Genomic DNA, 72,089 nt, shown 5'->3' with positions numbered 1-72,089 from the left:
TACTTAAGAGCTTATGATTCTTCGCTACGACGTGGACAACACGCATTTATTAGTGAACCAAGTCCATTTTTGAGACCACGTGGTCACGGATCCATAACCCACAAGTTCTATTTGTGCAAGCACAATTACCACCTTTAAATGTTCGCCTTAGAGAAATAATTCCGCTTCATAGGTCTCCGAGGTCGCTGAAAATTGAATTTGCATACATTTTTCCACACAATGCGAAATTTCTGCCCACAGCATATTTGAATGACCGTTTACAAGATTATTTGGCCCCTTTTAAAATAAACGTAATAGTGACTGATGCTTCTTCGTGTGAAGAGAAGGCGGGCGTGGGTATTTACTCACCATCCCTCGATTGGTCTTTTTCACTTCGCCTACCAGTTTACACATCAGTTTTTCATGCCGAACTTCTGGCAATAGTCCTTGCCTTGCGGAAGTTACCCATTCATACTACACGAGTTATTATCGGCACAGATTCTCTGTCTGTATGCAGCGCACTTACTGCGTCTACAAAGTCAACAACAGGGAACACGTTTTATTCATTAGCTCCCACTCACTTATGTTTAGTGCATATACTAGTATGGGTCCCTGGCCGCCGAGACATTCATTATAATGAAATAGCCGATTACTTAGCACGAGCTTCTTTAGCAGGTCCTGTGCTATTTGTGCTGCCGACAACTGCGCACATTACTGCAGCCAGGTATAGGCAATTTTCTTTGAGCGAGGACAAAAAAGCTGTCATAAGCAAAAGCTTCAGATTTTTTGCACCTAAAATATTCTTGGAACCGGCAATGGTTTCCTAACCGGAAATTCGAAGTTTCATTTACTAGGCTGCGTTGCGATGTTCCAACACTAAATTTTTACTTGCACAGATGTGGTCTGGCGTTATCCCCTCTATGCTACCTCTGCAATGAACCGGAATCTATAGATAATTTTTTATTATCATGTCGGCGGTTTTCTACTCATCGAAAATTATGTCTAGAAATTCAACTTCGAAATTTAGGATTACCTTTAAGCAGTACTGTTATACTGTTCCATGGAGCAACAGTTTCGGGATATAGCCACAGGAACGTTTGCCTAGCCATTTATAATTTTCCATGAGGCACAAAAAGAATGCCTTGTTAATAGTTTTTCGTTTAAAGAATTGATTTATTTCTACTTCAGTTTAGAAAATTCAAAAAGTAAAAACACACATTCACAGTTTAAATCTTACTATTATTATTCATAATTTACCTTACTCAAGTTTAAGTATACCTTTTTTTTCCTTTTTACAGTCCTATCAACGCAAGGCTTACTATAGTATTCACCAATACTTAATTTCTTGTGGTCACAGTTTATTTTGCATCATGGATTATCTATTTTCCTTTTTTGGTGTGTTATTTATTTATTAACCAATTTATTTTATTTTATTTGTTGAAGTATATTACCGGCCGATTCGTGGCCTATCCCCCAGATTGGGTTTGTGCCATCAAGTGAGGCTTCATCATCATCTTCATCATCATCATCATCATCACCGCCATTTTGCACGCCCAATGCCACTCCGGCAGCAACTAATTTCTTCGGTCCACTGCGCTTAATCGAAAGAACCTCCGGCTATAGGTTTTAGGGCGCGCCCAGCCGCAACACTCTAAAAACTAGGAAGGGTATCGCACGAGTGAAGCGGCCGGTTCACTCTTCAAGGCGTCGTTTTACTGTCGCAAAATGTCGAGGAGAGTGAAATGCATTGTTCACTCTCTCACCAAGGAGAGAGTGAAATGTGCTTTTCACTCTCCCCTTCAGAGAGAGAGTAGAATGCCCGTTCTACTCTTGCGGCAATAGAGAACAAAACGTAGCGTAATCTTCTGCTTCAACTGTAGGTGGCTGGCCCCGAACATGGCAATGTTTCATTCATGCACGCTGAGCAAAGACCACATCGTTTTGCTTGTAAGAGAACAGGCCACCGCAGTTCAAAGGAACGCGTAGCGAGCGCTCTACGTTTTGACTCGGAGTTGCGCCACCCCGCGCGCGCGCGCTCAAGATCGCGGAGCAACACAGCACCGGAGAAAGGTGATCCGTCCACCGAGCAGCGCAGCAGCAGTAAAGGCCAGCCAAGGGAGATCGTATATCAGCCATCTCGCGTCGCCACGAAAACACGACAGTCGTTCGTCATGCCTTGGATAGAACAGCAAATCCTCCACGGTAAGTGAAATCTAACTTAGGTGCACATTGTCCGTATATGTCATGTTATCGCCAGGAAGTCGCCGCTGCGCTTAGCCGACGCGATTGACAGAGGACTAGGCATACGCGCTGTGTCTCTCGATGTCAATCGGAAAAGCCAGTCGTCGCGATAACTGCATGTGAATTTATCACTTTGCCGTTGTCCGTAAGAGCTTTAAAGATCGAAAACGCTGCCAGAACCATGGTATGTTCAATAAGACGCCAGGCGAGAGGACGCTTAAAATGGTTCGCTCACCAGCCTGTGATTCCGAGCCTATGCGGAGCGTGATTAGCGTGCGTTTTGTGTGTTTGAATTTATTCAGTTTGGCAGTCTACTGTGTACGGAACGCTGTTGAACTAAGGAATAACATAACAGAAGGCGTCATTTTGCTGGCAGCATGCTTTTTTTATAAATAAAATGCGTGCTTGACGGTGTCTCGCGCAGGGGGAATCTCCGACCACTGAAGTTACGTGCAGCACCAGTGCTAGTTAAAAACTTTGCCGCAGGCATTCAGCTGCATGCTGCAAGAGGTCAGTTGGGCGCGTTATCTTGAACTTACTGAAAATGCATGAGGAATCCATGTTTTATGCTGAAAAAGATATAAACCCCATAAAAGTGATTTTGCGCGCGGCAGCTACAAGCGACGCGGTGGAGATGGCTGTCGCGTTCGCTCGTCGCCTACAAGTCGTACTCCGTGCGAGGGACGATATTGAGCGACGCCTCCCCGGTGTTGCCGGCATGAGGGCTGCAATCACGCGTGACGCGTGCTTTAGTAATTTACGTTGATGTATTGTACTATAAAACGTAGCATGAAATGTTTCCGGAGGTCTTGCCGTAGGTACTTATCCTTGCACGTATAAAAATTGAATCATTTGCTCGTTCCGCGCGACAATCGGTAGTACTTGAGCGATGTACATCCAGTTTCGGCTTCGCGCTATTGGCTAGTCGCTCACAGAACTTTCGGGCGACGAGCGACGATTTCTAGATTTCCAGAACCGAGCCATCTGTTCAAGCGACGGCCCGTTTTGTCGCTCGAAGCCGTCGCTCGTCGCCGTCGCGCACTAAATCACTCTCACAGTGTTTATCCCTAGGACTGAACTGTTTTTGCTCATGTATTGAAATGGTGTAATTATAGGTAGGTCTGGTTTTGTCTCCTGTTGCGGTTTTCGTGCATGGTGCGAAACTGAAGGGATGCTTATGTCTACGAACTCGTTGAATTGTCGAGCAGCTAGTTATGTATCGGCATCGAATATAACGGCTGCTGTGTGGAATTACCATTGCAAGGGCGCTTTGCATACGCTTATTGTTTTGGACATGCCTTTGCATTTGCTAATATGAGTTGGCGTGTCAGAGTTATGTCATATGAATAGCTAAATCAGCCTTCCTCTAGGGGTTACAAGCATAATGTGTGCATTTTGCTATTGCATGGCAGATCAAAATGTGTTTATCGCTTGAATATTTTTAGTAGAGAAATAAAATATCAAAATAAAATGTTGCTTTAATTCCGTGTTACCAGGCTGTCGTACACAGAACAATAGGTTGGTGTAATAAACTAATAACTGCGGTTTAACTGCAACTTTTACATGCCTTCAAGAATCTAAAATGCTAGATTTCAAACTGCAGCAGTGTAAAAATGAACTTCATTGCGCACCTGATACATGAAAATAAGTTCATGCCTTTTAGTAAGCTTAGATGCAGGCCGCAGTGAACTTTCTTGTTAGTATTGAAATGTGGGTAAGCTTGCCATAACAAGCCTTGTTGCCCTTTTTATAGGCCGATCCATATATCCATTGAACTGAAGGACAATATTTTCATCCCTACTGAGCATCATGTTTGCAGCTATAATCCTCAAATTATGGCTTCATCAGTGCCACAACCAGGGATGGTGCGGGGGGCACACTGAGCACGTGCTTAGGATGTGTCACAAGTGGAGTTTGCGATACACCAGACTCATGACAGACCTATGATGTCTGAAAATGACCAATATTCTATTCATTAGCAGGAGTATTCGAACATTCGTGCCGAACGAGGATGAAATGTCTGTTATTTCTTTTTTGTGTAAATCTAAAATTGAAGTTAATTTAGCAGTTGACTGTTGCAGTCATTTGGATGCTTTGCATGCATTTCACTAAGAGCTAAGACTTTCTTTTATTGCCATGGCCTTGACTGTCTTGATGTTTTGCACCATGCCCTTGTGTTGACTTTTGCATACAATACTTTTCAGGCACCCGCTTTATATAACGCAAGAAGGCAGCTGCAAGGACACGAGGATGTGAAAGAGCCAGTTCAGCGCGGCTTCACGTAGTGCAGAGGAGCCAATTCCAAAAAATCAAAATACAATGGCATGCAATTTGGACAAAAAAAACTAGTATGTGGGTATATTGGGTGTACCATTTGACCAGATTTAAACAAAATCAAGATACCGTACGTTACACCAAGATGAAAATTCTCACGTGCTCCAGGCAGTCATCTTAAAATGGCATATTTATCTAATGTCTCCGATCGGAAAGTCAAATCAAGTATGCTCTCTGGAGACAAACACATAGCAGCAAGTGTCATTGAAAAGTTAGAAATGTGTTTTAAAAAAGCTGATTAGTTCTGAGAAGTGACTGCTTTTTGTCTTGCCTCTTAACAGATACATCCATGTGATAAGAAAATAGTGGTACAATGAAATTGCATATTTGCTTAGTGACATGATACATACTTGCAATGAGCACGGTGCCTGCGTTTACTATAAAAAGCAACAGCCCATGCTTGGTTAGGTTAGGCCCACTACAACATGCAGGCATGGGTGATCGGCACTTTTTTTTTAATTTCTGTGTCGTGAGGTTTATTGACGTGCGTATAGGTGCAATGGCACGCAGTATGGCTAGTACGAAAAAGGGGGGGGGGCAGATATATGTAGCTCACTGTGCACTACACAGGGCAAACGAAATCCGTGTTCAGCAACTATGTTAAATGCCATGTATGTAAATTTTACAACGCTACTCATTCGAAGCGCGCGCAGGTGCATATTGAAGAAAAGTTTTCCAGCGTACATAATTTAGTGCGTAATTTACACTAATTTTGCTCTAACCACAAAACATAATAAATTGAATATACTGCACGGAAAAACCTAGAGCGAAATAAATTGTGTGTCAGCTTCGTGTGCATAAATATAGCCTTTCCTATGCATTAGGTTTTTCGCGTAATGCATTACCAGTTGACAGCTTATCTTATCATGTGTACTCCGTTTACATTACATTTGTTTATTAGTTTACTCATTTGTTTTGCAACTTATGAAATGCCGGTGTATATATATTTTCAACATTTGACATAACCCTGTATGTTTTGTAGGGACAACCCAGGACGTACATTTCGCAGCACGCAGTCAACTGCCAGAAGTGACTCGAACACAGGCCACCAGTAAGTGGACATCAGTTGCAATTTCACATTATGCAGTTGGCTGCTGCCTTGTGCTGAGGCTTTTTTTCTAATGAGATGGTGGCGTCGTTCTAATGTACATTTTGACCACAAAGCTGTGATCATGTCTCACAGAGGCATATATAGTTGCTATTCTCTGCGGGGGATGTGTTCTCGTGTTCGTGAAGCATTTGTGTTTGGCAGTATTGTTGCCCAATGAGTCAGATATAAACGCTGTAACTCGCCACTGCCGGCAAGTAGTTGCGAGAAACACAATATATTATGATGCTGTAGAGCTATTTCATTAATTCGAAGGAAAGTTTTGCAGCAGGAAAAAGGGTTGCTATTCCAGGTAAACATGTCTTTTTCTCACAAGTTATTTAACCAAACTGTGGATGCCTGAAATTCGTGACTTATGAATCGATTTTAATTCATCCTTTAGTATAGCTTTAAAAAGAGACAAGAAATAGCATGTGACTACCACTCCAATCAGCAGATCATACACTTATAGTCATAAGTGGTAGTTCCATGCAGTCTCGCACTCTATATAACCTTTCCTTTCAGCAGCATTGGAACTGGCGGCTGCGTTTTCAGAAGGAGGAGTGCACTTGGCACTGTATATGTATATGTGAATTCGGTTTTCTTTGTATGTGTCGGCTCACTGACACAAACAGTGAAAAAATCAGTTGTACCATGAGGCTGACGACGCCTTCTGCTGCTAGAAATGCGGCACTTCATATTTTATAGTACTGCATGACATTTAAATCAAAGCTAGCAGATAAAATGATCAAGAAAACTAACCGCTGTTATAGCTGTTTTCCTCAAAGAAAGCTTGTCATTTATGGGCTGTGTTAATCTGAGCTCTCCACCGATGTTTCAGTAGTATTATCCCTTAGTGAGTGAGAGATTGGGGGCAATTAATCGTGTTAGTCTTTAAATGGTGTCCTAATTATGTGTATTTGTTCCAAAAAAGTTGTCTAGATTACTTTATTGTGTAGTGTAAAGCTTATGAAACCATCAGCAACTAGTGAGTTGCTAACATGCATATGCATTTGTCACTATACAGGTGGCACTCGGCTGTACCACTGCAGTGCTGCAGAAATTGCCAGCACCAGCGGCTTTGCAACAGCTGTTTCACAGCATGTCGGTATGTGCTAATTTATGGTTTGTTGGGATGCGTTAGTATTATGGACCACTGCTACCCTGTATTGTGACAGATCCATATGATAAGTGATGTAATGGGCACAGCGAAAACCTGTCAATGTTTTAATATGGCACATAAAAAGGCTCCGCTTTTCATCACTGGAGCAGGGGAGAAGAGCATGCAGGCGCTCCTGAATGTACATATATTTCCAAACATGATATATATATATATATATATATATATATATATATATATATATATATATATATATATATATATATATATATATATATATATATATATATATATACACATACAATTAAACTAAAGGCAGGGACATTCAATCTTTCATGTGGAATTTACGTGTACAGCACAAAAATACAACACAGACCACAGAGAAGCCCGCATGTTAACAGGTTTGATACACACAATAATTCAACAGATTTGATACTTCAGGTGTGCTATCTTATGCAAGGGCGAAGGGAAAGGGGAGAAAACCAGAAAAAAGAGTGGAGTGGAAAAGAAAGGAATCGTGCCTAAAAGCATGAGAAACATCGTGCAGCCAGGATCGCCAGCAGGACATCTAAAAAGCACTCTGACAAAATTACATACAGGGCAACCTTACGTATTGTTTGTTTCAATCAACTCAGATCACATGCAGCCATTATTGCAATCAAGTTGTTTCCTTATGTCATGAGGGAATGATGTGGGCCCAAAAAACTGTTTAGAGCTGAAGGATTATGTTCCATGCTAGCCTCATTACCTGCCTTTTATCATATTGTTATCAGCTGCTTATGTTAGGAACAAAAAGTAAGAGTACGAGCTTTTTCCTGATTCGCCATTCCACACAACATGTCTTTGTGACTTTATGTACATGCAGGTGATCCATCGATGAAAAATATTCAGTACAGTAGAATCTCATTACAACATACACTTGGTTGTAAGAGACATATGAAAATGGTTTGGTTGGTTTTCCAATGTTTGCCACGTTAACAACACTGTACAAAGAGACACCTTTGTTACTAACGACTTTTTAAGTATTCACTACTTCGAAGGGACACAACCCAGACACATTCACTTCATGCACCTTGTGTGCTCCAAAGGGCGTAAAGATCACGCAATCCTCACACAAGTCAATTGCGCATGTCTCTTTGGCATGAACTAGAAAAGAAGGGCAACGAGGACAGTGCAGGGCAGAAAGTGTCGACAGTTGAAGCTGACGAGCGTCTAAGAGCACCTCAAATGCACTGCGAGCAACAAGGCTTGCAAAGTGAAGTGTTTAACTTCCAGAAGTTAGGAAGGAAGCTAACACAATCTATAGTCACTAAAAAGCTGTGAATGTCTTCTTTAAAGGGCCCCTAAACCACCGAGGTTGAAATTTTGTTGCGGTGTTGCAGTTGTACATGTTAAGGCAACGAACACGTAGCCACGAGAATTTTTCGAGACGGTGCAGTAATAGTGGAGCTACGTGTTTTATTATCGAAAAGTAGTCCCCGCTCATTTTACTCTTTCATCTGGTACACGCCGTCTGGACAGTATCGTCTTTTCCTCGCCTAGTACACCTCTAAATGTTACGGGACAAGCCATCACCAACAAGCTCTGCTGCTGCTGCGCTGTATTGGCGCTAATGAGCTCGCCAATACAATGGAACTGTATGGTGGCTCGTGTTGAAGAGCCTGATAGGGTTACCCTTCTGTTGGCGTTTCTGTTCTTTGCCCCATTGGCTGCCCACAATGGCATCGCGAGCAACGCGACGAGGAAGAAGGAGTGTGTATTTGCTTGTAGGCCTTGCCGGCAGTCATACACTTTCGTTCGACCAATCGACAGCACCGGAAACTCGTGACATCATCAGAGACAGCCTGGTGATGTCAGGACAAACTGGGGGGTGCAGGATAGGTCCAGAGAGGCGCACGGGGTCGTTTTCTTCATATTGTGGTGCTCCCACAGTGCTACGCACTGTGGCGTTTGGCATCGTCAATTGTGACGGCATTCTGATTTTGATTTTGATGCGCGTGTTTACTTGAAATGTTCAAAAAATGTCGAGACGTGGTATAGGGGCCCTTTAATCCACCCTGAGAAATTATTCCTTCAGATATATCTAAACATACCTTAGTGATGATCATATTCCTGTGGGTGGGCAGCGCAACCCGGACAAGGACAAAAGGAAGAACACAACACGAGCGCAGACTAACAACTCCCACAGCTGCCCACCCACAGGAATATGTTCAACCACCAACTCGCCCAACTCGCCGTCTTAATTTAGTGATGATGCATAATAAAGTGATCTAGTCTGGCTCCTCAGTGTTTTAAAACTTTTGGTTTCGAGAGACATGTTTCCCGTGCCTCTTGAGTATCTCTTCTAATGAGGCTTAACTGTAATGTACACAAACAATTGTGTAACTGCTCCTGTAAGTATTATTCATTAAGCCTGGTCACTAATGTGCAAAGCTTGTGGTTAAGTTTTAATGTCCGTACTTTTTAGAGCTATGTTTATTATTTCAGGCTGTTCTTATTGGTTCTGCGATGCAGGAGACAATGCCTAAGAAATTATTGGCCCTGATGACGAGAGCCCTCAAGGGGCAAACGACATCTCTGTTGCAGAAGTGAGCCCGATACCACCTGAAGTTACCATGAGAGGTGGCACGGCAGCAATAGATATAGAAACGGCCATGTCTACTACAGCTGCAACAGTGTACGAGGCAAGCAGCAGTGTGTCAGCATCAGCAGCAGTGTCAGAAGAAACCGCACCAGGCCTGGTAGAGCAACATGTGTGCTATCACTGTGACTTTTTTTGTAGTGCATACAACTCATTTGCTCAACATACAAAAGCTTTTCACCACGACTGTGAGCCAGTGTTCTTGTGCAGCAAGTGCAAGACTAAGTGTTATAACACAGTACAAGCATCACTTTAATATATGAAAACATGTTACAGTTGTTGCCTCCCCAGCCAGCCCACATAGCGACAACAATGTGGAACACATGGTGGGACACACCTCTTCTCCATTAGAAGATAGTGGAGACTGTCAGTGTTGTTGTTCGATTAACTGTTCTTTGTAGGGGACTAGAAGGACAACACAGGTGTCATAAGATTGTTGTTTATGTTGTTGTTGAAGAGGTAAAAATGTTTGATGCAGCTGAAGTGCCAACTGATATTGAGCAAATCAAAAACAACCACCTGAGAAAGCAACACTATTGAAATTTGGGTATCTATGTGCCGCCAACTCTGGTAAGGATGGCATAGGACAGAAGTGTGATGAAAATCACACAGACACTGCTGTTCCATCACTGGTCACAGTGAGCAGTGACTTGTAGGGCAAGAGAGTAAACTGAAACGAACATTATGGCATAGTGTCATGCTCCCATGTGACCACTTTCCATGTTATTTTGCATGATACAGCTCAACCTCCAGAAACGAGACTGCAACTTCTCTGTAAAAAGCTTTCACAAAAAGTTATTCATAACACTATTAAAACAGCAGTATCTTCTTTTTTTGTGGGTTCGAGGTTCCCGGGTGTCCATTAATGCAAAAATTGCGGAATAAAAGAACATTTGTCGTACTTACACCTTTTTAACACGTACGAGGGGGACAGAACTTTTCTAGTCATGCATCTTCATCATACTATCAAGTTTTTAAATGCCTTTTATAATTATTATTACCAGTTATATCTGAGTGCATTGCATGCATTTAGCAGGTGTAAAATCAGGTCAGTTGGATCAGATGCCTTATCTGCAAGAGAGCCCTATATTCAAGAAATTTGAATTAAAATAGGTACATTAGAGACGCAGTCTTTAAGCACTTTATTGCGTGTGGTTTAAGCATTGCTCAATACTTTTGTCGATGGCAGTTTCAACCGGCACAGTACTGTGCTCTGTCACGGTCACGTGTCTTCAAAGCGGTGTTTACCATTTGTGTTGATCTGTTTGTGTATTCATAGAGCAAGTTCCTAATTTATTATTTTCCGCATTCTTGTGCTTGCACTAAGCTTGTATAAGGCAGTTACAAAATGAGCGTCACTATAACGAACTGTCCTGTTGAGCTTACACTTGCAAATAATAGTGTTCAGATGACCGCACATCGATGTAGGTGCACCGATATCTTTGTGTATGTTCTCATGTTTGTATAAAGCTTATATAAGCTAGTTGCAAAATGTATGTCACTAAGCATTGCGATATTCTTTAAAGAACTGCTTGGTTAGTTTTACACTTGTGGATTAGTATTAAGGTAGTGGTATTTCCATGTAGGCCCACTGCTAGCTTTCTGTGTGCTCACGTGTTTGTATTAAGCTTTTACAAGGGAGTTACAGCATGTACGTCACTAAGCGTTGTGATATTTTTAAAGAACTGCTTTGTTGGTTTTACACCTGTGAGTAATAGTACTCGGGTGGCACTAGTCATGTGTAGGTACACAGGGACCATTTGTATACATTATGCTCACCTAAAGCAGTCACAAAGTGTATGTCAGTAATCAGTGTGATATTTGTTGAATTGCTGTAATGGTTTTACACATGTGAATAATAGTTGTCAGGACACAGTACTTGCGATGTATACTTCAATTTATACAGTGCCAAGACATGGGCTGTATACGTACCAAAATAAATGTATGTCATTATATTGTTGTGATTATTGCTGTTTGGATTTTATTAAACTCTAATAAAATATTTGTTGTATCTATTGAGGTATGGAAATTTGTCATGCAACCAAACTGACGACCTGAACTTAGCGCATACAAATAAACAGCTAATTTAAGAGTATACTGCTCATATTCTGCGAAACCAGTTTAAGAAATCTTGTGCTACAATGCTGGAAAAATGACAGAGCTGACAGGGATGTACAGAAAAAGTTGTGCACTGGCTGAAAGACTGCCCCACACTGGAGTTGGTTATGTTGCGTTTATTGGAATAGAACAGGAAGTGCACGTCTATTAAAAATGTGACAGTCAATGCAGAAACGTAAGGCAGACGAGCAGATGTGGCACATTTTTGTCAGGGCCCTCCATGCCTACTATTGCATTTCTAGTCTTCCTGTGCTCTTCGTATAAGCCCCTGTTCAGCCAAGGTTTTTACTCCATGACAGCTGTTCTACTGGGTTCGTAGCAATATTGAAGAAAAAAATTCAATAGTATTCAAGAACTTTCGAGGCCCCGACACAGTAACTTCAAGGATCTCGTGCGATTTTTTTAGTAGTTTGGACATAGAAATAGCTTGTCCAACATCGTTAACGTTAATGCAAACAAAAGAAAACAAAACAAATCGCATTTCACTGATTTCAAACATTTTAAAGACTGCTAATTTGCCTTTCACCGCCCATCACTAAACGCATTTCAAAAATGCGCTCAAAGTTTTTCTGCAATAGCACAATTAACTACTTGCACCTGCAACATTTGCATCTTTTGAATACTGTTTGGTTTGACAGTGTATGTGATGTCATCAGTTGCCTCAGCTTTTCACCATCAAAGAAGCAACAGCCATTTGTAATTTCCTTTTCTTGTGTCTGTAGCTCTCGATTTACTCATCACGGCTTTTCTTTGAATGCCTCAACTGTTGAGCTTCCTGCTTCTGCTCCTCCAAGTACATTTGTAGTCGGTTCCATGTGCCTAAAACTGGTATCTGCAGCTCCTTCGTAATTTCAACTTTAAGGATGTCGCTTTCTTTCTATTACCTCCACAGACAATTCACTGTGACATGCGAAGAGTGTCACAGAAGGGAAAAAAACGCTTGGCCATGTCTGCTAAGTCTAGCCAAGTGTACAAATTTAAGGACTTTCCAGTACTTCTAAAAATTCCAGGGTTTTCAATGCCTTGAAAATGGCATTTTTGAAATAAAGGGTTTTCAAGGATCGCAACAAACCCTGGATTCTAGCACCTAAATAATTTTACAAGCTTATTTTGGCATGGAGTTCGGAAATTCATACTTTTTAGCTAACGCTGCACTATCTCTGTACATTGAAGCCACGAGAGCGCAACCATTTTGGAGTAAAGAAAAATACTGAAAGCTTTTAATACCACTCTTTTTCTATGGAGCTTCGTATTGCCTAGTTAAGTTTTCGAATGTGCCTGGTTTTGGTGGGCGTTTCTTCGACATTTTCTGTGAGAAGTAGATGACTAACCCATGTATTCAGAAATGTATATTAATACAAAGCTCATGCTTGACTTTATTTATAAACGACGCCTGGTGCGAACGTCCCCCAGACGCTCACTGCCTTTCTTTTGGTGCGTTCACGACTTGCGTCATTTAGATCAAGCCAAGCATGGGCTTCAAGTTATGATGCATTTCTGAATATGGGGGTAAGCGTGCGCAAATTCATTACAGGGGTGAAAGACCAAGTAGAACAGAACAAATAAATTATGCAGTAATCTTTAGCTACGGTGATGCAAAAGTTCCCGATCTAATGCGGCGTGTTTTATTTTCAGCGGTAAGCAGCACAGAAGAGGCGGCCCTTGTCATTCTTGCCGTGACTCGGCTGGTGCAGCAAGAGCGTCGCTTCTCGCTCCAGCTGCCACACCCAAGACCATTGTTCACAGCAGGCGGATAGAGCGGGCCGCTGGTGCAGCGTATTGTGATCACAGGTGACGCCTTCACCATCCCTGGGTTCTCGAAGCCTCCGCCCACCACCTGACCATCGCAGGAGCACTGCGCAGTCCTAGCCGCTGTTCAAGCGGTGGGGCGTGGCGCAAGGGCGACGGGTCTCGCTTTGAGTGCACTCACAGCTTTTACCTGCTGGCTCCGCGTGTGGCGTCGAGAGACCCAACATCGTCACCTTCGACGCGCTGCCCTCTACCGCGGCAAGCACTACGATAGCTTGAACACACGGGGACTTCGAGGCTCCGTGAGGGCAAGCACGTCGCCGTTATTCTGACTATGGAGGATTGTCACACAAATTTTCATACTTTTCAAGCAGAACAAGGATGCCCCGGCTGTTGCTGGGGGCGTTATAGGTTTCTACAAAATCGGTTCTGCAAAGTCTGACCCGGAAATCTAACTGCGCACTCGCAATTTGGCCGATGTCGGGCCGCTCGAAGGACCGGCGAATGACGCGATTCGCCGGTGACTAGTGCTTTTTTTTGTGCGTGTTTTTTTTCTCCTAAAATCCTACTGCAACTCCTAGGCAGTTTTACCCTTATTAGCGGGAGATATTGCACTTTTCGGCTTTGTGCAAATATATTGTGATATATGCTACATGTTTTGACTGGCTAGAATTTTTCTTACTATTCCGTGTTTTTCCATTCTCGGAATTTACGCTTGCCCTTTTACGATAAAAAGCATGAACACGTAAGCAAGAGCTGAGGCACGTAGCAGCGCTTGATAAATATTGTAAAAGAAAGAAAAAAAAGAACGCATAGAAGTGTCAGCTTTGCCTCCGCCTCGGTTTCTCTTTTCCTGTGTATTCGTCATGCGCTGCGTACATAAATAAAGTCACCATGTACCAACGCGCTGAAATCGCTACACACGTGAATCAAACTGTTTTTTTGCCTCGCCGTGGTATGGAAGTTACGTAAAGAGCAATAAAGTGCTTCATGAAGGCTGGTCGACGTTTGCCTAGGTGGACCTATCTTTGTCAAGGGCACCCCCAGTGGGTTACTTTTAACGGGTTATCAAGCTGCTGTCGATGGTGCCGGCTGGCTGTCAACTAAGAGACTGTAAAGAAGAAAATGAGTGCTGTCATTTGGCACCTCTAGCCGTCGTGACAGGAAAGACGAGGGGGAGAGAGCGGAGGAGGGGAAAGGGGGATAAAAAAGAGTGAGAAGGGGGAGTTGTTGAAGGACGAAAATGATAGAAAGCCTTCTAAGAACTGTACAGAAACTGCGGTGTCGTAGGCAGCATGCGTTTGGGGGTTCAGAAGAATGGTCTCGTTAGTCAGTCAGTGCGGGGTAGATCTAAGGGACAAGAGTGGAAAGAATGACCTGAGCGGCCTAGTAGCAGTGCTGTGAAAAAGTTTTGAATATATTGAAGGGCCCCTCACCAAGCCACATAGCAAATTTCGGTTATACGCTGGAAGTTTTTACGTGCCCGCTAGGGAGTTTTCTGCCGCAAGAAATTTTGAGGCTGGTCCATTAATCTCCGAGATAGAAATATCTCAGTACCGCGAACACTGGATTTCAGGAGGCGAGACTTGCCCCGTCTAGTCTCCGCAAGCGAAATTCCCTCCCTGCGTTTTCGCATACCGGAGCTCGAGGATCGTGTGACGCCATGCGTCGAGGCCTCCGCCATCATTTTTTTCCGCACTTGATTGCTGCGCGACGCACTTCCACTGAGCTGTTGCGTTTGTCTCGTTTAGCGCAGCACGCATGGAGGAAGGAAAACTCAGGAGCGGCGCTGACGTCACTCTTTGTAAAGCTCAGTGAAGCCGGAAGTTGGCATTGCTCCGCCATCATATCGGGCCACTTCTGTTTACGTTTCTCGAGAAACCAGGCCGCGCTGCACGCAACCGGGCTGCTCGGACGCGTGCGCTCCGCACCAACACTAAACAATCGCGATGTCTCATTGCATTACCGTTGCCGAAGTCATGTTGAAAGAAGTTCATAATGAACTTAGCAGATTAGGCCGTGAGGTCGAATCGGCTGCTTTTACCGGCTTTTATGAAAATGTGCATGCTTCGCAAGGCCAGCGAACTGTACTGTTCACATCTACAGCAGGTACCGGCTGCTGCCCAGTTCTTGCGTGCTAAAAAAAAAAGCAGAACACGAACTACGCATTCTTGCGTAACGTACGTTCTACGTGCCGCAAATGCACCATGCATGCGCTGTCAAAAGCAGGAATCCCTGACCTGCAAGGCGTTCATTGTAGAGATTCTGTAACGCATCGGTTTGGGCCTGCGATGGCACGTTAGCATGATTCCGCCAAAGAGGGCAAAATTTCCCGCGGATATTCCTGCGTCCGTTGCCATTGCCGTGGCGCCGTGCATTGCGTACAGCGTTGCATGCGCGTACATTTCACAAACTTTAGTTCCTAACATAGCGCAACAAAACACAGAGACCAACGCAGACCTGCCCACACGGCGCCTTTGCCATGTCACGAAACCTATACGGAGCAACACCTGTGAGCGCGCAGAACCATAACAAAGCCGCCATTGTGAACCAAAAACCGCTACAGCAAAAAAAAAAGAGCAAGGAAAAGGGGAACCTACTACATCATTTCCTCCACACTTTTGTCCTAGCGCGTGAATGGTGTAGGGCCTCTTTCCTTCCTCCATGGCAGCACACGATTTTGGGCGCTGCGCACGACAACATCTGACTAGGGGTATAAGTCAGTGCTATGCGAATACTGAGGTAGACACAAGCGGTTCATAGAGCACGATCGCGCGCCGGAACATGGTAGAAAATGACATACTGTCATTGTCTGTGCCTGTGCGCATGACTGGATGACGTGGGAACAAGCAGACGAAACAGAAGTATGTATCTCTTGCTGCGGTGCGAAGTGAAACAAATACACGAAAACATTCGGTTTGTGTGTTTCATTATTGCTCTAAACTTTAATTCGTCTATTGAAGCAACGGACCAAAATAAAAGATGTTGCCTTCAATAATTCTCTACGTCACGTGTTTCTACGAGCGACATCACAGCAGTGCGATATACGTCGACTCTACGGCTGGGAGAGCGGCGCCCGCAAGAACTGCAAATAACACCCGATTTGAAATTTCAAGTCTTTCTGCATCGTGTAGCAATGTAATACTTAGCAGACACGATCATTCGCGTGCATTGTATGCACGGCGCTTGTAAGCTGAAAATGGCCAGACCTGGTCAGGGCCCTTTCAAATGGTGACGTGGAGTCTGTGGGAAAGAGGATGAGGGGGAGAAATATTTATTTAAAAGAAGAATAGGAAATCGCAAGCAGGTGTCTTTCTGCTTGTGCGGGAGGCGCCCTTAGTCCAGGGCTCCTGTGGCTCTTGCTGCCTCCCGGGCCCGCCGCGCCAGTTGCTGCTGGTTACGAGGGTCCGAACTTGTCCGCATGCCTCCCACTGGGGGTTGGGTATTTGCGGTGCCGCCTTCACGTTAGGGCACGCCCATGTGGTGTGACACAGGGAGGCGTAATCGTTACAAAGGGGACATTTGTATAAATAAAGGGTAGAGTGTATTGCGTGTAGTCTGCTTAAATGGGGGTATTTATTGGTTTGTAGTTGTCGCCATGTTACGGCTTCTTCACGTGAGAGGGTCTTGTGTGGAGGTGGGCATTGTCGTCTGTTCAATCTGTAGTGTCGTAGTATGGCGTTGTATTTTAAAGGTACGGGCTCCATAGATGCGACCATATCCCTTTCTTGTGGCGCCCTGGAGGAATGAGCTCGGGCTACAGCGTGCGCACGCTGACTTCCATGGAGGGAGTGGTGTCCTGGAGTCCATACTTTTTCAACATCCGGAAATCGGGAGGCTTGTTTGAGAAGTCGATGGGCGATTGATGATATTCTGCCTTTCGCGTAGCTGCGGCAGGCTGCCTGGCAGTCAGTAATAATTGTGACGTGCTCGTTGGTCAGGCTAGAGGTGATGTCTCCTCCGCTACGAGGGCACTGGCAGTGCGGACCGTCATCCAGACCACCTCTTGAAGGTTATGGTCGACAATGCTGGCCGTCATGGCTGCTTTTTGGGGGTACTGCGCGGCATCTGTGTATTGTGTGGTGGGGAGACTGCCATATTTTGTGCGTAGGGTGTTTGGGCGAGCTTGGCGACGATCGGCACGATGTTTCGGGTGCATGCTTCTGGGGATAGGGGCTACCTTGATGTGCTCCTGGAAGTTGGGAGCCAGATGGATTGCTTGTTCGTGGCCTTTGCCGTGTGTGGGGTATCCTAGGTGCGCTAAGACTGTTCTTCCTGTTGGCGTGAGGGCTAGGCGTTCTCATTGGCTTGTGAGGTGGGCGCTTATAATTTCCCTTATATTATTATGGACTCCTAGGACTTCAAGCTTCAGTGTCGCTGTTCCCAGTAGTAGGCCGAGCACTTGCTTGTAGGCTTTCCGAAGAAGTACGTCTAATCGATCTATCTCCTTGGGAGTGAGGGGTAAGTACGGGGCAGCGTAGCCCTATTGAAAAAATATGTATGATAATTGAGCGAGAACTTCTCTACGCTATTATTGCTTCGTAGACTCAGCGACATCGTATGTCACATGTGTACGAGTGGACATCGTCACTGAACGAGATTCTCGCATGGCTACAGTAAGCGAGATCGTTCTCGTGTGGGTATGTTAAATGATATTATTCTCGCATAGCTATGCTTGACGATATAGTTCTCGCATGGCTACGCTCAACGATATCGTTCTCGCATGGCTACGCTCCACGATATCGTTCTCGTTTGTGTATGCTACATGAAAATGTTCTCTTCAGCTATGCAAAAGACGCTATTCTTATTTAGCTACATTGTACAAGTGTTCTCATTTGTGTTGAACGAGTTCTTTTGTTCATGCAATATTTCTGATGAAGTTGCACACAGTAACATCGTCTGCCAACATTGCAGCGAGTGAATTTCAATCGCACGTGAGTCGGGCAATGAGCCACCAGCTCCGAAGAGGACAATTTTAGGGCACGCAGCACAAACCATCTTTATTTGGCATCACGCAGCATGGTGGCCAGATGCTTGTTCAAGTCTTTGAGCCTCCTGGCCTCCGTATCTACAGTGCTCGGGTGGTTTGCCACAAAGTGCTCGTATGACTCTGCACAAAAAATGCAAACAAAGCATGCCCCGTTAGATTCCACAAGCCATTGGAACTGACATGCACAGTAGGTGGCTCCACTGCGTAACTTATTGGGCTAGTTCTGGCACGATATTGAGTGTAAAGCGTGAACATCTCACAGAGAAACCGCAAAAATAGAGCACGGAGGCTTATGAGTTTTTTACCAACGTAAATTGATATTTCAACATTAACCACAGCAGTTGAAAGCAAGTGCTCGTCCTCGCATTCTTGTTCCCATCTCTGTGAAATGTTCGTGTTTTACAAACAATATAAATGGCTGCAGAATTGCAATAAAAGACCACAGAAATAGTCTAATACATTTCCACACATACTTTACATTAATTAATCAAGTATATACCAGCTCATGCAAGTGACTACACAAATTACACAGCTTTTAGCTACCGCACCGCGGAATATGCAGATGGAAAACACTGCATAGATGCCAGTGCAGAACTATTAATAGGAAAGATTAATGCACCTATAATACCACCATAGAAACTAAGTGATAGTTTTTTATTAGCGAGAGCGCATCACTAAATACGCACATACAGCTATGCATGCCCCTGATGTGTAGATGTAAACTATGTCGGCCCATATAAGAAGATCACCTCTATACAACCCCATCTTACAGCCCATTATATTCGTGCAGAAATAGCACCATGTGATAGGCATTGCTCCTTTAACTTCAAAACACTTCGCAATCGTTATGAAAACATGAGCTAGCAGGGCAGGGTCTACTTATTTCGAACTGCACCAAGTTTCTCTGGCGTTAACGCTGGCTTTGCTTCGCCACCTTCCTTGAGTTTGCTCATGCAAACTTTGCCCGTCACGCTCCTGCCCACCAATTCATGTGGCTGCCACAGGCACCGGGCAACCTCCCTGGCAAACGTACTGTCCGTTTTCGCTTGATTCACCCACGTCCACTTATTGGCACAAATAAACAGGTCATTTCCAATGTGTACCTACAAAAGATAAAAATTGCAAGAGATTAATTACTCAAATACAAAAGAGCATATGTACTCTCAGAAAAAGTCTCTGTTCTTGAAATAATGGATAAAAAAGGTAACAGTTATTAAGGAAAAGTAGGTTGCCAAACAGTGATGGCACTCAAGGATAAAACCAAGATATATGCAAAAGGTTCAAAGTTTACGCCCTGACTGTAGGAAGCCCTAGTCGATGAAGCTTCACTGATAATGGCCCAGCTAGGGACAACAATTCTACCTCGGAGGATTCACCACATTTAATCCCACAGTCAGCGACAAGCACCTTTTGTACGGGATATACTAGTTTTTATTTAGACTTGAGAAAAAGTCTAGGGAAGCAGATGGGAAGAGTAGAAAACCACAGTAAAACTTATTGCACACTTAAGGAGCTGCTTTGTCCCAGAGCTAGCAATCTTACCCTTGAGGCTGAAAACACTTCTTGCAGTACCCCAGTGAGCTCAAATTACACATGCGGTGAAAGAAGGGGTGTAATACAGTAAAACCTCATTCATTCAAATTTCACAGGACTGGAACTAAATTCTGAATTAACCAAATGTTAAATTGTTAAGGGTATGAAAAGAAAAAAAACAAATGTTCACACCAACACACTTTTATACTGAATCAATCCGCAAATCCTGTTTCTACTTCACATATAAGCAGTGCAGGAGCTGCAGATGTCATTTAGCGACTGATCATACTGCTCGCAGCGGCAAGGGCCTTGAGGAAGTACTTTCTTTGCAGCGCAGTCATAGTACAAGACTTGGCCGCATCTTTGTCGGATGCATGCTATTCACTACCACATGTCCATCCCGATAATTTTTTCACCACTGCGCTGGCTGTACAACAGATTGTACAACAATCTCAATGTAACTGGCTGATTGGATGCAAGCCTGGCCACAGTACAATCACTATCCTCAATAGGCACCATGTTTGTGAGACAGCATGCATTGCACCAAGTCGCAATGAACTACTACTTGTCACAACAGCTGCGAACGAAACCGTGGTCATGATCATCCCGACTACAGAGGGCAATTATGCAGTTCTGAAGGCAGGTGGCCAATGCAGTGTCATGCAAGGCAGCTAGCAAATGCGAGAATAAAGACACAACAAGGCATGACACATTTTGGCATCCCTGTACAATTTCCCCCAATGACAAGGCAATGTTGACTTGCTGTGTCATTTCAGTTGGACACTGGCACTGCTTTTGCTCTTTTGCATTGCACAATAGTCGCACACCTTGCTCAGAGCCCGAGTCATTAGGCAATACCTAATGTCACCTGCAGTGCTGAACTAATTGAATAAAAGTACTCATCCTCTGGAGGAAAAAAGAAATGTCTTACAATGCAGAAAGGATGACAGGACAGAAAGGGCACTAGTCTTCAACTGGTTTCATGGCATTGAAAAAAAGCTCTTAATGTTACACAATAGCATAAGCAACTGTTCAACACATGGTACTTTCACCAAACCACATTCCACGCACATGTAAGATACCACCGTTAGCATGGGTTTTTCTTTATTTGGTAGCGCAACAGATGCAGGACTTAAACTATATCAGATATCTCTTATGCAATGAGCTTCCTGCAACATTCTGCATTACTCTATTATTTTTTCTCTCCTAGAACGTATGCTGCCAGTTCCTTATGGTATAGTGACAAGGCCACAATGTAAACGCACCTGTCTACTAAGTACTTAATATGAACAGCTTCTATTACACCACATGTCAGCTGCTGTCCGGCCCTGCCCAGATACTGCACTGGTCAAACAAAGGTGCAACCACACTTTCTACAATGGCACGCTACTGACTAACTGCCAAATTTCTTTAGATTGTTATGCTCCCGTAGCCAATCATTCAGGCATCATCCTGTTTGTCCTACATAGAGAATCTAAAGCACTGCAGGTGTATTGCCCGATGATGCACGAGGCACAATCAACAAACTTATTTTCACGCCTTTTTTCGCAGTGGAGTTTGGCATCATCATTTGGGTTAGTCATCCAGCATACCCTTGCTAGCTTGTTAGGTGCAGAGAATACTAGTTGTACATTCAATCGCTGGCCAATCTTTTTCGAGTTGTGTGATAACTTATGTATTTAATAAAAAGAAAAGCCACGCAGTTGAAAAACAATTTGTCCTGGTCTGGAACTCGAACCCGGGACCACTGCCTTTCCGGGGCAGCCGCTCTACCATCCGAGCTAACCAAGCGGCTAGTAGATGGCAGGGCGAAGTCAAATTTGTCGACAACTTGAAGCGAAGGCAAGAGGTTGACCTAATAGTTCTACAAAAACCCGCAAGTTGGAGAGAAGTAATTAATAAAGGGTAAAGCAGACCTCCAACCGTTCATAGCAATTGCCAAGATATTCTTGCAGAAAGGGGTTGATTAGCAGCCGAGAAAATTTAAACCAAACTTCATTTTTGCTCTCTTTTCTCGTACTGAATATTGCCTACAGTCGTGGCTGCGAATGATTTGCGGTTGCGGATTATCAATGCCTTGGCACGCCCCTATTTACCTTGCGGTTTTCCGCAGAAATATAAGGTCAAACTCTTGCCTTTTATTGCTTCGAGTTGTCAACAAGTTCGACTTCGCCCTGCCATCTGCTAGCCGCCAGGTTAGCTCAGATGGCAGAGCGGCTGCCCCGGAAAGGCAGTGGTCCCGGGTTCGAGTCCCAGACCAGGACAAATTGTTTTTGAACTGCGAGGCTTTTCTTTTTATTCAATACATAAGTTATCACAGAGCGCAAAAAAGATTGGCCAGCGATTGAATGTACAACTAGTATTCTCTGCACCTAACAAGCTAGCAAGGCTATGCTGGATGACTAACCTGAATGCTGTTGCCAAACACCACTGCGTCATCTGCCACTTACACCTGCAATGCAATCTGCAATCTTATGTAGGACAAACAGGATGATGCCTGAATGATTGGCTACGGGAGCATAATAACAGTGTAAAGAAATTTGGCAGTGAGTCACTGGCCCAATATTGTAGAAAGTGTGGTTGCACATTTGTTTGACCAGTGCAGTATCGTGGGCAGAGCCAGACAACAGCTGACATGCGAGGTAATAGAAGCTGTTCATACTCGGTACTTAGCAGACAGGTGCATCAGCACTACGTCCCTGTCACCATCCCATAAAAAAACTTGCTTAATTAAAAAGTGATGTTTGCGTGCTGTCATTTACAGGATGTCACACCATTGTGGACGTGTGCAGAGTCCATAAAAGGACATCTTACTTTCCAAAATAAGCAGTTGGAAGTTAGCACCATATGCGGTAGTCATTTATCTGTCCCTGCATTTTAACCGATATTGAGGCTCCCAGTACGAGACCAACTAGTCTGAATCAAGGCCTTGGCACACTACTTACTAAACATGGTAAGAACTCCTGAGCTGCCTTATCATACTACAGTAATACCGTGTTAACTCAAACTCTCACATCTAAAATAAAAATCGGCAGTGGAATTTTTCCAAGGCATCGAACTATTTTTGGACCAAATAGCGGATACCTCAAAATCTTCACTAAGAGTGCAACAAGAACTCTGCCGCAGGACCGTTAAACAAGCTTCGCGAAAGACTGCTGCACCTACCACGAAGTGGACACTTTCCTAGGATGTGAACTCAGAACCTAGTGGCATAACAACTTTGTCAAGCAACCATGTAGCACATCATGTGATGGGAGAGACATGCGCAGAGGCAGGCCCGGCAAAATAGCATGCTTGACACAGTTCGTTGTGTTCGCTTTGTGCAACGCATGCGATTTACCATCAGAGGTCCAATTTCCGTTTTACTTTTATTCTACACAATGCTCGCGGCACTGAATTTTAGTCTATACAGCATAGAATAAAAACCCATGTGCAGCATGCATTTCGGTATGCCCTGCTTGCATATAGCGCATACTCGTGAATGCTCACATCGCTTTCTGTGGCAGGGTTCCCTGTAAGTCTGTGCTACGTGTGTTGCATAGTAGAAAGCGACATGAGCATTTACAAGTGTGTGCTATGCAACCAGGATGTACCGGTGATAGGTGAATTTACTGACACCGAAATCGCTGGGATGGCTACAAACGGAAGGGGCGGTGAAGGCAATTATAATGAAAGACCTAAAGAGGTGCCGACATCTGCTGAAACAAGAAACGTGCTTCACTTGCTGCAAAATAAAGTTAAATGCAGCGTCGGGAACGATCAGCTCATGCGATGTGTGAAGCGGCTCAAGGACGCTTTTCTAGGTCCAGGAGCTACAACGAAGCAGACCAGCCCTACGCACTTTTCATGCACAGAGTAAGACTGCAGTGCCACAAAATGGAGCTGATTGATATCTCTGGCATGTTTTTATTTATTTCTTTGAAACCTTTATGTTTAGCTGTTGTTGAAAAGCTTGTCAGTAGCAGTAAATTTTTTAAAACGAACTCAGCTTTTCACTGCAATTTCCACGACTGATTATCTGGAAAATTCACTTGTCTCAAATTTTTTCCAGATTTTACTACTTTCAGTTAACAAGGTATTACTGCACATAAGTACTCTCATAAACCATTGCTCGTAGACGATTGATGTCGACTTTTCCTGCTCACACAGCAATGCACCACTGCTAGCAGAGCATTCATTTTAATAGACGGATAAAACAATTGTAGGAGTGGTACATTCCCAGAAATACGAATTTTAGTAGAATAATGACAATCTTTATATGCACTGCGAATGAACTTGAAATACTAGCACGTCAGCACCTGTTATTTCTTCAGAACACTGCTGTACTGGCTGGCTGCTTTGACAACTGCATACACTAAGCTCCACAGTTAGTACCAAGTAAAGTACTCGGCACATATTCTGGTGTATAATGACATAAACTAGTTTGATTCAGATAAGCAAACACAGCTTGCCTTTCCACCAACTGGTGTGAAGAGTGGAGCTTCCACACCCAGCTCTGCAGGTACTGGGACTGGCCCCTGAAATAAAACCAGCACACCTATGTGGTTAGCCAACCTACCTTTCCTAGTTTTTTCTGTTTTACACAAAAAAATATCAAACCTGACATTAGAAAGAATACCCTACAGAAGACTGCATACAATAAGCATGCATAATCAGTGAATGTGATTATACCTCATTTCCACATTGCTTGTGCATCAAGCACGTGCTATAAGACAAGCCAGCATCGCCACTGGCAAAAAGTAAACTACAAACTACGTAAGCAGAACCTACCTGGAGATACATTAAAAGTTTTTTTTTTATAAATGGTTCTTCAATGCCATAAACACAAATTTTCCCATGCCAAACAAGTTCATTAGTCTAGCATTCAATTAACACATAGTCAAACCTCAGGATAGCAAAAGCCTGAGACAATATTCTGGCCACAATGAAATAAGGTTTTCAGCTGTTGGAGAATTGTAAAACAATCCCCAAGCTTTGTTTTGATTTTTTTAGGGCTTTCCTAGATTCGTCATTCCACCATGGGTTGCGACGATTCTTTGCCAGTCTGTTAAATTGTTTAATACATTTTGTTGCAGCATCAATAACACAATCAGTTAGGTATGCCACAGCATCATCTACGTTAAAATCAGAATTGTCATCACCGCCTAAATATGCGAGTTCTCGAAAAAAGTTCCCAGTTTGCTGATTCGAGGTTCCATCAAGGAAAATGCGGACAGCATGCATCTGGTTTTGTTACCTTTAATGTAATTGGGAAGTAGTCACTCCCATAGGGGTTCTTCGGAACAGACCACTCCAGGTACCGAAATAGTGAGCTCGAAACTATGCTCAAGTCTATGGACGAATATACTTTATGTGTAACAGTGTAGTATGTTGGTTCTTTTTGTTCAATAAGCATGTACCTAAAGAAAACAAAATTTTCTATCAGGCACCCACACGCATCCGCACATGTGTTGCCCCACATGGGCCTATGTGCATTTAGATCACCACGACTATACATGGTGGAGGAAGTTCATCGATCAAGCTGTGAAACTCTGCTTTAGTAAGTTGACAGGAAGGGGAGACGTACATCAAACTAACCGTAATTAGCTGACCAAATAGCACAGCTCGTAATGCAACTGCCTCGAGGGAGGTTCAGAGATTTATTTGCCGACATTCAACGCCCTTATAGACTATTACGGCTACACGCCCTGAGAAGGTGAGTGCATCATCACGGTCTTTGCGGAAAGTGGCATATTGCCTTAGAAAGTTGGTCTGCATTAATTTTAGGTGTGTTTCTTGTACACACGGCACCCTTGGAGTGAATTTGCGGAGGAGTTCTTTAACATCGTCAAGGTTGTGAAGAAGTCCGCTCACGTTCCATTGTAATATTTGCGTATCCATATGGGAACGAGGTTAGTGCTGTGTGTCTAACAAGAAAAGTTAGGTTACAGGGCCCTTTGCCGGTCCCATAATGCGATGTTTCTCTGTTATGGAACGGTCAAGATTCTCGCCGCTCCTAAGGCGCTGGTGGTGCCGTTTGACTAAGTGTTGTGTACATCGCCTCCTGCGAGGCGCTGGACACCGGCTCTTGAGAGCGATTTGTTTGTCGAGAAAGCCTCTTAAGTGATGAGGCCTTTGAGGCCACCAGCCCAGAGGTCGATGGCCCTTTCATCTCGGACGGTGGAACAGCGCCAGCTGCAACCGCCCAGGGGGCAGGTGACGGCACTGCCGGCTCACTGTGTATGGGCCAGACAGCCGCTGGAGGCAGATGTGGCACTGCCCCGACACGCCACTTTGGCAAGAAGGATACATGCCTGCGTGCCTCTTTAAACGAAATTTGCTCTTTGATTTTGATTGCCATTATTTCTTTTCCTTTTTTCTAAGATGGGCAGGACCGCGAGTACGCAGGGTGCTCCCCTTCACAATTCAGTGTGCAGTGTTCACGCATGACTCGGACGGATGTTCATGGTCGCTGCCATTTGGCACAGGTTATTCAGCCATAGCAGTTCTGGGAACTGTGGCCGAACCTTTGACATTTAAAAGCATCGGAGGAAATTTGGTATATATGGCCTGACCCTGATCTTCCATAGCCTGCCTCGATTGTTTCAGGCAGAACACCTGAGCCGAATGTGAGAATAAGATGCTTAGTCTGTATTTCTTTACAATCGCACCTCATCTTGATTCGTTTTACACTGATCACATTCTGGTCACCCCAGCCTTCAAGTAGTTCAGCCTCTGTCAGATCAATCAGGTCACTATCAAATACAACACCACGGCTGGTGTTTATGGTGCGATGCGGCGTCACATTCACTGGAACGTCACCAAAAGACAAGATTCGGCAGCCTTCCATATTGATTTTGATCTCGGAGTTCTAAAAGGAGATCTCCACTTGGAAGTTTGGAAAGTTTATAGCCTTGACCAAGAACATTGGTTATTGATTTCGACACCAGAAAAGGAGATCATTCTCACTGACATTGCGGTTTTCTCAGAATGCATGACATGGAATTTGGGAAAGTTTTCACTATGTTGGCCATAGAAGCTAAATACTTCTTCGGTGCGCCCTCGTTTATGAGGGCGATCAGCAAGTGGGGGAAAAGAACATGCCATAAATATATGCGGAAATTCAGCAGCACCGCCAACCACCCACCTCCATATGGAGCCCAACAAGGGGATGATGCAAGACCGTGAAAAAACACGTCCTGCAGGCGCCAGCTGTACGTACCCTACTATAACCAAATCTGTTATAACCAAGGTTGGCTATCCCACACAAGGTTAACCCTTGCTGTTTGGAAAAAGTGGAAGTAAGAGGAAGCCAAGAGGAAACAGGGAAGATCGAAAGCAAGAGAAAGACAAAGATTAGAGAGGAGGATAGGAAAGGGCAACTACTGATTTCTCCCGGGTGGGTCAGCCTGGGGTTGCCGTCTACGTGAAGCAGAGGCCAAAGAGGTGCGTACTGTGCCTTCTAAGCAGGAGGCAGATAGCTCTATCCGCATAGCACGATTCTCATAATGAGTTGGCATAAACTAGTATACAAAGTATGATTCGAAAATTCAAGCAGACCAACTGCAAGTGCATTCATGGCAATATTAATTCTTCAGTATGACACAATGTTTAACAATAGGAAATAAACACTTCGTTAGGCTTTGTCTAACAAGCATAGTGGCTTAGCAGGTGCAAATTATCAGGATAAATCTATACACTCACATGGGTGGAAGGCACATGGCTGGCTACCTGGCTGCCTGCCACCTCTTCACGAGGCCCAAGGACGCAGCTGGGCTTTGCCGACTCGCAATGAGCTGGCAGTGCCCCATCCATTGGGGCAGTGCCGAGATCCAAATCCTGAGCACAAATAGCAAGTTGATAGCACATCATAGCAACGAGTACCTCAAGGGTGTACAATAGATGCAGGTTAGAGAACAAATACAACTGAGCAATACAGTGTGGCAGCCCATGCAGAACACCAAAAAATAATTATGCAGATCCAAGACAAACTGGAGTCGACGTGAAGCAAAGTCTTAGTGACATGCTTAATGAAGTGCTATGAAAGTAAAGGTGCATATAATAGTGTTTACTTTCACCCTGTGGGACCTGTAACTTTAATTATGCAATGTTTATGTTTGTTCACCATAAACATATGTGTGCAAGTGTCTCATGCAATTTCTTTTTCTTTATGCACTACGCTGCTCACAGGTTATGCCATATTGCAAATGCCAAATAAAGCAGATGCAGATACACATTGTGAGATGTCTACTGCATGCAGCGATGCAACAATGACAAAAGCAACACCATGATGTTTGTATGGCACACATCTAGCTAAATTTAATAATTCTGTAGCCCCTTGGGTCACAGTGGCACATGCCGAATGCCTAAACCCAAGGTGCCACTGGATATAACATGTTATTCCATTAAGAGGTCAGTGCGATTTAAAAATACCTTCAAGTCATCATTATACCCACATCTTAAATAGCAACTTTCTTTTTATCCAGAATATAGCATGCTAACTGGCATTAGTGAGTCCGAAAGCGTACAGAGCTATGTCAGCCCAAGTGCTGGAGCCTGCAATCTTTTCACATAAACCTGCATATACATATCAACAATCATACCTACAAAGATACCGCAGCAGCAGCAACCATGCCAAACACAGGCTTAGGAAAAGGGGAGATAGAAAAATATAGGAAAAAAGCTTAGCTTCAAGAAAAAAGTGCTCGCAATCCAAAAAAGCTAAAGACAATGTTCACTAGGTCATTTTATTCTGCTAAAAATTAACAAGACCGTGCTTTCGCCCACTCACTTCAGCATCCGCTCTCTTAGATAAAGTGGCGAAAGCAACAATATCATTTATAGTCCCGTGGCTGCTACATTAGGTTTGCAAAGTACAAACTAAATGCGTACAAATCTGTCTTCGTTCTGGCTGTTCAAATTTCCAGATCTTAATTTTTCGCAGCCCCATGCAAAACACACTAGCTGGGCTTTTATGTATTGTGTATACATACCTCATACAGTGTGGTAGACTCTTGTTGCCGATCAATTGCCATTCGGGAGTTTTCCTGAATGGAATTATCCTGAAATCCAGGAACCAAACACATCGCAATTACCACCACACATCACTTCTTTAAATGTGTAGGCCACAGACTTATCAGCATTAGCACATGAACTATAAAGAAGCTATGCGAAGTGTCTAAGAGCAATGGCAAAGTTCTTTTTGAGCCCTTTTCTGAAATTAAACAGGGCCTAACCTGCCACCTTCCTTGCTAATGGCTCAAAACACATAGATCTGGACCGAGAAGCAAGAAGCGTGCTTGTCAGCTATTACTTAAAAATATGTCTGGGCTAGAAAAAACGATTGCTTGGGAGCAGAATGTAGGAATGATGCTGCACAACAGGAAAGAGAAACATCAAACACTGATTGTTCATTTGGTTGCTGCATGGGGACAACCTGAAGTGTGTGCATTCTTCAGTCTAAATTCAATGCAAGCTTACCCAATATTTGAAGCTTTAAACCACCTAAAAATTTGTGTCGCACTACATGGTACTCTTCAGCTGAATGCATAAGGTTATCTTGCTGGCGGAAATACTACGGCCCATGTGTTGCCTATGTGTGACAACTATGCAACACTGCAGAGCACTACGTGCTATCACTACTGTTGAGAACTAGTAAAGCCTCAGAAACTTGTAGTGAATTATTATACTATTGCATATTGCTGCGCTGGAAGAAAAACACCAGCTTTTTAATTTGTATTGGTCAAAATGTTCACAAGTATACCAACTCGTACTTGCTCCACGCTTATTTCACAGGCATAGGAGGGTGCTAGTGAGTAATGATAGGTGCAAGGATGTGTGTATGAATGGGAGTGTTAACAAGCTTGAGGGGACGTATGGATAACAGCAAGTGCTGATAAACACGACTATGAATGAAATTTGGTGGCAGCGAGTTTCAGTGAATGCGAGTATAATAGGTGGCTGTCCACAAGTGCGAGTGAATGTATTGTGAGTGAATGGTTGTGGATGCAAGAATTATCATGACTGGGTACCATTAAGTGTCAATGCAAGCAACTGCAAATGCCACATGATACTGTATACCATTTTGTATTGCACAATGCGGGAATAGATTTTCTTTCTTTCATGAATGCAAGTGCGAATGACTGCGAGTGAGTGCATAGCCTCCAAATATATAGGCGAGCAAGTATGAGCGAGTATCAGCTTTTTCTGCCTATGACTGTTTAATGCAAAGGAGATATAACAACCTGGCCTTTGAACGTGAATCCCACAGATTATGAGAAAAGCCATGTAAAGGGCTCCAGATACTTTTTTAAAACCTCAGGTTCGTCAATGTACACATAAATCGATGCATGAGCTGTTTTGAATTCTGGCTTCATTGGATTGTGGCTCACAACACTGATAATTATTTCTTTTTACTTTGTGCTCTGTGGTAGGACGTCGCAGTGGCTGAACCACAGTGGTGGGTATAACTTCAGCTAAATTTGAAACGGAAGTAACAGCTAGTGCTACAGGCACTTTTCTGTGTCGTACATTTTTTCTCCCTTGTTGTTAGTGCTGTTATGTTTATTTGACAACGAATGCCAATTCACTCAATTTGCCACTCTGCTAATTATACTGCTACTGCATTGAAACAACCCTTAATGAAAGTTTACACATTATTTCTTGCACTGCGAAACACATTTTTATTTCAGAAAACAATTGTAATGATCTTGTCGCTGAGAAATCTACACTGCAGACATATTAGCAGGATTCCATGCATTGCACAATAATGCTACCTAGTGCTCACCAGTGATACAGAAGCTAGACTGTACACAAGCAGGAATGTGCAAAGAAGCAAAGAAAAGCTTATCCACAGTAACTAGTATATAGCCATAAGTACAGTATTACGTGCACTAACATGCACGAAATGTGCATAGCGCATAACAAAGCCGTACATATGCAAACTAGAAATGTTGTTGAGTAACACACACTCCCCATTCCTTGGTTTGATTACCTTAAATTATAATTCAGCATAAAATATACGACACCAAAGCTCAATACCATCAAGTTTACACTAGCATTTCGTGGTAAGTTAGATTTGTTTTAAAGTTGACTACATAAATAATGAGCAATGCATAATGCATAGTCATTTCTAACAAATAAATATACCAATGCCAATGAAGTTCTCACCTCACATGGCTTCATGGGAGCTTCCCGCACTGCTTGCTGCAAATTATCGCTGCAAACATTTGCAGCACAACCCTAAAGGGCAATTGAAGAACAGTACAGTTATCAGAAGTCCATTTACATTTTCTCCAATAGGCACTGGTAAATGAGTAAGGCCATTAAGGCTTGTAGGGTTTTGTTTTTGACACAACAAAACTTTACTGCAAATTAAAAGGTTTAGCTGCTTTAGACAAATTGCTGTAGCTATTAGATTCCCACGTGCTTAGAGATATGCATTGATAATTGTGCAGTTAAATGCATGGAGGAAGGAAAGATATAGGAGGGAGCATTACGTCAGGCAGCCAGCCTTGGCAAGCGAACGCTCCATGAAGCCACAGTGGTGGCCCAACATGTGACCTCTTTGGTTGAGATCTGCTAAGACGTTTGGTTCCCAGTAGCTATGCCAATATTTATTCGGTGCACGCTTGTTCAGCTGCCTTGCCGTTGCTCTGCCTGCAGAGTGGGAACACTAAAACCAGCCGCAAACTTCGGCATGCGACCACAGGTTGGGTCACCAGGTTGGCTTCAATCGCGTTGCGGTACGCTCCCACCTATATTTTTCCTTCCTCCATGGTTAAAGGTAAACAGGCTAAAGTTTTGCAAAATGTGAGATCAGTGCATGAGCAATACAGAAGTGTCATTTATTAGTTGTTTATTAGGATGCAGCTAGACTCGTGTACTTAAATCGACAAATATTATTTTGCTGCTGCTTAGATGAGAAATTCTATATCAAGTACTATGGGTGCAAATCACGTCAGCTGCCAAAGAAATGTCATGATAGAAGTGTGATTGCGGCAGCAAAAGGTTAAACTACATCGTCAAGTAACTAAATTTATAAATCCGTCCATGGGAAACAGTTCATGACTTGATTTGACATTTCAAAATCATGAAATTTTGCTCCCCATAAAATATCAACATGCCACATTACATACTTGTGAAGGCAGCCTTGCCGCACGAACTTCTTTTCTTATTGCCTCAATTATGGAGGCCTCCATGGAATCTGCATGGTGCACATTTACATAAACACAATCATAATTGTCACATAAATGTCCACACATAGCACAATTAATTCCACTGACTAGCATTAATCTAAAACCTTAGCTTGCATGCTGAGGCATTTTACTACGCCATTCATGCACAAGGACTGACAGCGTTTCTGGAAAATGAAAATGGTCGAAAATGAACATCGTTTCTGGAAAATGTGTCCTTGTTGGCTAATCATTAACTTGCTTTCTCACGTGTTATTATTTCTGTTGTTTTGCACTTGCGAAAATGTAGCTTCAATGTGCAATTTTTTCTGTATACCTGTGTTTATATTTGTATATTAATCTGTACCCACCCCTTATGTAATACCCCTAGCAAAGGGGTCTTTAAGGAAATAAAACTGAACTGAACTGAACTGAACTGAAAGAAACGTATCGAAAATTTGATTCATAACGTACACTGTGGTTATTCAGGTTATCACACCTAAGCACGTGAGAAACGAACAGATCTTTATGTTCCGCGAATCGGTTCGCGTGAGGGTGGAGATTCAATATTAATGACAGGTGGTGTCCAAATCCACGGCCCAGCGATGTCCTCATCAACGTAATAAACGTTGATCTTGAAGGCCATGCTGTTGCTTGCAGCAGAAGGCGGAAGCGGTTGCGGGAGTCAGAAACACGTCATAGACGTCAAATTCGGCGCTGAGGATCCTCAAAAAGGTATTACCAAGATAAGATAACGCTATATTTAAATGGTTACTTAAGCATATTGCAAATAGGTAGTATTGAATCCATGGCTCATCGACAATTTCAATTGGTATTAGATCTGAAAGGCTATGCTTTTGCGGCCTGCACACGACGGAACTGAGAATACGGCATGGCCGACATGTGTTAAAGATTGTGCATAAACGTTTTTTAATTTTTCTTTTCTCCACTGCCATGTGGCAACACAGAGCACACACATTCAGTACCTCCATAAATTCGTATACGGTGTCAGCAGTCTATGCATATTTACTACAAGCCAGACAAGACTATAAAACCGTGTGTACGCCTTTGTGCAAAGCCCTGCTACCCTAGCTCCTGCTATCGTCGCTGCTTCCCTCGCCATATTTCTGCATACGCCACGTTTTTTTTCCATTCTTATATTCCTATTCCTATATATTCATATTTCCTTTTTCTATATCTCTTTTATATCGTTTTATATCTCTTTTATATTACCTTTATATCTTTATTACTGTATCTATATATAGCTTAATTTAAGTGTAGTGCCGTGATTATTTTTTCTTTTAAGTTTTCTCTGTAAGTGCTTATATTAATTTATTTGTATGTGTGTATTCAGTGTATAGTTCCTTCATCTTTAAATATAGTTGTGCTACTTTTTTGATTACTTTTCGTACTTTTGTAAGCCTCGTATTTATTTCTTTGTGTTAGTGTGCTTTTTATATTTGTCCTTGAAAATGTCAGCGCCGACACACGCTTATGTGGAATATGAGGACGGAGGCAAGGCGATCGTCTCGGTAAGCCTTATAAAGGATTACAGTCCCAATGACTTCAACGATTTGGCGTGCAACAAGCGCATTTATTGGAGAGACCGTGGAAAAGGCTTCGAAGGCGAGGAAGGATATTACTCCGGCAACGTCATGGTGTTGGGATGTGAGTATATATCAACTTTCAACACTTCATTTGCTTCGCGGGGGTCGATCGCAGGGCAAAGTTGTGACTGGTGTTGTAGATGTCGCGGGGGGCTTTTCTCGTAGCTGGGTGCTTTTTTTTTCGTTGCGACGATATATTGAATTTTTCACAAGTAATTCTCCAGGAGGGCACATGTAACAGGCAAACGGAGGCCTCAGGAAAGCACCTAGATTATGCAGATCGCGGTGCTTAGCGCGGCATTTCATGCAGCCTCTATGTCGCTAAATGAAGCATGCACACAGCGCTGTGTGCGCGTTCCTTTATTGCGTCCAGTTATCGTAACGAGTCCTGATCGACGAGATTAGTGCTGCGATGTTATGGCGATGACTTTTCCAACGTTATTGCTTCTCGCAGCATCAGTGGTCATAGTGACGCTCCGACCGGGCTAGAGTGGCATAGAATTGGCGTAAGGCATTGTCACATAATCGCGGCCTATCTTAGCATACAACTCACGGTGCGATCGTGGTTATAACATAGGCGGCTTATATGTCATTGATAAAGGAAATGGGAAAATAACTGAAAAAAATGTAGCCTTGTATGTGCTCGCCACGCGTTACTTGGTCTGTAATTGGGCCTCGTTGCCGACTCTACCGAAAATTTTAGCTCAACAGACCCTATGTTTCTCATTTGGCACGTGCGACATGTGTTCAAAAGAACGGAAACCTGCTGCATCAAGACTTAACCTGTGTTAATTAACACACGTTAGCACTCAGCATGTTAACAGATGTGATGTGAAGCAACAAAATGCCCATGCTGTAGTGTGCTTGTTTTGGGGCACTTACTGCTTCCGCTTGTTACTTTTCCTTTTCTGTATGTCTTGTAGAATCCCTCAGTTATATTTAGCGCCTACTGTCTCTACATGTGCCCTTATTATTGCTTTTTAATCGGTAACTGCGATGACCATCACAAATGCCATATTTTCTTGTTCTCAGCATATTGTTTACATTATCCTTCAGGTGGCAAAGCTGATTTGATTGCGAGGATGTTTCAAATATAATAATTTTCAAATATACGTAGCACGCGCTTTTGTAGTACCGTTAGTCTATTATAGTTGCGCTGAGTGGTGGTGCCCCATACTAGCGAACAGTAGGCAATCTTAGAATATACTAGAGTGTAATAAAGAGTTTTTTTTAGCCGAAGAGGTATTAATGTAGAAATCTTTCTAATACATCCTATTGATCGAGCTATATCGACTACCAAATGGTCGACGTGACATGACCATACCAAAGACTCTTGGAACCAAACACCTAGGAATTTTTGCTCAGGTGTTTGCTGAATAATCTCGGTTCTATACGTAATATGCATGTCATGTTGGTCGCGTTTATTTGGAGGGGAAAAAACGATGTATTTAGTTTTAGAGGCATTTAATTGTAGACAATTATCATTTAGCCATTTGGATAGGTTTTGTAGATAATGATTAGTCTTTTCTTGAAGTTCACGTTTTGTCCGTGAAGTAAAAAATACGTTAGTATCGTCCGCAAACATTACTATATCAAGGGTGATGTCAATCTGAGTTATGTCATTAATGTATAACAAAAACAGGGTAGGACCTAATACTGATCCTTGGGGTACTCCATTTGTTACATTTAACGACGTCGAGGAATAATTATTAACATCTGTAAATTGGAAGCGTTTCTCAAGGTAGCTGGTTATTAATTTCAATGACATGGCACGTATTCCATAACACTGCAGTTTTAGAAGTAGAATATCATGATTCACCGAATCAAATGCTTTCCGCAAATCTAGAAAGAGACCTAAAGTAAAATCCTTATTTTCAATACCTTGAATAATTTTCTCCTTTGCACGAAGTAGTGCCTGTTCAGTTGACTTGTGTTTTTGAAATCCGAATTGCGAACTAGATATGATATTATATTTCTCTAAGAACTTTGTTACGCGATCATTAATTGCCCACTCAAAGACTTTTGATAAAACAGGTAATACCGATATTGGCCGATAATTTGCAAGGGCGTTTTTGTCTCCGGATTTGTGTATCGGAACAACCCTTGCTATTTTCAGTTGGTCAGGGAAGATACCAGTATCGAACATTAGGTTAATAATATAGGTGAGAACGTTTTTTAGCAACTTGGAAACATACTTTACTGGCTCAGCCCTAAATTCGTCATAACCAGCGGCGACATTCTTTATTCTATTAATTAACTCAGATGTTAACCATGTCTTAGTAATAGCCTAGTTTTCACGTAATGCCATGTGGACACAAACACATAAATATACAGACTCCGCATAGTATGGTAGCTGTGGCAAGGCCACAAATATTTATAGCAATCCAAGCATTAGGCATTATTAAAACAACATTTATTAGTGCTTGGTGCATTATAGCCAATGTTGGCTGCTGTGATATGAAACCTATACTATCAATTTTCTTAATGCACAGAGAAGCACATTGCCTTTACAGTTATATGACATCTAGAGGCTTGCAGTGATGCCTGACACCGGCAAAAGATGCAGAGAGCGAGTGGGACTATGCTAATTCAGGGACAACCAAATTAGGAAGGCACACTCAGTTTAGACAAAGACACTCCCTCACCAGAACAGGAATTGACCTCTCTGGTACAGTATTTGGCCACCCCCTCCCTTATGATTCCTACAAATAACCCATGGGTCTCAGTCCCCAGCAGCTACGAAGCACCTAACCAATGCGGTGGTCAACGCAGCAGAGGCTGCTAAACATCTCTGGGTCTGGGCAGGCCGCCAATGGAAAATGACCCTGTCAACCTTTCACAGCCGGACTCTGTCTAGTGAGGCTAGCTTAGTAGGACTCTTTGAGGAACTGCCACATATTGTTTGGGATATCATCGGCCTTAGTGAGACTGGAACTGGTGACGCTTATACATTGCTGAATAACGGCCATGTCCTCTGCTATAGAGGTCTCCCAGATAAGAAGCAATATGGGGTAGGATTCCTAATCCATAAGGTCATGGCGGGCAACATTGATGAATTCTACAGCATTAATGAGAAGGTTGCAGTACAAGCCTATGCTCCAACATCCAGTCACGATGATGATGAAGTAGATCGGTTTTATGAAGATGAATTAGCGATGAGAAAAGTGCAAACTCGGTATACTGCAGTAATGGGTAACTTCAATGCAAAAATGGGGAAAAAGCAGGCTGGGGAACAGGCAATTGGAAACTATGGCATTGGTTCTAGGAACGCTAGAGGACAGATGCTGGCAGAATTCACAGAAAGGAATAAGCTTCGAATAATGAACACCTTTTTCAGGAAGGGTAGCAATAAAAAGTGAACCTGGGAAAGCCGTAATAGTGAAACAAGAAGTGAGATTGATTTCATACTGTCTGCCGATCCCAGCATAGTGCAGGATGTAAAAGTGATAGGTAGAATAAAGTGCTGTGGCCATGGGTTAGAAAGGGCTAGGATTCACCTCAATTTGATGAGAGAAAGAGCCAAATTGGTCAAGAAGAAACAGGTCAACCTAGAGGCAGTAAGGGTAAGAGCAGACAAATTCAGGCTGGTACTTGCAAACAAATATGCAGCCTTAGAACAGAGAGACGCTGACATAGAGGTAATGAATGAAACCGTAACTAGGCTGGCTTCAGAGGCAGCAATTGAAGTGGGAGGCAAGGCACCAAGGAAACCAGTAGGCAAGCTCTCCCAAGTAACAAAGAACCTAATAAAGAAACGACAAAGAATGAAAGTGTCGAATTAAAGAGATAAGGTAGAATTCACGGAACTGTGAAAACTGATCAAGGCGATAATAAGTGATTGTCTTAACTATAACATGAGAAAGACTGAAGAAGCCGTAAAAAATGGACACAGCCTGAAATCAGTGAGCAGGGAAGTTGGCATAGGACAAACCAAGATGTATGCACTAAAAGATGAGCAGGGTAATACCATCAGCAATCTTGAAGGTATAGTAAAGGCAGTGGAAGAATTCTGTACTGACCCGTACAGTGCCCAGAGGACTCGGGAGAACTCCATTCAAAACAGTAAAGAACAGAATACAGAAACTCCTATAACTCGCGATGAGCTGAGAAGGGCCTTACAAGACGGGAAACAAGCAAGAGAGCGCAGCAGGGGAAGATAGAATAACAGTCGATTTAATCAAAGATGGAGGAGACACAATGCTAGGAAAACTGGCGGCTCTTTATACGAGGTGACTATCGACTGCAAGGGTCCCAGAAAATTGGAAGAATGCAAGCATTATACTAATCGACAAAAACGGAGACGTTAATGATGATGAACATGCAGACGCTGGTAATACTGCAATGACGTGTTCTAGTTTCTTTAAGCCACATGCTTACCATAGGTCTTAGAACATGCAAGTCACAGAATATCACGTGAAATCAAAAAAAGTACTAACAAAAATTTTGGATTGTGTCTTTTGTGTTGAAATAACTAGCCGACAACTCAGCAATCAGCTGTTTTATAACTAGTTCAACCCAGCTCGGCCAAATCTGTCAATTTCGGTTACGTGTACTTCTTACATAAAGGCATTCCTACTGTAGTCTGTAAACATTTCCTTTTCAGTGCTATTTCCAGGCAGGTATCCACACTGGACCAATTGCAAGTTTTAGTGGGATATTTTTTACAATGCTCGGCACTCCCCAGTATACAGGAATGGTTGATTGCCCCTTCTTTTTTTTCTCCAATTTAGAGCATGGCAAGCGCATTGCATTACATTAGTATTCTGACTTGTGCGCAAGATATGTAATATTTCTAAAAAAAAAGTAATGTTTGTATGTGTGTAACATCAGTACCAGCTAAATCATGGATGTTATCAGGCATACTCTTGTCACATGCACTGCAAGAGCAAATTGTTATTTCCCTTCAAAATTGACTTATCTGAACAAAATATAGAATTCAATTACTCCACTTTAACAAGTGAGCACAGGTACATACCGATGTAGAACGGCTCCTGGCAGTTTGCACTGTCCAGCCAAAACTCGGTAAGCTGCCTTGTCACTCCAAGCAGCACACAGTGCATGTAGTCAACTGCCTGGCTCAACACTGGATTGAACAAATTAAGGTTTATCAGGGGCGATGGACCCTTGATGCCATTCACTGGCATATTCAGCTCAAGGGCAAGCTTCATGTCTCTCAGGACCCCTTCTTCTGTTCTCAGTGCAAAGTCCGTTTGGATGTAACGAGGAGTACCTACAATGAAGGAAATGCCCATAAATTTTTTTACATACACCTAAAAATACAAATATTTATAGGAAATCCCATAATGTTTATTACTAGTGTGCTCATAGTGACATATTGGTGCTTTGTAGGGTACAACGTAGTAGGTTGCCTGACATTTACATTAATGCGATGCAGCACCTTATGCATCTCATGGCCCTTCACAAGTTAAACAGTAACAGGTAGTGACATGAAAGCTATGTTGTCAACTGCAAGCAATTCAGTACTTTCAACAAATATGTGCACAGAAATGTGAAGCATATGTTCTTTTTATTCTAGCAAGAATCTGCATCAATATAGAATGCTTGCAGGAAAGTGCCAGCCAATTTGTTCATCGTGTACTTGTCTCCATCGTGCCTTTCCGTCCTTTGTATGCTGTCGCGCCGGGCACATCATGGATTAACAACTAGCCCCAGCCTAACACCTTGCTTCAGTAGATTTCAAGTTCATCACGTTGCACTGCACCAAGAACAGCCTGAACAAAACGATTTTAGCATGCTCTAAGTCACCAAAAGGCCTCAGTGCAAACATGCCACTGACCTATATACAGCCCACTTGACATGACTTTGGTGAATCAGCGCACTTGGGAAAAAACACAAGTTCACATGAAAATGAATTATGAAGACATACACATGCACTGACGTATGTCCAAATGTCCAGAAGCAGTCCTTTTTTTCCAAGTGCACTGCTTCACCAAAATCATGGGTACCCAACTAGCCCATCAGTACCTATAAAGTAAGCCCGAATAGATCGGTTTAATCAATACACTAAATGCTACTGCCTCTGTACTGTGCTACCTTTTGTTACAAGCTATTGCCCACAGTGTAAATCGACAATGCAGCACTGTGTCCCCCCACTATAAAGTTGTTGCATAGCAGTTGCACTTCAAATAGGGTGAACGCCGGAGCAGAGAGAACTTACACACCACTCCTCTATGGATGCTGTAAAACACAACATAATGCAGAGCATGCACCGCACTGTCAAAACATGGACAGAACTTACGCATTCCATAAACTAGCTTAAGAAGAAAACCCATTGCAAGGAAGTCACAAGTATGCTTAGAAGGTATCATCACACAAAGTAAAACATTATAGAAGCCAACGTGAAAACAACTTTGATCTGCAATGTTTGAGTCTAAGACTAGTTATCGTGGCAAGACATTTTCCAACACATCCTTATGAGAAAATGGCGTATAGTCACTCAACTAGCGGGCACATCGGAATCAGAGAGAGCTAATAATTCATGAGCAATGTGAAAAACGCCATACCTTCGATTTGCTCTGCACAGATCAGGCTCCAGCAGCAGCCGAACCTTCCATTGAACTGTGTCTGGTTTGTCACTGCTGCACGGGCTGGTGCATCAACTGAACAGCAGATGGAATGAACTTTTGATCTAACCGTTTCTGTTCCATGCTGCCACACAACAGTTCCAACAGCCTGCAATGCTTCCACAAATTTTTCCATAAACACCATCATGTCTGGATGTTTGTGGCCAAACCACAATCCAGCCAGAACAGGGCTTTGGCGGCGCACACCTGGCGGTAGTTCATTTATAGTGAACTGGATGGGCCACACAGACGCTTTCGACGATTTATAAACAGGGCTTCCGTCAGTGTTGAATGTGAGCGTCAAGTCCTTGTGGGATATCTTGCCACTCTGTCTAAGACTCTTGTATATGGCACCACTGGTGATATCACTCACTGAATCGCATTGCAATCCTTGCTCTATTTTTTCCATTTGGGCGAACAGAAGGTCCTTAAACTTTGCTATTGACTGACCAATTTGCTGCTTGATGTTCAAGATGCTGAAAAAGCAACCTGCGTTATTCAATAGCGAGACTTTCATATCTGCTTGGCATTCTCGACAGCGCATTGTCTCTGAACTTAGCTGCTCTAGTTGACTTCCGCAAATGTTGCAGTAGTAATGGCGATTCACGGCCGTATGCATCGTTGGATTCCACAACTTCCTGAGTAGATACTTGCTTCGAGGCAGCATGTCACCTTGAAATCCAAACAATGCTTCGATGAGACGCAACAACCCGTCCACGGTGTCCCAAGGCAGCCCATGCGCAACAACAAAAGCTAGAATCATTACGACTGCAGCAGCTTTTGTTGTTGTGGATCCAGGAAGGGTGGCCGTGCCATACTCGCGCAGAGCCGTTGCGAGCGCTTGGGCAACGTCTATCGGCGGTACTGGGTCGGATTGCCCGCTTTCGTTGCCTTCGTCTGGGGCCGGGCATGCATTGTCAGTCTGACGGCCAGCTGACGATGCGCCGATTTCATCGTCTGAAAGTAGCGGACAGTCGTCAAACGAGCAGGACAGATCAGGCTCGGCAATGTTCGAAGCATGCCCTTGCGCAACCGGCTGTGACATGTGACGCAACCTATTCGCGCTTTCCAGATACGCTAGCGCCGCAGCGCGGATTTTTTCGGAACCCGGGAGGGGGTGATGGATTTCCCGCCCACGCGGTTTCTGCAGCTGTGTTGGCGTTTTGGTACTCTTTGATATGGGGGAAAAAAAACAGTCGACGAGCGAAGAGCAACCGCATGTGCAGTGTGCCACAATGCACAAATCGTGCAATATTGGGAAAAGTATTGGGAAAAGCACCACTTTCCAAAAGAAAAAAAAAAGACAGGAAGTTGTGGGTGATCAAGCTCCGCATCGGGAAGCAAGTGAGCGCAGAAATAGTCATATGTAGCGAGAATTTCAACAAAAACTTCTTTTGGGGCCACCTTGGTTAGTGTACTTGACTGTTGCTCAATGATTTCATTTTATTTTTGTGGCGAGCTCTTACGAAAGCGGCTGAAGAGAGACGCTGTGCCTTCGCCAAAGATCCCGCTGCGGTCCCACGAAGCAAGACTGAGACCATGGTGTAACTGAGACCTAGCGTTGGCCGAAGAAGGCCCTCTACAGATTCCCAAAGTAAATTTAAGTACACAAGTGTCACCGTTTATTAAGTTTTCTGCCTGCACTCGCGCTGTTTCGGCAAATACTCTGCGACGGTGCCTGACGCTGCGTCGTGAGCATTGCAAACTAGAGAACCTATTCCGCAACTGTTCGTAGTCGTTTTGTGTGAGAACGAAACAGGCGGGCTATGCACAAGACTTTCGCTGATTTTTTTTTTCTTTTGCTGTATTCAAAGGTGTGTACTGATCGGGGGTCGAGCGCACGTGTTTCTGATTTTGTAGTTTTGTTTGGTCTTAAAGTATCTCTTCTATAACAATGTTGCAAGAAACAAGGGCCAGGACTACGTACCTGAAGCGGTCATTGATGAAGAATGCGCATGCGAGCTTCCCTCCAGCACGCGAAAACACTAATCGTGCTGTAAAACGGGGTGCGCTTGCACACGTCATAGTGTCACTCATATATTGTAAATCGGCACTACTGAAATGTTTACGTATTATCTGGCATCATTAACAAGCATTCCGTATACAAGCCGGTGCGTCGAGCCATTTATCTCATCGTGAATGCACCCAACGTTTACCTTATGCAGCGGCATAAAGCGCATACTGCGATTTGTTTACATCTGAGCGCTACCGATTAACTGCTTGGTGTCAATTCTTGTACATCGCGTATAGATTACGAAACGTAAGGATACATAGTGACCTTTACGGCGCCGGTTACACTGCAGACTTGAACTTATATAGTATGCGGCGGGCCTCTCACGACGCTTGTCTGCAGGCAGAGTTACTCGACCTGAACAGCCGCGCTTGTCGTCTTTCGTATTTCACACCATATTATATGGCCAGCGTTAAACGTAGCCTCTCCCTCTACAACACATCTCTGCGTTTCCTTAGCAATGTTAAGGATCGCGCTTAGAGATACCAGAGGCCTGTAAGCCGCCTGCTTCTGCAGATGCGCACGCTTTCGTATCGCCTCCATCACCTCTATCCCCGCCATATTGCAACGTTCTCCGCGCCACCTATAGGCGCTGAAAAGTGCGAATAGCGGCGTGTCGATGAGGGAACGTGAAAACGTTGGCCATCGTGCAGGTACATTTTCCTCTTCCGAGCGGGAGGCTCCATTGATAGGCGCGAAGAGACCACGGTACGGAGTAAGAAAAAGCTAAGCAAATAAAAGCGTACACAACCACATAACAAAGCAACTGTCAGGATACGCGCGCACTCACCGCCAAGATTCACTGTTCGGAATGTAGTCACGTGGCCCCGATTGGTACGTTCGATTCGCCGTCACTAGGGTGCCTCGATGCCAGCGCCGTCACCACTAGAACCAGTTCGCGAGGTGCTGCACCCTGCCATTCCTTTCAGCGGTGCAGCAATGACGCCCGCAGAACCACGACGTTCGTTTGAAAAAGTGCAGGAAAGGTGCAGGGCTGGTTCGTGATTTTGCTGCACCCGCTCCACGGTCGGTGCCGACTTGGTGCAGATGCGAAGCAGCGGCGCAGCAGACGACGCAGCAGACGAGCACGGTCGAGTACCGTTAAAACCCCGCTTACGCGCGTCTGATGTGTCTGCGCAACTGTGGTGTGCATTTACGCCCCAGAAACCGATCATACCTCCAGTTCACGACCTCTCAAACTTACGCACACCGTGCACATTCGTCAGACATAGCACAACGCCTACACCGCGTCTGCACCTTTGCATTCGTTTCGAGTGTTTCGCTGAGCCTGCACACACAGACATACACACACGCGCGCGCATATATATATATATATATATATATATATATATGTGTGTGTGTGTGTGTGTTCCAGAACGTTGATACATTCCTGACACAAATACCTGCATTATATAGACCAAAATATTCTTAAGGACATTTGTCAATATTTTGTTACGATAAATAGTGCAAGATTTTGTAGTGCATGAAAGTTATGAATTTGGCAGTCGCGTTTTCCGACTGACATCACGAACTAACTTTACTAGGAGTTTTGTAAATGTGCTTGGTTAATTGTGAAGCTGTACGCATTGAAGATTTGGGACTGCTAGCTGTTATGTTTGGCGTATCTTTTACCGCTGAGAGTTTGGATACGTTGTGCGCGCTTAGTTCTTCACGCACGACGTCGATACGATTATTATATACTTTCCTACGTTGGGTGTATCTTCCCCACACACACGTTTCACCGAGACATATCCCAGCTTATGAGCAGAGGAAAAGTCACAGTACAGTCGGCTATATGTGCGATACACATTTTCTATCTGATGTGGCCGGGCGGACCCTTTCAGCCTCAACTATAGCTTCATACAATAGCCATCTAAACATACACACCTATCGCCACAGCGGCAGCTACTGTGCGATTTAATTGCGTCTCGCGCGAATTACACAGTCAATAGTTCAATGCGACGATACAATAGATAACGTTGATTCACTGCATTACATTATTTACAGGGCTTTGGGTGTTCAATCGACTCAAGTGCCCTTCACTTTGTTATAAAAAGTGCGCATGCCGAGGATGGCATATATACCTGTGAAAAATGTATACCTTAGGGTCACGTGAAATAATATTTCCGATGGGCTGATGCGTATTAAGGTACAGTCGTGAGCAAGTAGCCCAGACGCAGAGAACGTTTAATATGAATATTAATGCGAACAGCATTCTTGGCCCCGTTAGAACAGTAGTATTTCAGGCTATATAGCTATCGAGCCACCAAGAATATCCACCGATGCCGAAGATAGTGCAGCCTGAAAATGGTGGGCCGTTCCAGTGAGCATGTGCAATGATTCTGTGCGCGCTCTTCAATGAACCTGTTCGATGCCAACTTTTGTGGCTGTTTACATGTCTGTGGGCTTGCGCGTACTTCACGGCGGCGACGCCAGAAGGCACAACGTGTGAAGCGAGAGAGCTAGCTACAGGAGCCCGGCTGCAGGTACCCGCGTCACAGATGCGTTTCGGCTAATCGAATACTTTGATAGACATATCGTACATGAGTTCTGCCCGATTTCTTGGTAGCTTGGCATGCAGGCTGAAATGAAGGTGCCTGTTCGACTAATGTAATTCATTGAGACGATTTCGTCGCACGGCGCGCGCTAGCTGTGCTAAACGATACGTCTTTTTGCTAATACCGTGGTCTAATCACTTTTGCTCTCGAGTGTAGAATTATCATGATGTGTTGAAAGCATGCGTGCGCATACCGAAGGCAATTAAGATGCTTAATTGAAGTTTAAAGTATTTCTTCCCTCCTTTCCCTTCCCCTCTCTTTAATTTCTTGTATATGATGTATCACGTGAGCTTGGAGTTGCGCTAAAAAGTGAGGGACAGCTGCAGGTAGAAAGATGTAATGGACCTAATAGTTAATAAACCTTGAGTGCCCCTTTGGGACACTTGTTACGTCTTACCATCAGCCACATTTAAATGGTATCAGTAATCATAAAAATAGTAACGACCTTTTTTTTCTTTTTGACCAATATATACTGGCCGTATTTTTTAACTGCTAACAGCTCAGGCCTGAGCTATTACTCCGGCTCTAAGTTCAATCACTTCTGTGACAAAAATACCCAGACGACGTATCAGGCACACGCAACTAAATGCAGGCCACATGAACCACAGGATCAGTCGAAGGCACAGCTGTGCCTTCGCCAAACGATCTTTGGCGAAGGCACAGCGTCTCTCTTCAGCCGCTTTCGTAAGAGCTCGCCACAAAAAAAAAATGAAATCATTGAGCAACAGTCAAGTACACTAACCAAGGTGGCCCCAAAAGAAGTTTTTGTTGAAATTCTCGCTACATATGACTATTTCTGCGCTCACTTGCTTCCCGATGCGGAGCTTGATCACCCACAACTTCCTGTCTTTTTTTTTTCTTTTGGAAAGTGGTGCTTTTCCCAATACTTTTCCCAATATTGCACGATTTGTGCATTGTGGCACACTGCACATGCGGTTGCTCTTCGCTCGTCGACTGTTTTTTTTTCCCCCATATCAAAGAGTACCAAAACGCCAACACAGCTGCAGAAACCGCGTGGGCGGGAAATCCATCACCCCCTCCCGGGTTCCGAAAAAATCCGCGCTGCGGCGCTAGCGTATCTGGAAAGCGCGAATAGGTTGCGTCACATGTCACAGCCGGTTGCGCAAGGGCATGCTTCGAACATTGCCGAGCCTGATCTGTCCTGCTCGTTTGCCGACTGTCCGCTACTTTCAGACGATGAAATCGGCGCATCGTCAGCTGGCCGTCAGACTGACAATGCATGCCCGGCCCCAGACGAAGGCAACGAAAGCGGGCAATCCGACCCAGTACCGCCGATAGACGTTGCCCAAGCGCTCGCAACGGCTCTGCGCGAGTATGGCACGGCGACCCTTCCTGGATCCACAACAACAAAAGCTGCTGCAGTCGTAATGATTCTAGCTTTTGTTGTTGCGCATGGGCTGCCTTGGGACACCGTGGACGGGTTGTTGCGTCTCATCGAAGCATTGTTTGGATTTCAAGGTGACATGCTGCCTCGAAGCAAGTATCTACTCAGGAAGTTGTGGAATCCAACGATGCATACGGCCGTGAATCGCCATTACTACTGCAACATTTGCGGAAGTCAACTAGAGCAGCTAAGTTCAGAGACAATGCGCTGTCGAGAATGCCAAGCAGATATGAAAGTCTCGCTATTGAATAACGCAGGTTGCTTTTTCAGCATCTTGAACATCAAGCAGCAAATTGGTCAGTCAATAGCAAAGTTTAAGGACCTTCTGTTCGCCCAAATGGAAAAAATAGAGCAAGGATTGCAATGCGATTCAGTGAGTGATATCACCAGTGGTGCCATATACAAGAGTCTTAGACAGAGTGGCAAGATATCCCACAAGGACTTGACGCTCACATTCAACACTGACGGAAGCCCTGTTTATAAATCGTCGAAAGCGTCTGTGTGGCCCATCCAGTTCACTATAAATGAACTACCGCCAGGTGTGCGCCGCCAAAGCCCTGTTCTGGCTGGATTGTGGTTTGGCCACAAACATCCAGACATGATGGTGTTTATGGAAAAATTTGTGGAAGCATTGCAGGCTGTTGGAACTGTTGTGTGGCAGCATGGAACAGAAACGGTTAGATCAAAAGTTCATTCCATCTGCTGTTCAGTTGATGCACCAGCCCGTGCAGCAGTGACAAACCAGACACAGTTCAATGGAAGGTTCGGCTGCTGCTGGAGCCTGACCTGTGCAGAGCAAATCGAAGGTATGGCGTTTTTCACATTGCTCATGAATTATTAGCTCTCTCTGATTCCGATGTGCCCGCTAGTTGAGTGACTATACGCCATTTTGTCATAAGGATGTGTTGGAAAATGTCTTGCCACGATAACTAGTCTTAGACTCAAACATTGCAGATCAAAGTTGTTTTCACGTTGGCTTCTATAATGTTTTACTTTGTGTGATGATACCTTCAAAGCATACTTGTGACTTCCTTGCAATGGGTTTTCTTCTTAAGCTAGTTTATGGAATGCGTAAGTTCTGTCCATGTTTTGACAGAGCGGTGCATGCTCTGCATTATGTTGTGTTTTACAGCATCCATAGAGGAGTGGTGTGTAAGTTCTCTCTGCTCCGGCGTTCACCCTATTTGAAGTGCAACTGCTATGCAACAACTTTATAGTGGGGGGACACAGTGCTGCATTGTCGATTTACACTGTGGGCAATAGCTTGTAACAAAAGGTAGCACAGTACAGAGGCAGTAGCATTTAGTGTATTGATTAAACCGATCTATTCGGGCTTACTTTATAGGTACTGATGGGCTAGTTGGGTACCCATGATTTTGGTGAAGCAGTGCACTTGGAAAAAAAGGACTGCTTCTGGACATTTGGACATACGTCAGTGCATGTGTATGTCTTCATAATTCATTTTCATGTGAACTTGTGTTTTTTCCCAAGTGCGCTGATTCACCAAAGTCATGTCAAGTGGGCTGTATATAGGTCAGTGGCATGTTTGCACTGAGGCCTTTTGGTGACTTAGAGCATGCTAAAATCGTTTTGTTCAGGCTGTTCTTGGTGCAGTGCAACGTGATGAACTTGAAATCTACTGAAGCAAGGTGTTAGGCTGGGCTAGTTGTTAATCCATGATGTGCCCGGCGCGACAGCATACAAAGGACGGAAAGGCACGATGGAGACAAGTACACGATGAACAAATTGGCTGGCACTTTCCTGCAAGCATTCTATATTGATGCAGATTCTTGCTAGAATAAAAAGAACATATGCTTCACATTTCTGTGCACATATTTGTTGAAAGTACTGAATTGCTTGCAGTTGACAACATAGCTTTCATGTCACTACCTGTTACTGTTTAACTTGTGAAGGGCCATGAGATGCATAAGGTGCTGCATCGCATTAATGTAAATGTCAGGCAACCTACTACGTTGTACCCTACAAAGCACCAATATGTCACTATGAGCACACTAGTAATAAACATTATGGGATTTCCTATAAATATTTGTATTTTTAGGTGTATGTAAAAAAATTTATGGGCATTTCCTTCATTGTAGGTACTCCTCGTTACATCCAAACGGACTTTGCACTGAGAACAGAAGAAGGGGTCCTGAGAGACATGAAGCTTGCCCTTGAGCTGAATATGCCAGTGAATGGCATCAAGGGTCCATCGCCCCTGATAAACCTTAATTTGTTCAATCCAGTGTTGAGCCAGGCAGTTGACTACATGCACTGTGTGCTGCTTGGAGTGACAAGGCAGCTTACCGAGTTTTGGCTGGACAGTGCAAACTGCCAGGAGCCGTTCTACATCGGTATGTACCTGTGCTCACTTGTTAAAGTGGAGTAATTGAATTCTATATTTTGTTCAGATAAGTCAATTTTGAAGGGAAATAACAATTTGCTCTTGCAGTGCATGTGACAAGAGTATGCCTGATAACATCCATGATTTAGCTGGTACTGATGTTACACACATACAAACATTACTTTTTTTTTAGAAATATTACATATCTTGCGCACAAGTCAGAATACTAATGTAATGCAATGCGCTTGCCATGCTCTAAATTGGAGAAAAAAAAAGAAGGGGCAATCAACCATTCCTGTATACTGGGGAGTGCCGAGCATTGTAAAAAATATCCCACTAAAACTTGCAATTGGTCCAGTGTGGATACCTGCCTGGAAATAGCACTGAAAAGGAAATGTTTACAGACTACAGTAGGAATGCCTTTATGTAAGAAGTACACGTAACCGAAATTGACAGATTTGGCCGAGCTGGGTTGAACTAGTTATAAAACAGCTGATTGCTGAGTTGTCGGCTAGTTATTTCAACACAAAAGACACAATCCAAAATTTTTGTTAGTACTTTTTTTGATTTCACGTGATATTCTGTGACTTGCATGTTCTAAGACCTATGGTAAGCATGTGGCTTAAAGAAACTAGAACACGTCATTGCAGTATTACCAGCGTCTGCATGTTCATCATCATTAACGTCTCCGTTTTTGTCGATTAGTATAATGCTTGCATTCTTCCAATTTTCTGGGACCCTTGCAGTCGATAGTCACCTCGTATAAAGAGCCGCCAGTTTTCCAAGCATTGTGTCTCCTCCATCTTTGATTAAATCGACTGTTATTCTATCTTCCCCTGCTGCGCTCTCTTGCTTGTTTCCCGTCTTGTAAGGCCCTTCTCAGCTCATCGCGAGTTATAGGAGTTTCTGTATTCTGTTCTTTACTGTTTTGAATGGAGTTCTCCCGAGTCCTCTGGGCACTGTACGGGTCAGTACAGAATTCTTCCACTGCCTTTACTATACCTTCAAGATTGCTGATGGTATTACCCTGCTCATCTTTTAGTGCGTACATCTTGGTTTGTCCTATGCCAACTTCCCTGCTCACTGATTTCAGGCTGTGTCCATTTTTTACGGCTTCTTCAGTCTTTCTCATGTTATAGTTAAGACAATCACTTATTTTCGCCTTGATCAGTTTTCACAGTTCCGTGAATTCTACCTTATCTCTTTAATTCGACACTTTCATTCTTTGTCGTTTCTTTATTAGGTTCTTTGTTACTTGGGAGAGCTTGCCTACTGGTTTCCTTGGTGCCTTGCCTCCCACTTCAATTGCTGCCTCTGAAGCCAGCCTAGTTACGGTTTCATTCATTACCTCTATGTCAGCGTCTCTCTGTTCTAAGGCTGCATATTTGTTTGCAAGTACCAGCCTGAATTTGTCTGCTCTTACCCTTACTGCCTCTAGGTTGACCTGTTTCTTCTTGACCAATTTGGCTCTTTCTCTCATCAAATTGAGGTGAATCCTAGCCCTTTCTAACCCATGGCCACAGCACTTTATTCTACCTATCACTTTTACATCCTGCACTATGCTGGGATCGGCAGACAGTATGAAATCAATCTCACTTCTTGTTTCACTATTACGGCTTTCCCAGGTTCACTTTTTATTGCTACCCTTCCTGAAAAAGGTGTTCATTATTCGAAGCTTATTCCTTTCTGTGAATTCTGCCAGCATCTGTCCTCTAGCGTTCCTAGAACCAATGCCATAGTTTCCAATTGCCTGTTCCCCAGCCTGCTTTTTCCCCATTTTTGCATTGAAGTTACCCATTACTGCAGTATACCGAGTTTGCACTTTTCTCATCGCTAATTCATCTTCATAAAACCGATCTACTTCATCATCATCGTGACTGGATGTTGGAGCATAGGCTTGTACTGCAACCTTCTCATTAATGCTGTAGAATTCATCAATGTTGCCCGCCATGACCTTATGGATTAGGAATCCTACCCCATATTGCTTCTTATCTGGGAGACCTCTATAGCAGAGGACATGGCCGTTATTCAGCAATGTATAAGCGTCACCAGTTCTAGTCTCACTAAGGCCGATGATATCCCAAACAATATGTGGCAGTTCCTCAAAGAGTCCTACTAAGCTAGCCTCACTAGACAGAGTCCGGCTGTGAAAGGTTGACAGGGTCATTTTCCATTGGCGGCCTGCCCAGACCCAGAGATGTTTAGCAGCCTCTGCTGCGTTGACCACCGCATTGGTTAGGTGCTTCGTAGCTGCTGGGGACTGAGACCCATGGGTTATTTGTAGGAATCATAAGGGAGGGGGTGGCCAAATACTGTACCAGAGAGGTCAATTCCTGTTCTGGTGAGGGAGTGTCTTTGTCTAAACTGAGTGTGCCTTCCTAATTTGGTTGTCCCTGAATTAGCATAGTCCCACTCGCTCTCTGCATCTTTTGCCGGTGTCAGGCATCACTGCAAGCCTCTAGATGTCATATAACTGTAAAGGCAATGTGCTTCTCTGTGCATTAAGAAAATTGATAGTATAGGTTTCATATCACAGCAGCCAACATTGGCTATAATGCACCAAGCACTAATAAATGTTGTTTTAATAATGCCTAATGCTTGGATTGCTATAAATATTTGTGGCCTTGCCACAGCTACCATACTATGCGGAGTCTGTATATTTATGTGTTTGTGTCCACATGGCATTACGTGAAAACTAGGCTATTACTAAGACATGGTTAACATCTGAGTTAATTAATAGAATAAAGAATGTCGCCGCTGGTTATGACGAATTTAGGGCTGAGCCAGTAAAGTATGTTTCCAAGTTGCTAAAAAACGTTCTCACCTATATTATTAACCTAATGTTCGATACTGGTATCTTCCCTGACCAACTGAAAATAGCAAGGGTTGTTCCGATACACAAATCCGGAGACAAAAACGCCCTTGCAAATTATCGGCCAATATCGGTATTACCTGTTTTATCAAAAGTCTTTGAGTGGGCAATTAATGATCGCGTAACAAAGTTCTTAGAGAAATATAATATCATATCTAGTTCGCAATTCGGATTTCAAAAACACAAGTCAACTGAACAGGCACCACTTCGTGCAAAGGAGAAAATTATTCAAGGTATTGAAAATAAGGATTTTACTTTAGGTCTCTTTCTAGATATGCGGAAAGCATTTGATTCGGTGAATCATGATATTCTACTTCTAAAACTGCAGTGTTATGGAATACGTGCCATGTCATTGAAATTAATAACCAGCTACCTTGAGAAACGCTTCCAATTTACAGATGTTAATAATTAAACCTCGACGTCGTTAAATGTAACAAATGGAGTACCCCAAGGATCAGTATTAGGTCCTACCCTGTTTTTGTTATACATTAATGACATAACTCAGATTGACATCACCCTTGATATAGTAATGTTTGCGGACGATACTAACGTATTTTTTACTTCACGGACAAAACGTGAACTTCAAGAAAAGACTAATCATTATCTACAAAACCTATCCAAATGGCTAAATGATAATTGTCTACAATTAAATGCCTCTAAAACTAAATACATCGTTTTTTCCCCTCCAAATAAACGCGACCAACATGACATGCATATTACGTATAGAACCGCGATTATTCAGCAAACACCTGAGCGAAAATTCCTAGGTGTTTGGTTCCAAGAGTCTTTGGTATGGTCATGTCACGTCGACCATTTGGTAGTCGATATAGCTCGATCAATAGGATGTATTAGAAAGATTTCTACATTAATACCTCTTCGGCTAAAAAAAAACTCTATTACACTCTAGTATATTCTAAGATTGCCTACTGTTCGCTAGTATGGGGCACCACCACTCAGCGCAACTATAATAGACTAACGGTACTACAAAAGCGCGTGCTACGTATATTTGAAAATTATGCAGGAGATATGCGTGACTTACCTACCAGGGAGTTATTTCTGAAACACAACATGCTTATGGCCAATCAAATTTATCTCTATAAATTAGTGCAACATATGCACACAACAAACATATACAAAGACAGTGATATGGTAGTTGAACATAAGTACGGATTTAGGCAGCATAGGAGGACGCTTCCGAAGATTAGGACAAATTACGGGAAACAATCGGTAACGTAGCAAGCTATACAGATTTTAAATATACAGAAAGACATAATAAATTGGGCAGACAGCCGTGGTAAACTTAAAAGAATGTACAAAACGTTCCTTGTCAGAACAGGATGTGTATTGTAGACTGTTTTACGTTACTTTTTACTATGACCATGACATTCCTGATTTTCTTTTTTTTTCTGTTTTGTCAGCACAATGTACTGGTGTATATAGTCGTTATCTACATATCTGTAACAGGATAAAGGGTCTCCTAGCTATATAACACATGAATCCTGTGTGACCTTTTCTATATGTATATCTATCTGCGTGATCTATGTACACATGTATGCATTTCATACTTCTTATCTGATGTATTAGAAGTCACTTTATTTCCTTCATCGGCTGTACATTGAGTGCAACTGTAATTTTAATATAATGTGCACGTTACTGTATATGTTATTGTACGCGTAAACGCTGTATGAACTGAACGGGGGCAGGGGCCCAGTCAGGCTATTTCAGCCTTTAGTCTCTGTCTCCGCAGGAAATACCCTGAAATAAAGCGATTTTGATTTGATTTGATTTGATCTAGTCTTGGTACTTGAGAAACTGGGCATATGATTGCACTATTCCCAACCATTGCAAGTATTGTAACAGGTGAGGCAAACATCCTCTTCATGGCATAGGTGGAATTTGTGGTAGTAACTACGGCTTATTTTTGTGCAGGTGCTCCTTCAACTATAGCCAAGCTGGATAAACGTCTCCTGAGTATTTGCCCACCCCACTGCTTCACACGGCTGCCACGGTCCTTGGCAGACAGGTGCTTCTGGAAGGCGAGCGAGTGGAAGAACTGGCTTCTCTACTACTCTCTGCCAACAGTACTCGGAGTGCTGCCACCGCGGTTCTGGAGGCACATGTCAATGCTGGCCGAAGCCATTTTCACTCTGCTCAAGAGTGAAATTTCACCAACTGATCTTCAATGTGCAGGTAAATTGTTTACTCGCATTTAGACTATCTTGCTTCTATTTTTAAGAGTATTTACTACTCAGCCTGTTATTACCATTCTCCTGCTGCCAGTGTTCCCTTGTCATAGTCGTTAGCTGGTCCTTCATCAAACCTGCAGCCCCCAGCGACAGCTGTTAAGTGCATTTGCTCTAAACGTGTGTGCAAGAGTAAAAGCTTTTAATCTCGGCAAAAAAATACTGCATGGCCATTTGGTCACAAGTCTGCTTCAGACCAAAGTTAGGGGTGTCGTTATTAGGAATAGGTAAACGAAAATCGAAATTTTCGAGAGCATTGTTTAGGGTAATCTTATGATGCGAATGTTATGTTAGTATACACATTACATACTGTACACAAACTGAAAAGCCAAAGAGCAACAATGTGCACACCTTTGGTTAGAGCAGAGGCGCAGAGACTACTCTGTCCCCTACACAACCTTTTGCGCATCACAAAGCATCACATAGTACGTGCCTTAGCCAATCAATTCTGTGGAAGCTTGCTAGGTGGTCATTTTCCATCTTAGCTAACCACTATACTTGCAGGCTGAAGTAATCAGCAAGCCCAAAGCGACACTGATTATGGCAAAGGCTTGGATTTGTCAGGGAATTCAACCTTGTTCTGCAATATAGCTTTCTGATTCACTCAAATAGCAGAGTGAAAGGCCCTAAAAGTGCCTGTCCCTGGATCGAGTCTTGTAAAACAAATGCATCCTCTAGTGCAAAGCTTTTCTCCTGACACTACTTTTCTTTCATGACTTATACAGCATGCTATATACCACTGTGGCAGGTGCATTTCTGATCGTCCATTCACTCTGCATATTCCCCTCGATGTCCCTGTACCCAGCTGTGCACCCAGTGAAAAAGTGCTCCCGCAGCCTCGTTTGCACGATTTTCTGGCAGATGTGTTTTGTCTGATATTTCAGGTCGCACTGATGTGGGAGCATTGTGCACACACTCTAACTTCTATAGGAGGGTAAACAAGAGTCAGAAAAGACTTATATCTGGTCCTGCACTACAATAGGTTGCATTTTATGTGCTCTGAACTGCATTTGTTTTGTTCCACTGCTGCACTTCTGAAGCTGTGCTACACCAACTATCCTAATTTTGTGCACTGCTGGTTTCTTCTGGTAGCCATAGCTTCTGAAATTTATGAAGCCTTTAATTAGACTGTCTGAGTCATTACAATTTCACTCTCATTGACAACCATGGCAGCATTGTTTTCTTTTCTGTTTTTTTTTCTGTGAATGCTAAAACAAAATGCGATGCAGGAAGATAAAACACTCAATCTGTGCACATTTCATGAAAAGGGACAGAGAAAGGACGATAGTGAAGCGGCCAACAGGGGTGGATGTTTTCTCAAGTTGAGTATTGGACTGCAGTTATCATGTGACTATTGTAGATACATCCCCAGACACTATAATACATGCTCACGCTATGTCAGAGTGTATTTGTTCTGTGTCCCCCATTATGTAAAGTTTTACTCTTGATACATGGGGATGCTCTAATTTAAACCTTGTTAGAGACACACGTTAAGTGGATGAAAGTATTGGAGATGTGATAATTTACACGTGCATTGACAAGCTTACTCAAAGCTTTCTTTCAACAATACTCTTACATGAAACAATTATTTTTCTAGGTCACCTGCTTGAATCATTTGTGTGCAGAGCTGCAAACCTCTATGGGACTCGCTTCATGACTTATAACATCCACCAGCTTCGCCATCTGACGTCAAGCGTGGAGCATCTGGGTCCTCTTTGGGCAAACTCAGCGTTTCCCTTCGAAACAGGGAATGGGAAGCTCACAAAGATGGTAAAGGCAGCAAAAGGAGCTCCGACACAAATACTGGAGAGAGTCACTCTGGAAGGAGAGCTGGAGCTTGCGCTGCATTTGCTTTCTCTTCCGCATGATGTGGTGAGGTTTTGCGAAAGACTGCTTGGCAATGTTCCTATTAAGAAAGTGACTCGAATTGATAATGTATGCTTATTTGGAGCACCAGTTACAGCTATGTTGTCCGAGCGGGAACTGCAATCTGTGCAAAATTTCTTGGACACAACATGTGCTGTAATTGAGGAATATTCAAGAATGAGCTTTGAAGGCACAATTATACACAGCCAGCAGTATAGAAAAGCAAAGAAAAGTGACTGTTCTGTCGTTGCAAGCCATGATGGGAAATTTTTTATAGTTTCCCATATATTGCATGTAATTGCCGGCATTTCTGGCTTGGTTCTCTTGCTTTGTCAGAAACTGGGAATTGGTGAAAATGCTGATGGTTTTCCTCCTCACATCAAAGAGTGTTTTTTTTCACCTGTTGACACTTGTGTTGTTTTAAAGCCTGCTTCTGTTGCAATGCCGGCTTTGTTTATAGAATTTGAGGCTGAAAGCAAGCAGTATGTATGTGCATTGCCCAACATTGTAGAACGGGATTGATCTGAAGTACAAAAACAAAAGTCTCTGCGTCACTGTATTTACGGAAATCTAACTAGCACGTTTTTTCTGAGAAACTGCGTTAAAAAATAACCTGAACTTATATAAAACAAAAGCTGCGTATATGGCCACCAGTGTTTGTGGCATTGTGGAAAGCTCGGTATCTGCAAGAACGCTCGCTGCCGCATACTTTGACAAGTCAGATGCAGAGTTGCATATAATCTGAATTAACTTCTGGGGTGTTACATGCCAAAACTATGATCTCATTATGAGGTGCGCTGTAGTGAGGGACTCTGGATTAATTTTTACCACTCGGGTATATTCAACGTGCCCCGAATATGCGGCACATGGGCGTGTTTGCATTCTACCCTATCAATATGTGGCTGCTGCGACCTCGTGCGTAGCAGGGACAGCACCACAGCCCTTGAAAGTCAGTATTCTCTCTAAAAGTGATTGCTTGAGATTACCACCCCTGTGTGCTTGGTATCTGTGGCCAATAAAGGCCAAACTTCAATGACAATGCATCACTTTCATTACTAAAGCTCATATATAAAAAAAATTCCCTTTGGTGAAGGTAACTTCTACATGTTTCGTATTCTGATCCTGAACGTTTAGGGCATGCTATATTTTTCTATTATAAATCTGGCGAGTTGCATTCATACGTAATTTTATTTTGTTACTTTAATCTCGTGAAAATTGAGTGGGTTAGAATCCCATAAGTACAGTGTCAGTATGGGTCTGCGTTTTCGAATTTATCTTGGAACAAATTCACATCTTTTGTTTATTCCACAATGAAGTTATAGTTGCTCATTCTGGCATGCACTATTTATTTGACTGAATGAACATACTCCGATGGGAGCTACGGCGTACGTAGCACCGATGTCTTCCACCGACTTTTTTCTCTGCCTACACTGGCTGGCCTTGTTTGTTTAATTTAATCTTTTTTCTACATTCCATGGGTGTACCACTAAGTTGTCTGTCAATATGGTGATCTACTGTAGTAGTTGAGATGGTGACACGCATTACTCACTGCTTTCTAGGTCCACTTGCATAAACAGTAGGACATATTTTAGTTCGGTGTCTGACGAAGGTGCTGGTGAAAGTGACTCGCAGGCTTTTGCAGAAAGACTATTACACAAGTGTACCCTCATAGTGTGACTTGTCTTCCCTCGTGTGAAGCTGAGAATTTTGTCGTAAGTCGAGCCTGCTGGACGATATCAGTGAGCATAGCTGGATACATTAGAGTTGGTACACATAGAGTGCCAAGGCAATGGATGTGTAGCTACGCGGCGTCATACAATCGTTGCAGACCACGTGTGTCATTGTGTGACTTCTCATTCTAACGATGTCTAAGTGCCGTCAGTGGTCCTGAATAATCTTTGCTCAATCTCCAAATCTTTCCTTCAACGGTGAGGTGGCATGCACACAGCATGTTTCAAGTGCGTGCAAACAAGAGACTGCTGCTGCGGCATGACCAGCCAGAAAACACTTTAGGTAGTGAAATTTGGCGGAACATGTCAAATCAGTTGAGCTGAATAGTTGGGTCAAATTGTTCCCAGAAGCCTGTCCACTCATTGATGTCCCCTCGAATGTGGACATATGTAGAGGGAGCAATCGAGGTCCTACGTATCTGGCTGTTGTCTCGTTTCTAGGCAATATGACTGCCTTGTGCGCTTGAAGTTTGTGATTGTATGCTTTGTGCTCATTCGATATAGCTGATTTGGCAATGACGCTCGGCAAGCACGCTGGTTCCTTCATTGCTGTGTTCTACTGTGGCTGTATACTGCTCTTTGAGCTGTTTGGTCGGAGTAAATTCCTCAAACTGGGCTTTACTCTGCGAAAGCAGAGACGAGCTTGCATTGCTGAATGTTTGGCAATGTCGATGTTAGGAGAATGAAGCTAGGATTGGGCTTCCTGAATGATCCTATTAGTCTGCGCTCGTCATGCAGATTGCTTGCCCTTAAATCAATCAATCCGGATAGTGTCGAAGCTAGCTGATGTCCTTGCAACTGTGCCGATCTTCACATCCATGATCATTTCATTCCTCATTGCCCTCAATGTGAAGCCAGAGTAGAGTTGTAACCTTGCAGAAATTGAAGAAGAGACTGGCAGTCTAAGCTTACCGTATTTACTCAAATCTAAACCGCCCTTTATTGTAAAAAAACAGAAAGAAAACTTACCTCAAATGCAAGCCGGATTAAAAAAAGGCCTTTTTATTGACAGAAAAGCATGATTTTTATTATATAAGTGTGCGTACCATAGGCACGTCCTAAGTTCACTTGTCATCCACAACATCGCTGTCCTCCTCTTTGCTCACTTCCCAAAGAGCATCGTCCTCACTTCAGTCCAGCGTGTTAGAAATGCAGCATTTTCGGAATGCTCTGGTAATCATTTCAGCTAGAATTTCATCCCATGCCACTGCAAGCCAGGGCATCTATTCTGCAATGGTGATACCATTGTCTTCATGTGACGTAATGCTCAAACAGCCAATCAGCTCATCCGATTTTTCTCAACCAGCCAATCAGTGTGCAATTGAGGGTGACACTACAGTTGAACCCACTTATAAAGATATCGGTTAGCACAACAAAAAGCTGCTACACTGTCAACTTTTGTATGTTTTGTATGGGGAAATAACCTGCTTTCTACAGTGGCCCCATGCCGCATTATCGGTTATAACGATGAATTCTGGCTGTTGAATGTCCGTGCTGAAAGGTAACGGAATCTGAAATCCTTGAAAAGAAAAAAAGTGAAATGCTAGCCGCTCCAGGCTTGCCCGCCACTGCAACTGCCGCCATGCGCTTCCCTCCATGGGAGATTCACACCAGCCTCGCGCATCTCTCCCGTCGCCCTTCCACCCCTCCGAACAAGAATGGGCTGCGGCCATAGCTCTGTGCCTCGCCACTCTCCAAAACGCAAATGGACCACGCCAACTGCACTGCCGGCACTGCTCCCAGATTGCTCGCTGGGCCATCTCTATGGCTGGGTCCTCACTGTTGGTTCTTTATTCTATGGTCCTCATTCTGCCCAGTTCTGCTAATGGATTAAGTCACTCGTACTTGTCTCTGTTTGTTGCATCGAAGCCATTCCTGGCCATGTTGTTTCTCAGCCTTGTATGAGTTGCTGCCGAAATGGAAGATGGCTGATCTGCCTGCTGTTCATCAGCAATGCACTACGTTGCTGGTGAAAAAAAGGCACACTGCTATAGATTTGGAAACCAAATGCTTCTAACTGATGAGGCGATCGTCACAAACGTGCATCGGATAGCGACAGTGACGGCCACGACAGCAGCGCTGACACTGTAGGGAAGGCTGCTTCAAATCGGCTTCACCCAGTCCATCGTGGCGCTGTTCATGGAACTTTTCTCGTGAACGTGCGCTACAACATTCCTGGGGAACTTTTATTTGGCCAGTAGTGTGTTGTGTCCGTCCATCGACAAAACAGCACAGCATTGCTCTTTTTCACTTCTTCCCATAACCTGCTGTCCTAAGCTTGATCTCTTTCACTCTTCGTTTACTGTGTATATGCCATGGGCATGTCGAAGAACACCGGTGTCTGGTCAGTGTTTGCAATCTGCTCCAGTTGATAGCTCTTTTGCGGCCATTTCTCGATGACGTAGTACTGGAATGCCATGAGCTTTTCCTCAGAATTCGCTGGCTAGTTTCTGGCACACGAAAGCCAGTTGTCTGAGGCTGAAGCCGAAACATTTCATGAAACGCGTTACCCAGCCTTTGCTGTGCTTGAAATTGGTTTGTGTGATATACCCCTAGCATTGGTGACCTCCCTTGCCTTTGCCTGTATAATCCCCATCGTTATGTGCATTCCTGCTTCTCTCTGTTCCCTAATGAATACGCCGTATCTTCCACCTCATGGTGTTGACTCCTCTGTGGTCCGGTGAAACCCATGTGGGCTGCACTGCAGTTGGAAAGCTTGTTCCATTTCCGCCACCGTAGCATGTTCTTTTCGTCCATGCCGAACTCGTGCTGTACTTGGAGGTTGGAGGTTTTCTCCATGTGTAAAACGACCTTTTGCCATTAGCCTGTAGTGTAGTGGCACCACTTGGTCAGTGCCACCACAGTGGCTGGCACGAGGCTACAGTGCAACACTTGAAAAAAATTTGGACAACCTGCTCTGAACGATCGCTTCCAGAAAACACTATGGCGCACGCATATGTTGCTACAAGTCTGTGACGGTGAGGTGGCGATAGGTATGTGGCAGTTGTGGCCAAACCACCGACTCAAATCTAAGCCGACCCCTTGCTTCCGTACTTCATTTTCTTTTTAGAAGTACGACCAGTAATTACGGTATTACAAACACTGCACATATGTTAGTACACTTGTTTTTCCTGTCCCATTATAGAAGCACATTGTGTTGGAAACATGAACCAACTAGCCAATTTAAATATTTAACTTTTATGTTACCTGCATTTGTAGGTCTCAGTATCTATCTGTACATGAGAATGTTAAATTTACATGTACAGTGAAACCTTGTTAAATCGTAGTTGGCCGGAGCTTGGAAAAAGTATGTATTAAACGGTAGTACTGCTAAACTGAAATAGTGTGAGATTGCTCACTTACCTGTCAAAAATGGAACTCGGAGAGAGTGCAATAAAAGGGCAAAAAACATGCAGTATTATCCATTTTGCACGACAAAAGTCTGTTATATTCGTTTGATGCCGCGGCAGCCTAGCAGCGACGACAGCAGCATCAAACTCCTTTAAGCTCGGCAAACACTCGCATGAGGCTGACGTAATGTGCATCTTCTGCCACTGTTGGGCCTGAATCGCCCGTGCTGTCGTTTTCTGTGTCGTCCTCATCACTGTCGTTAGGGGACGCTTCAGCAATAACAGAGGCAACGATGGTGAAAAGACAAACCTCAAAAAGTTTAACCTCGTAGCCAACGTCTTTTCGCAGTCCCAGCAGCACTGCCGAGCATCTTCTCCTTCGCATTCCAAATGCCACATACCATATTGAACGTTGGATCCTTCTCGTGTGCCAGCGCCAACTTTGTGCCACGTTCGGTAGCACAAACAATTTCCAATTTTTCATTTATGCTGAGCACCTGGTTTTTGTCCAAACTTTGGCATGACGCAAGTCCTAGCTTGCACGATGCCACAACACTATCTGGCTCGGCACCGAAATAATGTTGATGTTAGTGTGGCTTCACCCTTCCAAGCGGCTTCTGCGTTCGTACTTCGAGGCCGTTCTGATCTCAGGCTCATTCTGCCTGGCCGACCTACCGCCGTGATTGTGCTAGGAAAAGTGCAAACACTATGTGTTTACCAATACGTACGCAATAAACTGGAACGGTTTATGCGAATACAAAACAGATTATGTTGAATAGCCGCTGAGTTGGGGTTACTACGTTTAAAATGAAACTGCTGTTTAAGCAGGTACAGTTTAGCGATGTCTTACTGTATTCTTGTACAGTAAGTCACTGCAACATAGTGTTTGTAGTAATAATTAATTCATCAATAGTTAGCCTTTTTGTATCTTGTTTCGTAATCCACATTCTGAAAACTTATTCCTGTTTCTGACGATGAGCCGTCACACTTATAAGCCATTATATTTGGAGAAATACTTTGATGGCTGATAATTAAATCCTCTTCCCGGAAGAGGTGCACCAGTATAGTTCTGTTGCGTATGGAAATCTGAAATCACAGCTACTTGATGGAATTTGATGGAATTCAGACTATAAGGTACATATGTTGTCCACTGATAAGCATGTAGTACTGTAAATTCTTAATAACACTGCACTGAGCTTATGTATATAAGCTATGCATTAGGAGACATGTAATGTGTTTAGTTGAACTAGTGCAGGGGTGTTTTTGCTGTAGAATATATCGGCCAGGTCGGTAGTTAATATTCTACATATTGGAACCCAGATCATGGTAGTGAATCACAATTTTTCAGGTATTATGACAATAACAAGATTGAGCATGTGCTGTTGAAGCAAAATTCTAGGGACCATGGGAATGGTGGCCAAACTGCACGGCTTAGCTCTCCAGTGGTGGCGTACCTTTGTCTGAAACTTCTGTACTGCCCAAGTGCATCGTTTTTACGCAAAGCTTTCCTTGGCTTTTGCAAGGGATGTTTGCTCAGTCACTTTCTTACTGAGTATACTTGGCAAGTTTCTTGCTGAGTAAACTAGCCAATGCTTGATGCATTCTTAGTAAACTGGGCTGGTCCCGGAGATGATGCGGTCTGAACTAGGCCAATTCTGGAAACTCTAATGTGTTGTTGCTTGAGTCACATCGAGTTTCCACAGTCGTGTGGGCATTTTTGGTGGCAGAGCAATTTTAAAGTTGAGCATATAAAGAAAACCTGCATTGTGGGAATTTGTGGCATTTGCACCTGTGTCATGGGACTGAAGCACATTTTTAAAACTTGTGCTATGCTAAAAACATAGTACATAACGCAGTTACCCGCGCATTAACGCTAAGTCAATTGGCTCAAGTTTTCTGTGATGAGAGAATGCGAACAGTTCCTTGTATGTACAGTGTCATACCTGGTGGTAATACATCATACTACATGCTAAATGGTAGAAGTATTAACTTGCAACTACAAATTTGCATGTTACACGTTGGCTGCCACCAACAAAGAAATGCGACCCCACAGTAAAGGTTGGGTGGAATATACACTTAGCTTTCTTTCTTGGGAAACATAGGCAATGCCAAACAACGTTTGAAAACTTTAGTTGAAGAGCACAGCCAAAGAGTAGACAATGTATAGACCTGTCCAGCTTTCCCCAGTTCACATGTGTGCGTGTTTGCAGTTTGTGTAAAATACCATATGTCCTGGAACATGCACTAAACAGAACGCAAAGCCGCTGGGGACATGATACAGAAAAGATATAATGAAAACCACATACGATTATATGAAAAAGAAAAAGGTAAAACCCATTATGGGGATTCAGGAATTGCCATTCTTCAATATCAATGAGTGTACATAGAGCGCAGCGGTGCTGTTTGACCACCACTTCAATGGTTCATACAATTTTGCTCTCAATCCATGCACACAACTGCTTATTTGTGCTCAAGTATTAATGTGGAATAATCTGTGGTCTTCACTAGTCTTTTTAACGCCACTTAATTGCTTGGGTCGCAGATTGCTATGAACAGTTTTTATATCCAGCACAAACCTTAATTGTTCTCAATGAAGTGATTGAATGTAACCATTCTGTTTTTACAAATAAATGCATTGTATAATACAGCTTGTTAAATGACATATATGTAATGCAAATGCCTTGTTGTAAAAGAAGTAGTGTGTACTTCAGCTGCCCACTCATTTTTCCTGGCACCTCATGGACAAAAGGTTAACAAAAAGTGCAATGCTGCAGGACAGCACCTTTTGTCCATGAGGTACTTCATGTTGCTTCAAAGAAAGTGTCATCTACAGAGAATCTGACACAGTGCATGTGCTGTCTGAAGCGGGACAGATACAAAGTTGAAGGAACGTGAAACAGAGTGACCTTTTCACTGAAAAGCACAATTTCTTATGCTTATTGTTGGTTTATTAGGCGAGCTCTTACAAACTGGCTCACATGCACCAATACTCATTCCCGTGAACTTGCACTGTACTGATTTTTATGCGAAGCATATTACGAGGGCTCAACCCAGCTCCTCAGGCGCGGCGGTGACCATGAAATCACGTGACACCGTGACGTCACGACAGAGGAGAACCGGCGCTCCAACTCCCGCCGTCGCTCGCGGCGTCGCGCCCCGCATCGGACGCGGTGCGCGTCGAGCAACGCAGCGTTCGGCGCGACAACGAAATGTGCGCCTGAGCAAGCGCCGCACGCCTGAGCCGACGTTATGCGAAGCATATTACGAGGGCTCAACCCAGCTCCTCAGGCGCGGCGGTGACCATGAAATCACGTGACACCGTGACGTCACGACAGAGGAGAACCGGCGCTCCAACTCCCGCCGTCGCTCGCGGCGTCGCGCCCCGCATCGGACGCGGTGCGCGTCGAGCAACGCAGCGTTCGGCGCGACAACGAAATGTGCGCCTGAGCAAGCGCCGCACGCCTGAGCCGACGCCGACGACACCGGCTTTTCTGCGACACGAGCTCCTTAACGCTGTCGCGTTAAAATAAAGGCTAGTATGCTTCGCATCCTGGGCTTAACCTTAGCTAAGCCACAGCCATTTTTTATCACCATAAGGATTATGAAACTTCTTTGTTGTTTCAAGCTTTTTCAGAACTATTTCGCTAATCCCAAGGTACAATATGTGTTCTCACTCACAACCAATTCTGTCCATTCTATCTGCAGGCATTGATGCAAGGAATGACTGCCAAAGTCATTTTTCACACTGTTTATAATTGCTGTACACTGGGCATGTGAACTTCCATCATGAAACACTACGGTGATATTGTACAACGCATTAAGTCCATGAATATCCCTGACTGACATCTCTGATGCAAGCAATATTATTAGGATGTGACAAAGTGCATGCGTCTTCTGTCACTGATCAAACTGCCTGCAATAAACTCCTTTGCCAACTCGTCCTTGTTTGAAGTGTTTCCAATGCGCTATAATCACATTGCCAGATTCTTTTATTGAGTGCACAAACAAACATGTAGCATTTTATTATGAAACTTTGATGGTACCCGACTCCTATATTGCATTAAAATCTTAGGCAGATCTACTCTGAACAAGGGATTCATTCTCTGATGATAGCTTTTGACAATATCATTGTGCTAAATGCAGTGCTTATTGGTTGGTTGAGGAATGCGTTATGCAAAGGCAGTAGTATCGCCATAAGCGTTCATCAGAGACTATGTCCCCAAGAGAAAATCATTGCATCAAAAGTACCGACACTTGCTTTGATGGGGCTGTATGTGTTCGTTGCATGAAATTCCAGAAGTTGAACTCTGAACATCTTGTTTGCTCTGGTAAATATGTGTCACAATGGTTCAGTGTCATACAGCACATTGATCATGCTCTTGCATGTACTACAAACAACTCATCATAAATCTCGCTGTCGATGAGCTTTTGTATGCACTACGACTTAAGTGCACATACTTTGTATGCAATTCATAGTCATCCTCAAAGATCATGTTGCTCATACGACTACAGTGCGTACACATCGCATGCCACCTCACACCTCATACATAATCTCGTCAGGTCTACACAGCACATCGCACACGTCATACAAGCTCTACGCATTCTTATCGCACACGTCACACAAGCACTACGCATTCTCATCGCACGTCGCATAAATCTCGTGCACTTCTCTACGCATTCTTATCGCACATCTCATAAATCTCGTGCACTTCGTAAAAGTGTGCGCAGCACATCACAGAGATTTTGCTCATCTTCGACGAGAAGTCGTTCAATATGCATAGCATATCGCTCATTTCTTGTCAAATCTCTGCGACATGCATACATCTCGTTCAATTTCTCACACAAATTTTTCAATAGGGAGGCAATGCGGCTGATTATCAGGGCCTGGACGAGCTGTATTACGTCGTGTTTTTTCAGTCCGTATTGTTTGGTGGTGATGCGGCTGACCATTCGCATGATTTGGAAGGTGGTCTGCACGAGACGTTGGATGGTGTATGCGCCTCCGCCGTCCTGTTGTATGTGGAGGCCTAGAATGCGGACGCGGTTTACTGTGGGTATTTCTTTGTAGTCGAGTGTGAGTGTGGTGTGGAGTAGTTCATTGAGTTTTTTCGTGATTTCTGTCGAACGACTAATAGTTCTGAATTCTCAGGGAAGCACCGCAGACCACTTGTTTTTGCATATTGCTGGACGACGTCGGTCGCTTGTTGAAGGGCGTCTTGGTTCTTTCCTTCGGAACAAGTGGTTGTCCAGATAGTCATATCATAGGCGTATATTGCATGCCTGATTCCTGGTATTGCATTGACTTGGTAAGGTAATTTCATCATAGCAATATTTAAAAGGGTGGGTGATGAAACAGCACCTTATGGGGTTCCTTTGTTGCGGGTAGGTAACGTCGGGGTTCTGAGTGAGCCAAGAACATGGACTGGTGCGAAGGATACGTGGTGGATGGGAGCATGCAGCTTGGTCCTTGAAGGCACGTTGACTTCAGTAGACGGGCCTAGTTGTCGTTGAGACGACATACAGAAGTGGCATAATAATGTGGGGTGTAGGCGACGATATGGCTATGCTGAAGTTCGACACTTTGCGAGGTGTCGGTGCCTGTTTTTCAAATTAAAGAAACGGCAAAAGAAGCTGTAAAGGAGAAGTGAACATGCGAGAAGGACTCGTATAAGTTTGTCTTTTTTTTTCAGCAGTGACATATGCGTCCGCGCGTGGCAAGACGCGAAAATAATAAATTCAATTGTATCGGAGAGGTGAGGAAGAACTGGAAAAGGAGGCATAGGTGAGCTTAAGAATCTAGGTTAGCTGGTGGCGTAACGTATTTTTGTGTCTTTGTTAATGATGTGAAAATTTCAGAGGTAAGTAACAGCTTTTCGTGATTCTGTGTTGCCACGTGCCAACTTGATTCCCTTAGGGCATAGGCATTGAAACTTGTGTCTGAGTTATAATTCTGTGTAATTCCCTCTCACGTGTTCAACAGAAATTTGGTTGATTTGGCGAGTCTAGAAGAATTTGAAATCCCACAAGTAATGCCGAAAGAACGCCTCGGGAGCTATTCAAAGGGGAAAGGGAGCTGTGGAGGATCAGGTAACAGCAGATTTGTTGAAGTATGGTGGGCAGATTGTTGTAGGAAAACTGGCAATCCTGTATACGCAATGCCTCATGACATCGAGCGTACCGGAATCTTGGAAGAACGCTAACATAATCCTAATCCATCAGAAAGGGGACGCCAAATACTTGAAAAGTTATAGACCGGTCAGCTTACTGTCAGTTGCCTACAAACTATTTACTAAGGTAATCAGAAACAGAATCAAGAACACCTTAGACTTCTGTCAACCAAAGGCCCAGGCAGGATTCCGTAAAGGCTACTCAACTATAGACCATATTCACACTATCCATCAGGTGATAGAAAAATGTGCAGAATATAACCAACTCTTATATATAGCTTTCATTGATTACGAGAAAGCGTTTGATTCAGTCGAAACCTCAGCAGTCATGGAGGCATTACGGAATCAGGGTGTAAATGAGCCATATGTAAAAATACTGAAAAATATATATAGCGGCTCCACAGCTACCGTAGTCCTCCATAAAGAAAGCAACAAAATCCGAATAAAGAAAGGCGTCAGGCAGGAAGATACGATCAATCCAATGCTATTCACTGCGTGTTTACAGGAGATATTCAGAGACCTGGATTAGGAAGAATTGGGGATAAGAGTTAATGGAGAATACCTTAGTAATTTGCGATTCACTGATGATATTGCCTTGCTTAGTAACTCAGGAGACCTATTGCAATGCATGCTCACTGACCTGGAGAGGCAAAGCCGAAGGGGGGGGGGGTCTAAAATTTAATATGCAGAAAACTAAAGTAATGCTTAACAGTCTCGGAAGAGAGCAGCAGTTTACGATAGGTAGTGAGGCACTGGAAGTGGTAAGGGAATACATCTACTTAGGGCAGGTATTGACCAGGGATCCGGATCATGAGACTGAAATAATCAAAAGAACAAGAATGGGCTACGGTGCGTTTGGCAGGCATTCTCAAGTCATGAACAGCAAGTTGCCACTATCCCCCAAGAGCAAAGTGTATAACAGCTGTGTCTTACCAGTATTCACGTATGGGGCAGAAACCTGGAGGCTTACGAAAAGGGTTCTGCTTAAATTGAAGACGACGCAACGAGCTATGGAAAGAGGAATGATGGGTGTAACCTTAAGGGATACGAAAAGAGCAGATTCGGTGAGGGAACAAACGCGGGTTAATGACATCTTAGTTGAAATCAAGAAAAAGAAATGGCCATGGGCAGGACAGGTAATGAGGAGGGAAGATAACCGATGGTCATTAAGGGTTACGGACTGGATTTCAAGGGAAGGGAAGCATAGCAGGGACGGCAGAAAGTTAGGTGGGCGGATGACATTAAGAAGCTTGCAGGGACAACATGGCCACAATTAGTACATGACCGGGGTAGTTGGAGAAGTATGGGAGAGGCCTTTGCCCTGCAGTGGGCGTAACCAGGCTGATGATGGTGATGATGTGCGCAATGTCTGGGATGGTGGCTTGTAGATTCTAGGTATTGTTGTTTGTCAAAAAGTTTCCTATGCAGCGTCGTTGTCTTTAGTGTCCCACTGTCAACTATATGCTTTCGTCCAAAAAGGTTATGTGCTCAGTTGAAGATTTTGATGAGGACTTTATTGTGGGGTGAAAAGTTTTTAGGAATATCACAAATTTACCTCGACTGTCTTGACTATATGTCCCCACATAATAAATTTGTTGTCAATGCATCGTACATGTAGAGACACCAAGAAATAAATTATCAAATCTAATCTTGGTGCTTTTTCCCGTGTTCCTGTAAAGCCTTCTTCAGTGACTGTGCAACACGCACTAAACCTCAAAATATATTTGCCAAGAAATATCTCCGCGTACTGCGCAAGAAAACTAAGTGCAACGAAAATGTGCTTTAACAATTATGGGGTTTTACGTGCCAAAACCACTTTCTGATTATGAGGCACGCCGTAGTGGAGGACTCCGGAAATTTCGACCACCTGGGGTTCGTTAACGTGCACCTAAACCTAAGTACACAGGTGTTTTCGCATTTCGCCCCCACCGAAATTCGATCCCGCGACCTCGTGCTCAGCAGCCTAACACCACAGCCACTGAGCAACCACAGCGGGTGAAAATGTACTTCACATGTATTTATAGGATGGCTACTTAGAAAGAGGCAGTGGTCTAGGGATTTCTGTTGAAGGGCACCGCATCGCTTATGCTTAACTTCAATGCTGATATGGCAACATGTGCTTTCAGGTGAAAAATTGAACGTTTATCAACATTAATTAGTAATTAGCGGACCGAGGATTGCGACCTGGCACGGCAATTTATTGCCTACCTCTTCAAGTTGTCCGCTTGAAGAGACCCAAGTGCATAATATGCCGCAAGAGATACTTGGGCATTCTGTCCAGAATTAAAGAAAAGTGGGCTTTTTTACCAGAGACAGGCATGAAGTAATGCCGCTGGAAAGAAACATCTTGTCAAATCCACGTAGTAGTGGCCGTTGCACTTCTGCTATTTCAAGCAACTGAACTTGCCCGTGAAAGGGTGGCATGCACGGTAAAAAAAGCTGTTAATTTAAAGAAAATTTAAGAAATTTTCCGTACCGCAAAAGAAATTTTTGTGTATGCTCTATGACAGAAACCCGTAAAAAAAACAGAAATTTTCGGCTCTTTTTGATCGCTAGCCTATAAATCAAGTCAAAACTAAAGTGTAGCCATTTTAAATTATTGTAACTACATAAAAACTATAAAATCAGATTCTAAAGTTTTTTTTTCTTTTCATTTATGCCGTTTTTTTGTTCATATACCACAAACGGCGCGCTCTTTAGCAGCACTGCTTTGAAGCCCCGTGCCATAATCAAGATGGCTGCTCTTCGAGTGAAGGCATGTCGGCACTGCTCCATTTCTTTCTTCGAAAATCGTCAGAGGTGGATGGTTTCCTTTTCAAGTACATGACAAACACTGAACAAAGTATTCTTTTACCCAATATTTTGCGCGTGTTCATTACATAGAGCAGGACTACAATGTAGACCGCAATGTAAATTGATCAAATGTTCAATGATCAAATGATGAAATGATCAATGTAAATGATCAAATGTTTAGTTTATTGAAGTGACCGCAAAGTGCGGTTTCTTTTCCTATTGCGTAATATTTTATTTATTCTGATGCTGACATATGAACCCGCCGCTTATGAGGGCACATGGCTTCCAAAACAGATTTTGTTGCTTCCGTCGGGTAATGGTTTTGCCTGGCCACTTACGAAGTCACTTCATTTTCAAGATAGTTAGTGGGAACACTGACGGCGTGGCTTTGTGTACTATCTGCTCTTTTCTTATCCCTTAACGTTACACCCATCATTCTTCTTTCCATAGCTGGTTGTGTCGTCCTGAATTTAAGTACAACCCTTTTCTTAAGCCTCCAGGTTTCTCCTCCGTACATGAGTACTGGTAAGACACAGCTGTTATACATTTTTCTTTTGAGGGATAATGGCATCCTGCTGTTCATGATCTTAGAATGCCTGCCAGACGCACCCCAGCCCATTCTTATGCTGCTGAATATTTCAGTCTCATATCCGGATCCGCGGTCACTACCTGCCCTAAATAGATGTATTCCCTTACAACTTCCAGTGCCTCGCTACCTATCGTAAGCTGCTGTTCTCTTCCGAGACTGTTAAACACTAGTTTTCGGCGGATTAATTTTTAGACCCACCCTTCTGCTTTGCCTGTCCAGGTCAGTGAGCATGCATTGAAATTGGTCCCCTGAGTTACTAAGCAAGTCAACATCATCAGTGAATCGCAAGTTACTAAGGTATTCTTCATTAACGCTTATCCCCGATTCTCCACAATCTAGGTCTCTGAATACCTCCTCTAAACACGCTGTGAATAGCATTGGACCGATCGTATCTCCATGCCTGATGCCTTTCTTTATTGGGATTTAGGTGCTTGCTTTATGGAGGACTACTGTGGCTGTGGAGCCGCTATAGATATGTTTCCGTATTTTTGCATATGGCTTGTCTACACATACGGCTGACACCATGCGTATACCCAATTTAGACGGGCACTCTCAACTGCCATCGAGCTGATGGCAGTTGGTGTCAATGACAGTTTACCGAGTTTACACGGCAACTCCAACTGTTGTCGTCATCTCAACAATTGTTGGCCTCAACGGGGGTCGAGGGTCTCGGCAGTCAGACCCTGTACAGAGACAGCGATTTGAGAAGGTGGCCGCCTCCATGGATGAAAGCGTGTCACGCGCAGCTGCAGATGCTGCGAAGCGTTTCGTGTTGACAAGGTTCATGACGCACCTAGTGATAAATACATGGGAGGAGTTTTTGCCGCAACTGCACGCTCATAAGCCTAATGCGCATGTTTATGACACAGTGAGGGAGCTTTTCAACAAGGTGGCCGACGGGGCCTCTGTGATGTCAAAGCAGATGCGCCACTAGGTACAAAATTTGGGGCAACTGTACAGCTATGATGATAATTCGCACGTGCACGGATGTTTGTCGCGCTAGACTTTGGTATGCGCTGTACGTCTTGCGCGCAACAATCCTCCTGCAACGGTACAGGCCTCGTGGTGTTTGCATTAAGTTGACTACGCACTGTAGTCGTCACAATGCCTCATTATCGACGTAGCATATTTAGGATGCATATTGTAGAGAATACTACAGTCATTCTACAATATTCGTGCACACTACTTTTAGGCAGCCGGGCAGATTAGCTTGTGCCATCAGTACAACAGTGCCACATTACCGCCACAGGTATACACGACGAGCATATAAATTTTGCAGCTCAATTTCTGGAGGACGAGCGCTTACACGAGATACACAAAGTATAACGACACAAACAGTGCACCGTTCTTCTCATTCATCTCTGTATTACGTCTAAGCTCTGGTCTTCCAGAATTTGAACTATGCATACCCCAACCGGCCCAAATTTCTTCCTTACTAATCTTGCATCGCCGCTCAAGCAGATATCATATGCATCAAAATTTGCGATGAACTTACCAGGAAGCTTGGTTGTTGAGAAACGTGGTGGAAACTCAACCGTATCATTTGCCAACCCTAATTGTTACTTAAAACACGTGAAGTGTGTATGGGTACGCGTTCTGTTTGAAAGCTTCATTTTTAGATGGTAAGTGCAGGGAAGGACAGCAATAATTGTAATCATATGTTAAAAAATTGTTCGCAAGCAGTATGTACACACCTGATTTTTCTTAAATGTCAACACGTCAATTGTTATGCAGTGTATAAAAAAGTTGTGCGAGAACTTTTGAATTCAGAGCTGTGTTTGGCATATCACATCCGTGATTTCTTGTTTCGTTCTTTTTTTCGGACCAAAGGGCAAGACGGCCACTGGGTCAGCACCCGTGAGCTGGCCTTATTACAGCCGCTTCCATAGGTTTCTCGGAGCCCTGCCGGCAAATGACCTCAGCCTCGTAGAAGGGACCTTGCAGGTGAGGGAACAGGTATATGATATAAGAAGCTTTGGAGTAATTCTTGTGTACCATGATAATCGCATGATGCATTAAAAATACG

General features: G+C 43.5%; 2 protein-coding genes and 1 long non-coding RNA gene across 3 annotated transcripts; 1 reads left to right on the top strand and 2 right to left on the bottom strand.

The window, feature by feature from the left end:
- Positions 1-24,242: 24,242 nt before the first annotated feature.
- On the bottom strand, positions 24,243-28,781 carry LOC139051812 (uncharacterized). Its single transcript, XR_011509564.1, has 3 exons — positions 28,765-28,781; positions 27,476-27,610; positions 24,243-24,309 (listed from the first exon to the last, which is right to left on the bottom strand). It is a non-coding gene; the product is annotated as an uncharacterized lncRNA (long non-coding RNA).
- A 249-nt stretch (positions 28,782-29,030) lies between these two features.
- LOC139051731 (uncharacterized) lies at positions 29,031-41,181 on the bottom strand. The gene is made up of 5 exons (XM_070528716.1): positions 40,076-41,181; positions 38,527-38,781; positions 31,909-31,976; positions 30,941-31,012; positions 29,031-29,045 (listed from the first exon to the last, which is right to left on the bottom strand). The coding sequence occupies exons 1-5, from the start codon at positions 41,178-41,180 to the stop codon at positions 29,031-29,033; spliced, it is 1,515 nt and encodes a 504-aa protein (XP_070384817.1). The 5' UTR covers position 41,181.
- Positions 41,182-45,810: 4,629 nt separating this feature from the next.
- On the top strand, positions 45,811-55,956 carry LOC139051730 (uncharacterized). The gene is made up of 4 exons (XM_070528715.1): positions 45,811-46,915; positions 48,209-48,463; positions 53,255-53,515; positions 55,166-55,956. Exons 1-4 carry the CDS (start codon positions 45,811-45,813, stop codon positions 55,954-55,956), a joined length of 2,412 nt encoding a protein of 803 aa, XP_070384816.1.
- Positions 55,957-72,089: the final 16,133 nt, after the last annotated feature.

This window comes from Dermacentor albipictus, unplaced genomic scaffold, assembly GCF_038994185.2.
Source record: "Dermacentor albipictus isolate Rhodes 1998 colony unplaced genomic scaffold, USDA_Dalb.pri_finalv2 scaffold_14, whole genome shotgun sequence".
Classification (NCBI taxonomy): Eukaryota; Metazoa; Arthropoda; class Arachnida; order Ixodida; family Ixodidae; genus Dermacentor; species Dermacentor albipictus.
The sequence above is the reverse complement of the archived record's forward strand: the minus strand, read 5'-3'. Positions and strand labels throughout refer to the sequence as shown.

Coding starts and splice junctions, on each gene's coding strand:
- LOC139051731 (XM_070528716.1), bottom strand. CDS start 41,180: ATGTCACAGCCGGTTGCGCAAGGGCATGCTTCGAACATTGCCGAGCCT. Junction 38,782..40,075: donor CTGTGCAGAGCAAATCGAAG/GTATGGCGTTTT, acceptor CCTTCATTGTAG/GTACTCCTCGTTACATCCAA. Junction 31,977..38,526: donor CCAGGAGCCGTTCTACATCG/GTATGTACCTGT, acceptor TGCACCATGCAG/ATTCCATGGAGGCCTCCATA.
- LOC139051730 (XM_070528715.1), top strand. CDS start 45,811: ATGTCACAGCCGGTTGCGCAAGGGCATGCTTCGAACATTGCCGAGCCT. Junction 46,916..48,208: donor CTGTGCAGAGCAAATCGAAG/GTATGGCGTTTT, acceptor CCTTCATTGTAG/GTACTCCTCGTTACATCCAA. Junction 48,464..53,254: donor CCAGGAGCCGTTCTACATCG/GTATGTACCTGT, acceptor ATTTTTGTGCAG/GTGCTCCTTCAACTATAGCC.